At 40.2% G+C, this 72,089-nt stretch overlaps 2 protein-coding genes across 2 annotated transcripts; one reads left to right on the top strand and one right to left on the bottom strand.

Moving 5' to 3' along the window:
* Window positions 1–29,934: 29,934 nt before the first annotated feature.
* On the bottom strand, window positions 29,935–36,013 carry RPS12 (ribosomal protein S12). The gene is made up of 6 exons (XM_083348048.1): window positions 35,884–36,013; window positions 35,658–35,701; window positions 33,328–33,444; window positions 31,357–31,459; window positions 30,995–31,096; window positions 29,935–30,021 (listed from the first exon to the last, which is right to left on the bottom strand). Exons 2-6 carry the CDS (start codon window positions 35,669–35,671, stop codon window positions 29,959–29,961), a joined length of 399 nt encoding a protein of 132 aa, XP_083204174.1. The 5' UTR covers window positions 35,672–35,701; window positions 35,884–36,013; the 3' UTR covers window positions 29,935–29,958.
* Window positions 36,014–41,411: 5,398 nt separating this feature from the next.
* SLC18B1 (solute carrier family 18 member B1) lies at window positions 41,412–67,616 on the top strand. The gene is made up of 14 exons (XM_083350894.1): window positions 41,412–41,706; window positions 43,566–43,705; window positions 45,035–45,130; window positions 48,245–48,318; window positions 49,051–49,198; window positions 51,765–51,921; window positions 54,792–54,928; window positions 55,518–55,619; window positions 56,775–56,866; window positions 59,230–59,325; window positions 60,476–60,550; window positions 64,655–64,748; window positions 64,836–64,885; window positions 66,878–67,616. Exons 1-14 carry the CDS (start codon window positions 41,661–41,663, stop codon window positions 66,939–66,941), a joined length of 1,371 nt encoding a protein of 456 aa, XP_083207020.1. The 5' UTR covers window positions 41,412–41,660; the 3' UTR covers window positions 66,942–67,616.
* Window positions 67,617–72,089: the final 4,473 nt, after the last annotated feature.

Below are 72,089 nucleotides of genomic sequence, written 5' to 3'. Positions count from 1 at the left end.
TAAAGTATCTTAGACAGACTTTGTAAGTCTCAGGCAAAAAGTATTACAATCTGGCAAGCTAAAGTGAAAAGCAATTATAAGTACTAATTTCATTTATTCAGCGATTAAGTAAAGACCATTTTTTAAATTTGAGTACCAAGAAATATACTTAGCTGTGGAATTTGCTATGAAATATTTATTTGTCTATTAAAATGGGAGAATGATCCACTTGAATTTAGATTTCCACTTATAACTCTTAAAGTGACTTAGTGCAGTGTTTTTCAAACTTGGTCCTACATTAAGATGTATGGACAAGCCTACTGGCTGGGGAATTATGTGATCTGAAGTCCACAAATATTAAAGTTGCCAAGTTTGAAAAACACAAGTGTGGAGCAACTTGGTAGGGTGTGATGGGAGCTATAATCCCACACATCCAGAGGTGAATGGATTACGGTAGAGAGGACAATTTGAGAATGAAGGAGCAGCTTGCTAAAAAAAAACAAAAAACGACCCTATAAAATGCTGAATGAATATTGTTGAAGGGACTTTGTGTAGACAAATGAAAGGAAGGAAGATGCTAACTGTGTGTGCTAACTGGGTAATTTAAACCCTAAATTTGGATCTTTTCAGTGATGACATAGTAATAGTCACCACCAGCATTGTTGTAAGATATGTGATTTGTTGTATTGTTAAGGTTTTTCAAATACGCTGGGTCTCTTGAAGACATCATGGAGAAGTCTATGTTGTTTGCTTGGCAATATTTTCAGAGGTGGTTTGCGGTTGCTTTCTCCCAAATTGGTGTGTGTGTGTGTGTGTGTGTGTGTGTGTGTGTGTGAGAGAGAGAGAGAGAGAGAGAGAGAGAGAGAGAGAGAGAGAGAGAGAGAGAGAGAGATTTGCCCAAAGTCTTCCAAATGGCTTTTGTGCCTTGAGATGAATAAAAATCATTCATTGATCTATCAAAAAGCAACTCTGGGACTTCCACACTACACCAATCTGGTTCTCAAGGCATGATGAGAATCAGATAAAGAGATATCTCAGAGATTTAAAAATAATCTAGATGAGTTCCAATTAGCTCATCAGATTCAAGATGTAGGTTAAGAAGCTGCTGTTTCTCTAAAACATAAAATGAAGTACAGTAAAAGACAAATCAAAACATTTAGCTTAAAACTAAAAATGCAGGTAGTATGCACTATTGATAAATGCAATATGCAACTTAAGTCTCAACACATAGTTATAATTTCTGCTAGCAGATTTTCACAAATACTTGCATATACACGCAAAGTGTCAAGCGCAGGAAACCAGGAATCCAGGCAATTCAAATGAATATATAGGTTTATTGTACGCTAAAGCTCTCCACAAGAATCTGAACTATTAATAGTCAAAGCAAATTGGTGGTAGGTAAGAGTCAATGGAATTCAAGATGGGCTAGTCTTAGATCTCTTGTGGACATGAAGGGACTCATGATGCGTTTGACCTCTCCCTTATGCTCAGCCTGGTCATCTCTCATATAAAGCAATATAACTAGATTTAGTTTTACTTTGCTCTGATTGTTTTCAGATACAGTGAATAGAAAGTCCATATATCCCAGTGTATCCAACCTAGGAAATACACAATTATTATAAAGTAAAAAAGAGAGAGTAAACCTTCTTTCAAGAGCCAGTTTGGCATAGTAGTAAAGGCACTGGGTTAAAAACCAAACAACTGAGGTCTGTCCTGCACAACTCACTTTTGGCACAAGTGACTTTGGGGGTGGTCATTCTTTCTAAGCCAAGGAAGAGGTTAAGAGCAAGCTCCTTCTAGAAATGCTGCCAAGAAAATTGCATGTGTCCAGGCAGTCTCCAGAAGTCAATACTGACTCAGAGGCACCTCCTTAAAGCAAGAAAATGCTTCTTTCATGTGGAAGTCATCTCCTGACTATATGTGCATGCCCCTGTTGTTTTCTAGGCCGGGGTCTCCAACACCCAGTCTGTGGACCAGTACCAGGCCACAGCATGCCAGCAACTGGTCTGCACAAACAAGGAAAGCCCTATCCGCAGGATGCAGGTAGCACACAAAAACATTTCCCCTCTGGTCCATCGAAAAACCTCCTCCATGTAACCAGTCCCTAGTGCCCAAAATGTTGGGGACCTCTCATCTAGGAAAGTGGTTTGCTGTTAACTTCTGGTTTTGGTTTTTTTTTCCAATTTCTCTGTCTAGTCTTGTATTCAAGAGTTCCTGGTGGTCCCTCCTCCAAGTATCAATCAGGCTCAACATTGCATGATTTCAGTTGGCTCCATTTATTAATTAGTACAATTATAGCACATCTTTTCACACAGCAAAACCAACATCACCCTCCATCAGCTCAATGGTGGAGAACAGTGAGGCATGCAGGAAGGAAGAATGTAGCTCCCTTGAACATCTTATGTAGAAAGCATTAGCTTGTTCCCGCTGAACTATTCAAAATCTTAAAAGACGATGCAGTAAAAGTGCTACACTCAATTTGCCAGCAAATTTGGAAAACTCAACAGTGGCCACAGGATTGGAAAAGATCAGTTTACATTCCAATTCCAAAGAAAGGCAGTGCCAAAGAATGTTCAAACTATCCCACCATTGCACTCATTTCACATGCTAGTAAAGATATGCTTAAAATCCTACAAGCTAGACTCCAGCAGTATGTGGATCGAGAACTACCAGAAGTACAGGCAGGATTTTGAAGAGGCAGAGGAACTAGAGATCAAATTGCCAACATACGCTGGATCATGGAGAAAGCTAGAGAGTTCCAGAAAAACATCTACTTCTGCTTCATTGACTATGCTAAAGCCTTTGATTGTGTGGATCATAACAAACTGTGGCAAGTTCTTAAAGAGATGGGCGTACCAGACCATCTTATTTGTCTCTTGAGAAACCTATATGTGGGCCAAGAAGCAACAGTGAGAACTGGACACGGAACCACTGATTGGTTCAAAATTGGGAAAGGAGTCTGGCAAGGCTGTATACTGTCGCCCTGCCTATTTAACTTATATGCAGAGCACATCATGAGAAAGGCAGGGCTAGATGAATCAAAAGTTGGAATTAAGATTGCCGGAAAAAAATATCAGCAACCTAAGATATGCAGATGATATGCACTTTCTAATGGCAGAAAGTGAAGAAGAACTAAAGAGCCTCTTGTTGAGGGTGAAGAAGGAGAGTGCAAAAGTTGGGTTGAAACTAAACATTAAGAAAACCAAGATCATGGCATCCGGCCCTTTCAAATCCTGACAAATAGATGGGGAAGAAATGGAGGTAGTGACAGATTTTATTTTCCTGGGCTCCAAGATCACTGCAGATGGGGACTGCAGCCAAGAAATTAAAAGACACTTGCTCCTGGGGAGGAAAGCCATGGCAAATCTAGACAACACACTAAAAAGCAGAGACATCACCCTGCCAACAAAAGTGCATATAGTCAAGGCTATGGTCTTCCCAGTTGCAATGTATGGCTGTGAAAGTTGGACCGTAAGAAAGGCCGAGCGCCAAAGAATTGAGGCCTTTGAGCTATGGTGCTGGAGAAGACTCCTGCGAGTCCCTTGGACTGCAAGGCGATCAAACCGGTCAGTCCTAGAGGAGATCAACCTTGACTGCTCTTTAGAAGGCCAGATCTGAAGCTAAAACTCAAATACTTTGTCCACCTAATGAGAAGGAAGGACTCACTGGAGAAGAGCCTAATGGTGGGAAAGGTTGAGGGCAAGAGAAGAAGGAGATGACAGAGAATGAGTTGGCTGGATGGAGTCAATGAAGCAGTAGGCGTGAGCCTAAATGGAGTTCAGAAGATGGTAGAGGACAGGAAGGCGTGGAGGAATGTTGTCCATGGGGTTGCGATGGGTTGGACACGACTTCACAACTAACAACAACAACAACAAAAGGTTGTGCTAATGGTACATTAATAATAAACACCAAAATTAAATGATTGCAGCATTTTTTGTTTCATAAGAAATTAGAATGTTAAAATTTCCACAAATACAGGAATACCCGAAGGTCGCAATAAGTGAAATAGATTGAACTATAATTAATTGGAAATGAAAACAAATTGATTTGCTCTCCATGTAGCCTCCACAGAAGGGCAGAGAGTAATTATTAGCCTTGAGATCTCCACAATTTCTCCTTCTCCTCCCTTTTCCTAATCTTGTTCTTGGCTTCTTTTTATATTTTCCTTTCTTTCAGAAAACATTTTAAATGATTGCCATGTAAAGGACTAACTCAGCAGTTGGAAGCTAATTGTGGAAAGCAATTGGAAGGTTCCTTTAACCAGTTGCTGCATACATTCTTCTCTCCAACGACTTTGGGAAAGCCTTCTGCTACTGTGCATATAATTCAGAGAAAAATCAGAAATACAGCCTAAATATAGACTAGCTGGCCAGCTAGCAAAGCATGGTGAATACAATGGACTTCACATTCCTCTGGGTTTCTCTTTTTTTTTTTTTTGGCCTTTTCCATAATAAAACCTTCAAGGGAAAGCTAAAGGAAAAACAGGTCAGCTACCAGTGAAAACATTGATGAGTGTTTTTTTTCAAAGATTAATAAGCTGTTGGGTTAGATGCTAGAAATATACCCAAACCATTCTTTCCAACTTGGGGGCCCAGTTCAAAAATAGATCAGTCAGGCTCCATGTCTGAAGCTGGAATGAGCACTGGAAAAAGTTATTCTTCAGCATCTGATTTGCAGGACAGACACATCTTTGCTTATAGTCACTGAAGAAATAGTGTGTGATTTCTACCTTGGGGCTTATTCGTCGTGCCAGGTGGACTCTTTACTGGTGTGAGCTACCAATTGCTTTTGGATGGAGAGAGAGAGAGATGATATTGCCCTGTACTTAATTCCTGTCACACCATAAAGAACAGCTCCAAGCACATTTTCTCGCCCTCCTTTCAAAGTCTTGTTTTCTGCTTTCAGTTCCTCAAACATTGCTATCTGCTTTGCCCGTGGCACATTATTTCCTTCTAGGCCAATCTGATTGGCTAACTTTGCAGAGAAACCCTCAACCGAGATAGTGGTTGCCATGGTTTTTCAATATTTTCTAGAGCTATCATTAAGGTCGTTGTGCAATAATGCAGAAATTATGAGATTTGTCAAACTCAATTTTATTGAGGGCCACATCAGCATTGCGGTTGCCCTCAGGGGGCCAGGTGGGTATGGCCAGGGTGGGCGTGGCCTACTTGGTGGGCGTGGCTAGAGTGCGTATGGCCTGCTGGGTGGGCGTGGCCAGCTCTACATCGTTCGCATCAAGGGTGCCTATGGGGGCCTGGGCAGGAGTGGGACTGATCTGAGGGTCTCTGGCAGAAGGAGGGTCTCTGGGCCAGGGCCAAGACAGTGGGGGCCATTCCCTCACTGTTTCCAGGATGGCTTCGCGGGCTGCATGAAACCACTTCCCGGGCCGGATCTGGCCCCCGGGCCTTGTGTTTGACGTGTCTGGCATAGAACAATGCTGGTTGGAAACCTAGCAAAACCGTTTTTGTTTAATTACTATTTTTCTTTCCCTGAGCTGCCTCCTTTTCCACTCTTTTCCACTCAGTCGAGAAATTCATTTCATCACTTCTCTAATTGCTTTACAGCAAGTGACTGGAAAAATGATGAAATGGTGCACTACTGCAGTTCCTAAAAAAAGAAAAAGAAAAAACCCTCAGACGGTGAAACAAATAAGTAGCTTGAGAAACAAAAGTCGTATTATTAAAAAATCTCCTAGCTTTTAATGAACATTAAATGATAAGCAAATCCCTCTCCCTTCCCCCCTCTCCTTCTGCCAGTTTTGTATAGTAGTTAAGGCATCAGGATAAAAACATGGAGACCATGAGTCCTTTGGCCTGTCCACTTTCTTTCAGTCCTAGGAAGGAAGCAACGGCAAACCACTTCTTAAAAAACCTTGCCAAGATAACTGCAGGAACTTCACTCATCCTCTTCACAACCTGTTTTCCTTGTTACCTTCTGGGAGGAGGCTTCGTGGTATCTGCAGCAGAACATCCAGATTCAGCCATAGTTTCATTCCATACAGCATTAACCTTGTGAACTCTCAGGCTTCCTCCTTCCATTATATATTCAAGATGGACAGTGTTTAATATTCATTTGTTATGTATATGTAGGGGAGTGGGTCTATACATATGTTTTATATAATATGGTTAGGTGTGTGTCATGTATGTGTTCCACTTTGAGAGCGGGCAACTAAATTTCATTTTTGATGTGTGCCATTGTGTCCACAGTAAAAAAAAATGTCAATAAAGATTATCTTATCTAACTTTAGTTTAGTTTAGTTAGTTTAATAATATTTCTATACTGCCCTTCTCCCGAAGGACTCAGGGCGGTGAACAGGGCAAGAATAAAAATATAAAATTACAAAAATTAAAAAATGATTAAATACATGCCCACTAAAACAATCAATACATATTAAAACCCCAATAAAATGACAGTAAAAAAAAACCCACCAATCCCCCATCAGGCCAGGCTGGCTTGTTCAAACAAGTATGTTTTCATATCGCGGCGAAAGGAGCGAAGATCGGGCGCTGTCCGGAGCTCAACCGGTAACTGATTCCATAGCTCCAGGGCGCCCACAGAGAAGGATCTCCCCCTGGGGGCCACCAATCGACATTCTCTGATCGGTGGCACCCTGAGGAGGCCCTCTCTGTGGGAACGCACAGGGCGAAGGGAAGTTGATGCCGGCAGCAGGTGTTCCCTAAGGTACTCCGGACCCCTGCCATGTAGGGCTTTAAACACCATTACTAGTACCTTGAATCTCACCCAGAAGACAACTGGTAACCAATGCAGTTCACGGAGCAGAGGTGTAACATGGGAGTATCGGGAGACTCCCAACACAACTCTCGCGGCTGCATTCTGTACCAGTTGGAGCCTCCGGGTGATCCTCAAGGGCAGCCCCATGTAGAGAGCGTTGCAGTAGTCTAGACGAGAAGTCACGAGCGCGTGAGTGACCGTGCATAAATCATCCTGGTCTAGATAGGGCCGCAACTGGCGCACCAGGCGAACCTGGGCGAAAGCCCCCCTAGTCACAGCCACTATGTGATCTTCCAAGGTGAGCCATGAATGTAGGAGGACTCCCAAGTTGTGAGCCCTATCTACGGGGGGGGGTAATAGTTCACCCCCCATAGAGAGAGATGGAATATCCGAATTGATCCAGACTATGTCCAAGAATCAGATATAATTGAACAAAAGAAAACAAACAGAAGTAGATAAATAGGTACCACTTCAGTGGGATGGTAACAACATTCCATGTGCCTTGGTCGTGCCAGCCACATGACCGTGGAAGCATCTCTGGGCATTTCTAACTCCCTCAGCTAGGAAATGGAGATGAGCACTGCCTCCTAGAGTCAGACCTGACTGAACAGGGGGACCCTTTACCTTTTTTTAAAATGTCAATATTGCTGTGCACAGAAAGGGAAGGGAGTGGGCTATTGATTTCCTGGAACAGGAAGGTGTGAGAGCACATTAGCAGAAGAACTGTTCAATGGCAGGACGTGAGAGTCTGCAGTCCAAACTGAGTATTTTGCATATAAGCATCTCAATCTGGACAAGATTTTCTTAAAATAATTGGCATGTGCTTAGCAGAGTAGCAGCTTATTGCATTGTAGATATGAAGGGTGGAATTATCTTTGCTGCTCATGATCTCATTTATGGACAAAGGGCGCTATGGCTCAAAAAATTAAGGAGGAGAAGACTTCAAGTAATTTCACTTCATAATTTCCTCCTGCTGTTTTAAGACCTGCGGCTGGACTATTGGAAATTCAAGGGGAGATTCAGTTGATTCTGTCTATTCAACTCTTTTACTGGTATTATTCCAAGCTTTAATGGTTTGATCATGCTACAGTAAGCGTTAAAGAGACAGTCATTCATATTATCCAACACAGGAAAATCTCAACTACTCCAAAAAAAGCCAAGTTCATGTTAGTTTCAGAAGAGCATTATTGCTAATGTATTGTGGATAGTAGAGAACCCCCCCCCCAAATAAAATCACAAGTTATAGTGTTGTGATGTCTTGCTTAATAACCAAATGGGAATTGATGTCATAAATCTGTTGCATTCATAGGGTTTTTGTTCAGTGACCACATTGCTGAGGGATGGAGTTGCTGGTCTCAACTCTGATCACTAGGTGAAAACTACCAGTATTCTAATAGTTGCAAATGATCTGCAAGCTCTAGTAATGAAAGTCAAAGAGCATAAAAAATAGGGGTACAGTTAAGTTGAATAAAACCAACTGATCACAGAGTAACCAGCCTTAGAACTGACTGTGGAGATACTGAAGTGATAAATACCTTCTGTCTTTTTAGGATGACTATCTCTATCCTTTTAGGGTGAATATCATCAGTGAAGGAACAAGGATTCAAGAACTATGCCACAAACCAGCATTTGGTAAAGTAGTCATGAAGACCTTGAAAAAGATATTCAAATACCTGGATTTGCTTATACCCACAAAGTTCAGAATTATAGGTCTGAAATTGGACTTTGAAGGAGAATGATAGAAGGAGTATTGACGTTTTTAGATTTTGGTACTGGGGAAAACTCTTGAGAATATTATGGATATCCAAGGAAGGAAACAGATGGGTGTTGGTACAAATCAATCCAGAGTTTTATTTGAAGCACAAATGACAGGCTAAAAATATTTTAGATACATTATGTGAAGACACATATCCTATGGAAGTTCATGATGCTGAGAAAGTGGGGGGGGGGGGAAAGACAATGACAACTATTCTGGATCGAAGCTGTTGTACTTTAATTAATCTTTAATTAATACAGAAGGTGGATGCATTCAGATGACCTTTGTACAAGATATTTCCCAAGATATTTCCAAGGTATCTCTAAGGTTAGAAAATGGTAGTATTCCCAGGAACTGCATATTGAGTCTGCAAGTTACCCCATGTCTTCAGGCTAAAAGAGAATGGACTCTCTAGGGACAAAGGAGGAGGAAGTCCATCCCAGAAAGGGGAGGGAAAAGGAAATACATCATAGGGTAGGAGGGTCTGACTGCCCACATTGTGATTTCTCCACACGGCCACGTGGTGGCAGCACAACAACACATAGCAAGATGGGTGGTCTCATTCACAGCAGAAATGTGTACACGTTGGGAGACCTGAAAGACCATATAAGACACATTGTCATGGAGAAAGTGTATCTGTGTGGTTGCTAAGACTGACACCAACCTGATAGCACATAATCAGCCAATGATATGTAAAAATAAATAGGTGTATATTTGGTTCCAAGTTATTACAACCTGGATAGAATTAATTGTTCCCTTAAATAGGCATTTCTTGTAATGTGCCTGATACAGTCTTTAAAATCACCTATATTGGTCAGCTCAATTTAATAGATTCTACTGGCTAGAAATAGTGACTAGAATGTAAGAATCTTGAGTACCACTTGAGATACATTAACTGCAGTTCTTATTAATTGACTAAGCAATAGCTGTCCAGCTTAGTTTTGCAACACTGATGAAAAAAAAAAGAATTGGAAGAACTGTTGGAGATTGTTAACTGCTGCCACCTGCTGGAAGAGTAAATGGTTTACAATTCTTTTGGTTTGAAGTGCAATAGACTTTTAAATGCATTGCATCCTTGGAGTTACAGTACAGCTAATGGATGTAGTCTCTTCCTGGTATACCTAGACCTTAGAAAGAGATTGGAAAATTTGAACTATTTTTTTAAAAATTAGGGTTTTCTTTTTATGTTGACTATTAACCTGTCTAAACATAATTGCTTGGTAATTTATATGTCTCTGTGTATATATAAATAAAGACTGCTCTCCAGAGGTTAAAACTGGGATCTCTTTTTTTTCCCTGGTTGAGGCAAAAATGTTAACTGTAAAACAAGAAGCCCCTCAATGTTGAACCATATCTTCTTGGATGTCAGCCTAAAGATTGCACTGCCATGCAGAACATTAATAATAATTTCCCATTCCATCTCAGGCAAGGAATTATGGTTACAAAAGCAACTTCGGATCCTTACATCAGCTTCAAAGAACTTCAAAGATTGGACTTGTTTGGCACATGGCAATATTAGATTCCTGGTGAGATAAAACTAGAAATGACTGTTCATTATTAACTTCCAGCTGGAAAGGATGAGAAAAGCTGCTGAATCTGTGGCAAAAAAAATCTCTGGGTCTGAGGATATGTGAGTTCCAGTCATGGTGACTTAAGCCATCCTGTCAGAAACATATAACATAACTGGAAAAGCAAAATGTTTGATAAAATTCTACAAGATATTTAAATTAAAAGTTACAAGTGGCAGAGACAATTTTGCTGCATTGGATAGAAAACCAAATGTTCCTTTTTGTCAACAGGACCAGACTAAAACCCTTCATGGTTTTTTTTAAACAATTATTTCTTACATTCATACAATTGTGTTGGATGGCAAAGACAACATTTAGCAAATTATTAAACAGGCAACAGATAAATTTAAAGCCAAGGGAAAATAATAAAAAGCTAAAAGCTAAATTCAAAATTAATGTTGCATTCTGGGAAAAAGGTTTTAGAATAACCCCCAGTTACTGAAACCTTTGCTGGTCAATTTTCATTGCTAATTCTATATTTAAGGTAAGAAGTACTTATACCTTCTTATAATCAAAATCTCTAAAGTGGATAGACTGAAGCAGAATGCAAAAAGCAGGAAGGTTTTTCATATAATTTTAATAAAAGCTTTTGGCTCTGAATACTGCAGGGCAACTCCTTTCAAAACAATTCTATTCTTATTACTCTCCAGTTTCAAATTTCCTTCCTGCTTAAAAACAGTCGGCAGCTATGCTGAAAACATACACTTGAAAAAGTATTTTTTGGAGCAAGAAACCTTACAAATCCAGCAGAGTCAATTCTGAAGTCCAAATCTCAGAAGTATTTTATAACAGTTTACACTAGAATACAGGATTTCTGCATTGGAAAAATAGCTTACAATAATGTTTCTCAGCCTTGGCAACTTTAAGATCTCTGGACTTTAAGCAGCTGGGGGATTCTGGGACTTGAAGTCCACACTTCTTAAAGTCACTGAGGTTGTGAAACCCTGGTCTAGGATTTTTCTTGGGGGGAGGGGGAAATGACAGTGACAGCAACATTTATTGCAATTCTTACATATGGCTGCAATGAAATGGCCCTAAGAGAAGCCAAGACCCATGAGTGAGACATGTTTAAGTCATTTTTAGATGTACTGAGGTTAAAATAACATTTTTGCATCTTATTCTAGCACTCCCTAAGGGAATTCTCAAGATCTGTAAAATCTGTTAATCTCTGTCATCTATTATCTTTGAGGAAAGATTGGTTGTGACTGCTGACAGAGGCAATTTTCCTTAAGTGCTACCTGCCTTTGCGGCAGCAGAACCTCAGTTTCTGGACTTCAGTGAGGGCTGATTATGGTGCCTAAAGAACTCCATGGTGGATTTTACGCCATTGGTTATGTACCTGAGGAGCTTAGCCCTCACTGAAGTCCAGATACTATAGATGATTAGGCTGAGCCTAAGGAAGGGGTCAAATGCATCATCTGTCATGAGTCCCTTCACGCCCACAAAAGATCCAGGTCCAGCCTATTCCTTCTACTCTTATTTCCTGCTAATTTCCCTTGGCTGCTAGTAGTTCAGATTCTAGCTTACAATAAATCTTTATACCCATTTGAACTGTCTGGGTCTCCTGATTTTCCTGGTGCTTGAGAGAAATCAAATATATGAATCAGAATCTGACAAACAGTTTGGATATGGCAGGGGGTGGGTAGAACTAGTTCCTTTTCTCAGATTCCAGGAGTGAATTTATTATTTATTAAATTCATTTGCCGCCTATCTCACCGTGGAGCTACTCTAGGCAGCTACAACAATTAAAACAGAGAAATGAAAATGAAGTAAATCCCGGTTTCTGGAAAAATGCTGTCACGTGACCATGGGGTGTTGCAAACGGGCCAGTTGCCCAGCATCCAAAATGCAGTCACTTGACTGTGGAGGAGCGATGTTGAAATTTTGAAACTGGGTCATAAGGGTATGTTATAACTTCAAACAGTCACTAAGTGAATAGTTGTAAGTTGAGGACTATCTGTACACATTTGATGGGTGTGCTTTTTCCCCCACATTTATGTTCCCACTACTTCATGAAATGGGGGTTCCAACCAGAATTTCTTCAATACTTTCCCCAGAGATGAAGGCCATACAGGCAGGAAGATCTAAACTAAAGTGAACATTACAAAGAAAAGAGAGTTTAGGCCCTTTAAAAGGATGACCTAGTCTGCTGCTATGAAGTGAAAAAAGCAAAGAGGAAAGTTTCAGCATGAGATGGGAAACATCAGACAGAAAAGCGAAATGGTGGATTGAAGAATTGCTCAAGAGGAATTGAGCAAAAAGGAAGCAAGGAAACAATGTTGGTCTGGCTTCCTTTCCAACATCAGTAGCTTGCTGCTGTTGCACTGGCCTTGTGCAGAACATAAATATGCCTAGCAGGCTGGTAGAGAAAGCCAAGTACATCAAACGTAGCAGACACGCTTGGAATGTGACACAAAACGCCCTTGACAAGATTCTGCTGAGAGGAATCAAAAAAGAGGCTTGATAGATTTCAGTATTCTCGGGTTCAGACCATGACTTTATATCAGGACCCTGGATGGCGGAGGAAGAACAGAATTGTCTGAAATCACTTCTTTGAACAGGGTTATTAGCATTAATCCCTGACAAAGCAGTTGTAGATTCACTAAACCACCAAAAGAAGAAAAAGTGAGAAGAAAATGTGTTTTACTGTAAGTGAAAGATGTCTGTTGCTGAGAGTTAATCTAATGAAGAGAGATGGGATAAGACAATGGCACCTTTAAAGGGCATTAAACCACCTAGACTTGCTGAGAGTGGGGCAGCATATAAATTTAATCTATTGTCCTTGTTGTTGCTGTTGTTATCAGGAAACTAACAAATAACTCAAGCCAACATCATTTAAAACTGAATCAGTCTAGACACACACACACCCATGCATCACAACTGGAATTGCTAATATTGAGGGTGGGGAATTTTTGTAGGTTGCCTCGTAAACTTTTATGTTATTAAAGGCAGCCACTGAATAAAACCACCTGCTGCCATTGTCAACCTCCCATCGTCCGGTTCGCTCCCACAGAGTCGGCCTCCTCAGGTTGCCGTCGGCCAGCCAATGCCAGCTGGCGACCCCCAGGGGGAGAGCCTTCTCTGTGGGTGCACTGACCCTCTGGAATGAACTACCCCCAGAGCTGCGGATGGCCCCTGACCTTCGGTCCTTCCGCCGTGACCTGAAGACCTGGTTATTCCAACAAGTGGGCCTGGACTGACTACGGTTTTTTAATTAGGCTTTTTACTGGGTTAAATTGTCTTGTATTTATTGCATCTATTGTTTAATTCTTTTTTAAAAAAATTACTTTATGTTTTTTAATTTTTATGGTTTTGAGCCTCCCTGAGTCCTCAGGGAGAAGGGCGGCATATAAATTTAATAAAATCAAATCAAATCACATACGTAAATGCTGAATTATCAAAAGATTTAAGGGCATTAAACAACAGCTAAACTATTCTGCAGGCACATCAGTATTGAAATCAAGCTCAGTAACAGTTAAAATGCCATCAGGCAATAATAACCTCCTAATTCATAATGCCAGTGGTAAACAATCTTTTTATGCCTGCTATGGCCATCTTTTCTGTTTAAATTAACTTTCCACTCAGGTTGCAGTAAGGCTGTTAAGAAACAAACATCTATAGGAAGCATTCACTGTTTTCTTAGTTTAAACAATTACACATTTACTTATTTAAAATATTTATATAGGCTTCCATCTTTCAGCCTATTCAGGGCAATTCCCATTAATTCATAAATTCATTCATTCATTCATATATGGGAATATATATAGATTAGAGATAGAGATAGAGATAGAGATATCTCCCTCCCTCTGAGAAAATCTCTGGCTTGGTTTGGTTCCATTCTGCTAAAGTTACTCTTAGGTACAACAGTACTGCAATGGTATCTATTTAGAGCAGTGGTCTTCAAACTTGGCCCTTTTATGACTTGTGGACTTCAACTCCCAGAATTCCTCAGCCAGCATGCCTGGCTGAGGAATTCTGGGAGTTGAAGTCCACAAGTCATAAAAGGGCCAAGTTTGAAGACCCCCGATCTAGAGTACCTCATAATGTCTTCTCTGTCACATTATACCTTCTGAGATTCATTTGACCCCAATCATGCTGGCATTTTATAAATCCTTGAAGAATTAGATGTTCCCTCAGGCTTGGAATCTGGAGGCTGGGTAAGACCATCAACATTTTTTGTGATTGTGGTTCTGTGTATTTGAGTTAGATTAGTTTTTGGTTTTGTTCCCTTTGCTGGCTTTAATCCCATGTTTTCCACTCATATATATAGGTGCCTTTAAGTCAGTATCGATTCCTGGAAACTGTCAAGATTAGTCCTTGCAGTTCTTGGTGATATTTTCAGAAAGGTTTGTCTTCTTTCTAGGATTGAATTGCTGGCCCAAGGTCATCCAGCTTGGATCATGCCTAAGGTGGGACTAGAAATCACAGTCTCTCAGTTTCTAGCCTGGTGTATTAACCACTACACCAAACTGACCGTCAAATTATATACACAGTAATACAAAAAGGTAATCACTTATCAAAATAGGTCCTACCGAGCAATTGGAAAGTCGCCAAATGAGGGCAAACATAATCCAGTCCGATGGCTCCCAGGATCATCTTCTACCTGTAGTATCAGCCCAGAATTTATAATAGAATCTATTGGGGTACTGTTGTAGCAACAAAACATTGATTAATATATTATAAATCGGTATCCCTATGTTGATTTCTGACTTTGCATGCTTTAAATGAGCTCTCTGCTTTTTAGTTTAAGGCTATTTCAAATTCTGGTGGGCAACTGAAACACTGGGAACCAGGCTATTTCATTGCATCTGTATGCGATCTGTTCTGAGTTTCATTCCATGTTTACAGATGGAATAAAATCACATTACTGGTCCATTATCATTTTAATATACAAGAATAGGAAGGCATGACTAAAATTGATGGCTCAAACTTGGTATTACTTTACTGTCTATATAATACAACGCAACTGTATTCTTAACTCCACTTTATTACGTTGTCAGGGAGTTTAGTAATATTCATCAAGTGAAGCTTTATATTAAGCATTCCTCCACCTAATTGGAACCATCCACGCACATTTTGGTCCACATTCTTATTCCTGCTGGAGAAAAAGGGTACTTTGTTACCACTTCAGCATATGTTGGGGTGGAAATTATATTTTGCTAGCAATTACAATGAAATATTAAGAGTGAGCTTTGTGATCAGTTGGAATGTGTTCTACTCTTAAAAGCAGTTGGCAGTGTAAGCTAAAAAAATGCCTTGACAATTAAATCAATCATCCAGGAGTTTAAATATTCCCAGAATTTTAAGATGCAACACTGGGTCACCCTTTCCTAAACAGAGGAACAAAATGACCGTGGGTAGGCAAAAAAAGCAGGGGGAGTGGGAGCAACTTCCCACTTCCTGCCAGATTTCCTGTTGACTTTGCTTGTGGGAAGATGGCCTGGAGCATCGGGAATTGTGAACAAGTGACTGTGGCTAACTGCAGCGATGCACTGGACATAACTTTGCAAATACAGTTTGTGTGAAGATCACTGGAATTTTAATAACATGAGAGTAATGAGTCCTGGATCTTGTACGCATTCTTTAAGCTAAAAGATTTTACAGAATAACAGAGTTGGAAGGGAGCTTAAAGATGTTCTAGTCCAATTGCCTGCTCAGGCAGGAAAACCCATTTCAGACAAAAGGGATGTTCAATCTCTTCTTGAAAACCTCCAGTGTTGGAGCACCCACAACTTCTGGAGGCAAGTTGTTCCACTGATTAATTGTTCTAACTGTCAGAATTTTATCCTTACTTCTAAATTGGATCTCTCCTTCTTAGTTTCCATCCACTGCTTCATGTCTTACCTTCAGGTGCCTTGGAGAATAGGTTTACCCCTTCTTCTTTCTGGCAGCCCCCCCCCCCCATCTGAGGTACTTTGACTCAAATCTTTGCACAAACATGAAACGTTTAGGCTAATTGAAGGCTACAAGCAGACACACAGGAGAATTTTAATAGTATACACATAATGATTGATTAGAAATCCTTTTAACCTTTTTCCCTCCAGTTTAGAGCACCTATGGAAGCAGGGCACTAGACGTTCAATGAAATCAAGATGAAATGGAAACAACAGAACTGTAATAAGCTTGTATTAATCATAACTGCATAATTAGAATTCAGTAGACGAAAAACTGTCAATTGGAAATAATAATTTGAAGTATTAAGTTGCCAAATAATGATCATTCCATTTTAAACTTACATTTGAAATTTAAACTTGCATTATGAAATTTATTTTATCCTATTTAAACCCTCCAAAATCAATAGTAGATAGAAATGGGCAAAATATACACATAATGGAGTGAAAAAGTATAAGATATGCAAATAATTTCATATAAACGTGGGGCATACATGCTTCCCAAAACACCTGCTTATACCAGTCAGTTTTGACATTAACTCTTTGGGAGGGTCGGTGTTAGAAGGAGTTGAATAGAAGCCGAATTCTTATGCATATGGTGTTTCCCATAGCAAATGTGGATTTCAGCTAATAAATTATAAATAATTTAATGTTAATTTTCAAGATGTCCGCTATAAAGCTAATTTTGCCAGACACAATAGTTATTTGCAGAGTTGAAATGTTACAACTAAAACTTTGCTCTCAAGACAAATTTCAATTTACCAAACTCTCCAAAGACAATAATTTTGTTTTCAGGAAAACAGTTAAGAAATTGCTAAATATTTTAAGTTGTGTTGTGGTGACATGGACTGACCTATTAATTAGGGTGGCTAACTGATAGGAAGTGAGTTTCTCTCAGGCAGATCTGATCTACTTTCTTGACAAAGAGGCAAGCAAACTAATCTGGATTTTTAAAAAATGAGCTTTTCTTCTCTTTGAGAAAATGTTTATAATAATGGTGTTTAATTTGGGTCTGTAGGGCTAAATCTAGTCTGCCACAGGCAAAATGACTGGTTATTTTAAGTGGCAGTGATTGCAACAATGTTCAACTACATTTATTAGACTAGTTCTGTTTCAATCTGTTGTTAATTTGCCTTTTGTACTAACACTTGCTTAACTCTTTCTAGTCAACTATTTTTCTCAGTGCTACTCTGGACCCTATATTATATGCATAGATCCACCAATCATGTCTGTTTTGTACATTAAAGAGTTTGACTGTGGGGTTGTGAGGAAAAATGCCAATTAGGGGTACAAATCTTTTCCATCTTGCAACATCAGCAATGATCTCTGTCATGATGCTAATATTTACCCAGGACAGGAATTAAGAATTTGGGAAGCAGTGGGGGGAGTGGGGGGAGGGGCCCAGACTCCTTCCCCACCCTAGACACCACAAAGTTTATCTTCACTGATTTTAAAAATCAGCTTTTAATGACATATTTGGCTTAGCTGAAAGTTGGCCTTTTTGGTGTACGTCAAAAACAATGCACAAATTTGGCAATTTTTCAAAATAGTTCATGCACCAATTAGGGAGCTAAAACTAGTTTGGGCAGATGTATAAAATCTGCCTTACAAGTATTAGTAATTTTGGCCATTCCTCCTACAAAAGGAACTGCTTACTGGGTCTATACCTTTACAGAGATCCAGATTTGAATGGCCAGATGCAATTTAGAGTTCTTACAGGTGACCATTTAACACCTATCAGGAACACCATAAATTCAAGGCATGTTTTCCTAGGATTTTGTATCAGCTGATGCTTTGATGTTTTGCAAATTATGTTTTCCCCTTCAGATCCAGGTTATTCCAGCATGTACTAGCTACATAAATATTGTAAGCTCATTAGCCACTTTTTATTCCTTTAAGAAATCCTACAATATGAAACATTGCAGGTTGCAAGCAATGACTCATTTTAATTCAAATGGACTCCCACTAGTTGCAATACTCACTAAGACTCCAAAGAGCTCCTTTTGTAGATTTTTTTTAAAAGAATGCTGTTTTTTTCAATGCTTCCATCCTTCAACTTTCATCCATAAAGCTGAATCTGCACTTTACAATTTATTGTCAAATCCAATCTACTTTTTAAACTATTCTGGTTAACAAAGGCTTCCTTCTGTATATTTTTAATAGAACATTATCTTTGTTGTGTATTATAGCAAATAAGGTATAGCCAAACAGTCCATTAAGAACTGTAACTACATCTGGGGGATTGTTGACATTGATAATGCACTCAGGTTTCTCTAGCCATTCAAGGCATCATTAGAGCAGTGCTCAGAAAAATTTAGATTTCAGTCTGCATTTGGATATATACAAGCCTGGTACCTCGTGTGGTTTTGGGCACTGAATTGAGTTTTGTAACATAATTCGAGCCAATATTTTAAGAGTTCAAACTATGGCTTATATTCTTTCACTATGTATGCATTTTTAATATACTTTCCTTTTAGCTTTGACAGTGAAAATATACAAGTCAGATGTATTTTCATAAGACACAGTCCATCTGAAATTAAAACTCTCTGAGGTCCTACCTGTTGTAAGTAGGAGAGAGAAGTGAGTGCTGCATGTGTTTAATTCTTTCAGTATAAAGAAGATGACTTAAGAATATGAGACTGCATGCTGGACATTCAAATACAAGGTCAGGATATACCCAGCTACTTCAGCCATGCAACAGGGTGAAGCAATCTTGCTTTAAATAGACATTGAAGGCAGTGATAAATAATTGCTGGTATCTGGACAGAGCAACAAAACCTAGCACAGTATTTTACGTATATAGTGATGGGGTCTGGATTGTCCACAACTAGCCAGGGAAAAGATTTGGATACATGGTGAATAGCTCAAAGAAGGTGTTGACACATTGGGGGGTAGCTGTGAAAAATGCACATTCCATGTTAGGGTTCTGTAGAAAAAGAATTATATTAAAACTGCCAATATTATAATACTTTTATACAAATCTATTAGACAGTGGTCTCCAGAATACTGGGTACAGTTCCAGTCACCACTTTCAAAAATGAATGTAGTTGAGCTGGCCAAAAAGGACAGAAATCTACCACCAAAGTCATTGGAAGTCAAAGCCTGTTTTACGAGAAATTTCAAGGACTCTAGCTTAGACAAGGGGCAACTGAAGTGGGATATGACTGAGATGTGCAGTAGAAGGTCAAGCATGGTCTGGAGAGAATTTATCAGGAATTAATTCTCAAAATACTAGGACAAGGCAATTTAATGAAGGCAAAAGGAGTTGCAAAAGTGGCCTCTGAAATTCATTAGCACAAGATAAGGTGACCTGAGTCTATTTAAAAGAGGTTAGATAAATGCATGGCGGTCTATTAGGAGCCAATAAGACTTCCAATATCGGTTGCACAGGAACGGTGGAAAGAAAAGGGTAGATTCCCACTCTCTGATATTAGCCCATCAGAGGCATCTGGTTGATCTTTGTAAGAAACCAAAAGCTGGACCAAGATGGACTTTGGCCTGAACTAACCTGGCTCCTCTTATGCTTAAAAAAAAAAGCATCCCAATCACACAAGCTACAAAGCAACAGTCCAATTGCTACAGTTAAAATGCCTGAAAGAAGATTACTCCAAAGCAGTGGCGGGATTCAGCCAGTTCGCACCACTTTGGCAGAACTGGTAGCTAATTTTTTTGTTGCCCAGGCCCAGAATGGACTTCTGGAAGCGGCATCCACACAGAGAACCGGTTGTTCACATCTTTGAATCCCACCACTGCTCCAAAGTTTTATTTACCCCCGATTTCCTCTGAGTTCAGAATACTTGAGATAGTTCCTTTGAGGTCAGACACATTAGAGATTGAAGTGTTTCACACCACAGCCCATGGTGTCCCCAAATATCCAGGAAAATAATATTGCAGGTACTTACCAAGCCATATAATATACCGCAATATTAATCTGCAGCTTACAAAGTATTACTTTCCAGATTTTAGTTCTGGATCGAGTAAGATTTTAAATAAAGTAATTGCTTAACAAGCTATTTAGGCCACACATGTTCAGTGGTGTAGAAAGACAGCCACGGCTCTGTCATATTTTACTTCACTCTTATGAGGCTTATCCTGGCAGGAAACCCCACACACACATTGTATCCCATAGCTTCCAGCTGTTCTTGCCCATTTATTCACATTCATTAATATAGACTAAGTGTCTGCTTCAAAGTATAAACTTTCCACTCAACTAGACTATTGTTTTAAATTCAGGATTCTTGGCAGACTGCAATTTAATTATCCACCTGATGTAGCTATTTAGTTTGTGTTGAAATATAGAATGAAATATTGATGAGGAGATTCTTTTCTTGTTCCAGCTTTTCCACATGTGCTGGACTGAATGTATATACAGTATTATGCTGGGCCTAGGCACTTCTAAATGCAAATTATACATAGGTGAGATATATTCCAAACAAAATATGTTCTTTTCTTTCAGTGATAATAGATGAGAATTTTATCGTGCATTTGACAGGCACTACATGGAATTTTATGAGGATTTCTGACCAATTTATCTCAACATGGAATTGTCTGTATTTTTTAAGCTGTCTCTTTCCACATCCTAAAAGATCGTGGAAGAGAGAAAAAAGTTTGGAATTGCCAATATAGAAGAGGGGGAAACAATATTTTCAGTTGTAACGTGCAAAAGGCAGGATCCAAGTAACCATGGAACTAATTTGGAACATCAGAAACTGTATTTGAATAAACCTTAGCACTAATTACAATTCTTTGGCATATATACAACATGTTAAATTTAGTCTGCTTTATCTTTTGGAGTCCAAGGCAGCATACATAGCACATTTTCCTCCAGTTGTTTCAATATCAGCCTTATGAAATAGGTGGAGATAAGATAGAGTGACTGTCCTAAAGAAATTCACATGGTTGAAGAAGGAGTTTGACCTGTGCTAGTTCAACACCTTAAGTGTGATAATGGGTATAATGGTAAACAGATGGTTTGGTGTAGTGTTGAAGGCCTCAAAATACACTACTTACAAGGAGCTGTGGTGGCACAGTGGAATGCAGTATTGCAGGTTAATTCTGCCGACTGCCAGCAGTTCAAGTCTCACCGGCTCAAGGTTGACTCAGCCTTCCATCCTTCTGAGGTCGATAAAATGAGGACCCAGATTGTTGGGGGCAATATGCTGACTCTGTAGACTACTTAGAGAGGTCTGTAAAGCACTGTGAAGCGGTATATAAGTCTAAGTGCTATTGCTAGGTATTGCTATCACCCATGCTACTGCATTTTGGATCATACCATCTTTAAAGGTTCTGGGTAGAGAGAAGTTATAGTTTTATCCCTCAGGTAGAGGGACGCTCCTGTAAAGAGGTTCCAAACTGCATAAAATAGTAAACATGGTTTACTGAACATGAATAATGAGAAAGTACATAGGCACATAGCTAGAGACGAGTCAATAACTACACTCCATCCTACATAAAAGAAAGATATTTGAATCCTATGTAGAAAAAGAAATTAAACTCAATGCAATTCATTTTTTCCTATTCCTCTGGGGAATGGATAAGCCTTAGACAAAGCATTACTTTAGTGCCACATTTAGTTACTAGGAGATCCTGTTTCCTGCAAATTCCAAGTTAAATCTGAGGCTAAGAGGAGATGATAAAGCCTGTGGATCTCCAGCATTTCATCCAGCAACTTTTGGATTTCCAATTTGATTTTAAAAGTGCTTTTCTCATCAGAAAGACAAAGGATGTTGGAAACTGAATATGTATCTGAGCTACCAGGATTCTGTCCTTCTGAATGATGTGGATTCAGGATTGGTGCATTTTGCTTGAAGTATATCTGCCAAAGCTATGAAAGCAAGTTGGCTTGACTAGAGGATACAAGCAAAGAAAGGAATTAGAAGGCTTTCTTCAAAGAAATAAGTACTGGCTGCTTAAAAGCTTTATTTTATTTCTGCCTAAAGAATTGTAAAAATCTGTCTCTTTTTACTTGCTTCAAGGTCAGTTTGTAGAAGGACGTGAGATTGGACCAAGTTTGGACCATTTTTTAAAAAAAAAATCCTTCTGCCTCACAAATTCTTAGCCTCCTTCCCCCCCCCCCCCCCGCTTTTCATGTGGCACAAGAAGCAAGTCGAGAACTATTTATGAGTTCTTGGGCAAATTCCTCAACTGATAAATTTAATTTCACATTCTCTGGCTTAAGCAAAAAGTAAAATACTTCATGCCCTACGCGCATGTAGAGATTATATTACATATAGCAAAACTCCAGCGAGCAGTACATTATGAGTTTAACCACAAGCATTTAGTATAGGAATGTCAACTACATGGCACTCTGTGTGTATGCTGCAATTTTATTGAACTGACATAATGTATCCAGGCAGGTTAATACAGGAAGATCTCTTTACAATGGCTCTTGGGAAACTTCCAGGTTTGATTTGATTTCAAAGGCAGTTTAATCAAGTCGTCCTTCAAACTGAAATCCCTGCATGGTAAGATGAGGTAGACATCCCACCTCTGCTGAGCCTGCAACAGTATGGAAAGATAGGCAGGATCTGTGTGTTGAGGTCCCCTTACCCCCAAATAGGCACATAACATTGCATGGGGTCCCCTTCAGCAGACAAAAAGGTTGGCATCGTGGATTCTGGACAGGAGTATCACAGACAACCTTCAACACAATGTGAAACACACCTACATCTGTGAGAGAAGCAGGCAGAAATTGGTCTTCCTGCAACACCAATGGCAATGCAATGACTCTCTATATCCCAATTGCTCAACTGTTTTGCGAAACAGAAGCTTCAGTGTATGAGATAGTGGAGACTGATGTTAGATGGGCTGCTTGCCTTGCAGAAATGGAACTCCATCTCAGCTCACCTCCTCTTTAGTTCTCCGGTCTTTTCTTGTGGAGCATATCTCATAAGGGCTAGCACAGTCCTCTTCATCCTGGGATTCCTCTTTGTGAAGTCACCTTGAAGGAAGGATGAAAATCTCTCCTTCACTTCTAGTCTTCCCTGGCTAGGAAAACCACTAGCTTTATGGGTACCCTTGTGATCAGGTGGCTAAACAAAGGTATTATAGGATCCATGGTTCAGTGACAGCTGGAAATGTGCAAACTTCACCTGAATGGAAGGGCCATGGGGAAGCAACACCCTGTAGCAGTGGAAGGCTGCGCAGTTAGTGCTATCTGGGAGGTCTGTGACAAAGGCAGAAGATAGGGGACTGGAGGCTAAAACATATAAAGAACGGTTGCTGGAATTGGGTGGGTCTAGTTTAATGAAAAGAAGGATGAGGGGGTTAGCAGTGTTCCAATATCTAGGGGCTGCCACAAAGAAGAGGGAGCCAAGCTATTCTCCAAAGCACCTGAAAGCAGGACAAGAAGCAACGGATGGAAACTAGTCAAGGAGAGAAGCAACCTAGAACTAAGGAGAAACTTCCTGACAGTTTGAACAATTAACCAGTGGAACAACCTGCCTCCAGAAGTGGTGAATGCTCCAACACTGGAAGTTTTTAAGAAGAGACTGGATATCCATTTGTCTGAAATGGTATAGGGTTTCCTGCCTGAGCAGAGGGTTGGACTAGATGACCTCCAAGGTCCCTTCCAACTTTGTTGTTGTTGTTGTTGTTATGGTCTCTTTGTACTGAATGGCAGTCTTGCTAGTAAATTCTCAGCCAGCACTATTCCAAACAGTGGCGGCAACCACCAACCAACTTTTCCACAAGTTTTCCATGTGAGCAGAATGTCTAGAAGAGAAAGATCACAGAAGACCGTGTGATGAATGTGGGTGAAATGACCCTTGTAAAAGATTAAACACACTTTTCATCATTTGTTCCTTTTACATTCCAAGTCATCATCTTCTACATGCCCTGGTTGTTTCCAGATGAGCCCATCGCTTTTTGGGTGCCCACCATCAATACTATTCGGCCAGTTTGGCTTAAGGCTAAGCACTTTGAAGGAGATCTGAAGACTGATTATGCTCTTGGTCCTATCTTTTTCTCATCTTTGGGCAGTCCAAGAAGATAACAAATATCCATTAGAACAGGGGTCCTCAACCTTGGCCACTTTAAGACTTGTGAACTTCAACTCCTAGCTGAGGAATTCTGGGAGTTGAAGTCCACAAGTCTTAAAGTGGCCAAGGTTGAGGACCCCTGTATTAGAATATGACCAGGCTAGAAATAGATTCAGCCTCTTTCTGCAGATATACAGAAGGCTACAGGAGCTTTTCTCTTCCTCTGCCACAAGCACCCTATCCTAATAATTGTGGAGAAGATGCAGCAGGAAGAAGCCAGGCAAGGAAAAGTAAAACGGCAGCTTTATGTTTCAAAAGTGTATTTCTAAAATGTCCACTTGATTTTTTTTAAAGGCTCATGTATAACATATAATACAAGGTTATGGGCCATGCATTAGGGAAATGCATACAGTAATTCTTCACTATTCTAATTTATTTCCTAAGAAGGCAATTGAAAGCAACACTGGAGCGCCTGCTGAGTTTAATACTATCGTTCTCCTCTGCCTTGGCGTTAGCTGCTCTAGACCTATATCAATGCTGCCACCTGCTGTTTCACCCTTTTCTCCAAAAATCATCCTTTTTCCAAGTGCCTTTGGTGATTTCTTTTCATGTCATGTAGTACAGAAATATGTAAATAAAACAGAATACATTAAAAAGGGTGACTGGACATTTATAGGAAAAAAGTAATTCCCCAAACAATGCTGTTTCTTTTTTTATTTTATTGAAAAGTTTTACAAAAAAGTTTACAAAACAACCCCAAAACCCACCCACCCCAACCCCCCCCTTCCCCCCTCTTCCCAGAGCTGAATACAGGGTCATAAATATAATAATCATATTCTAACTAAAATGATGTTTCTTTTAATGGTGTACAAAAATTGTAAAAGAGTGACATCTGAAAAGTCTACAAATGCCCGTTGTGTATATAGATTTATCATACAGCCTACTGGTCTTGGTTGTATCTAATGTCCCCATCCCACCAACAACACAAACTTATGTTTGTATTTCTGCTATATGTTTAAAATGGAGTGATTAACATTTATGTGTGTGTGTGTGTGTGTGGATAGATGATAGATAGATAGATAGATAGATAGATAGATAGATAGATAGATAGATAGATAGAGATAGAGATATGTGTGTGTTTGGATATATACTTTCTTTTGAGAGCAGGCAATAGAATTTCATTTTTAATGTGGGCCAGCGTCCTCACAGTAAAAAACAACAATAAAGGTTTTCTTATGCGCTTTAGGTACCATATCTCATATCTCATTATAGTTCTATACTGCATTCCAGGCACACATGGAAGTGTGTCTGGAAACACAACTCGGATCTATGCAACCGAAGGTACGTAGTCCTCAAAATAGTTCAACATCCTGTTTAGACAGGAGTGCTGTTATCTTATCCAATAGATAGAATGTAGCCTTTATTTCAATTCTAAATTAAAACTATCAGTTCCACAAACAGCTCAAAACAACCAAATTTTATTGATTTTTATTAAATCAAATTTATATGGCTGCCCATTGCATTGAAGATGACTCTGGTCAGTCCAATAAAATAATCATCATCCAACAAAAAAAGTGCATATACAAAAACAATCATATAACTACATGAAGCCAGTGTTAAAATTAAATATGATTAAAATCACAAAATAAGTCTAATTTATAGATCTCCAGCCCTGGTAACATAAGCAAATCTTGAGGGACGTACTGAATATCAGTAGGGGTGGAGCCAACCTAACCTCGGGGGCAGTGGAAGAATGCCCCACCAGGTGGATGCCATGGCTAAAAAGTTCCCACCTCCCAGGACCCACCAAATTTAAGTCCCTGGCAAATGGCAATTAAGATAAGATAACCTTTATTGTCAATTACTGTGGGTACAATGGCACACATAAAAAATGAAATTTAGTTGCCCACTCTCAAAGTGAAACACATACATGACACCCCCCTAAACATACTGTATACTACATATGTATAGAGCCACAGCCCTAAATATACATAACAAATAAATATTAAATACTGTCCAACTTGAATATATAACGGAAGGAGGAAGCTTGAGAGTTCACAAGGTTAATGATGTATGGAATGAAATTATGGCTGAATCTGAATGTTCTGCTACGGATACCATGAAGCCTCCTCCCAGAAGGTAACAAAGAAAACAGGTTGTGAAGAGGATGAGTAGTGTCCCAGATAATCTTATGGACCCTGTTCAAACAACGCTTCTGTGCTATGTCCTGGATGGGAGGGAGGGAACTGCCAATGAACTTTTCGACCATCCTCACCACTCTCTGCACCGCCTGTCTGAAGCAGTGATGCTTCCAAACCAGACTGTGATGCTGTATGACAGGATGCTCTCAATCGTCCCCCTGTAGAAAGTGGTCAGGACTGCTGTGCCTGCTTCACCAGTTTCTCACTGTTGAGCGTCCAAGCCAGCCTACTCATTAGCTGCACACCCAGGAATTTGATGCTGGTAACCATCTCCACAGGTGAATCACTAATGCACAGAGAAGTGTGGCTGTGCCTGCCTTTTCTGAAATCAACATTGAACTATCTTCTGTGCCAGATCTAATGAGAGTCTGATATAATTGGGAAAGGCAGTCCCTCAGTAAGTTTTACTCATGGGCGTTTTTCATGGGCAGGTAAAATCCTTTGCAACTGTAATTCCAAATTTATTAAAGCATATTCAAGAACATTACAAATAATTCAAATTATTGCTATTGCTTTACACTGATCTTATCATAAGGGAAGTTCTATAGAAAAGGCATTGAAGTTTTACATTGTATGGTTTAAGGTTTCTCTTGCAACTGCATGTATAAACCACTACGCTAGAAATTCAAGGTGCTGGTTATTACCTATAAAGCCCTACATGGCCTGGGTCCGGGGTATTTGAGGGAACACCTGCTGCCGGCATCAAATGCCCTTCGCCCAGTGCGCTCCCACAGGGAGGGTCTGCTCAGGGTCCCACCGGTAAGAGATTGCTGGCGGGTGATACCCAGGGATAGGGCCTTCTCAGTGGGGGCGCCTGCCCTCTGGAACCAGCTGCCAGTGGAGCTGAGGACTGCCCCCGACCTCCGGTCATTCCGCCGGGGCCTGAAGACCTGGCTCTTTGAGCTCTCGGGCCCAGGCTGAGGAGTAATTTATTTTAATCGGGGTTTTAATTGTACAGGGTTAGTTTAATCTTTTTAAAATGGGTTTTAACTTTTGTATTGCTGGTCTTTTAATTCCCTGTAAACCACCCTGAGTCCTCAGGGAAAGGGCAGTATATAAATGTAATAAAATATAAATATTATACAATTTTAGTCCAACACTTCCTTGGGATTCTGGAACATCATAAAAATTTAACAGCAGAGAGGGAATGAAGCAAAAAATCAATGTCAGATGTCAAGCCCCATGCTAGGCAATCAAGGAAGAATGATCAGAAACTTCACTAAGTTTTAATGCAAATATTAGGTAAGATACAGAACTCTGGAAAATGTAATACACACCTCCACCTCTTTTATTAGCTCCTGAAGGTAGATTCTCCATGGATCGTTTCTCTTCTAAGCTTTTTCCAACTCAGACTATACTGCTACTTATGATGTTACTAATCTCTTTATCTGTTGATTATGTCTGAAAGTGCCTCTAATTTCTTCTTTAGATTCCTCTATCCTGTTTAATTCCTACGATCAGTTATAAAGACTCATAAATTTAGCCAGAAGGCAATACTGGGCTAATGTAGTAACACATATTACCTCTTTGCCAGACTGAGTCCATTTTTGAGGCAACCATAAAACCACAACACAGAAGGAATTCTATCTTCCCCAGTATCAAGCAATGCCTTGTCAACTTGCCAACTATTCTGCTTAACAGGTTCTTGTAATCCACTTCGCTAAATTGTGGAGTAAAGTGAATAAACTTTTCAACCTGTTTAAAATTGAGGAATACATTTAAGGGTTTAAAAATAAATTATAAACGCTTGAATCAAACAGGAGACTGTTGTCCCCTGCATCAGGCGTAATCTTAAATCAATTTGATGAAATAGCATGCATCAATGAACCCTTAAGTAGTCAGAAGCTAATATTGTCTAGACTAGAGCGGATATTGAATCATACCACGTCCTATGATGGTTTGGAGCTTACAGAGGATCCTTGCTCTTTATAGTTCAAAGTTGTGGTTACAAATCTGCTTAGCTACTTCCCTATTACCTATAAAAACACTACCAATTACAACAGCCACATAGTCTTTCTGAACAATTTAAATTTTCCAAACTAAAATTGTTCTTATGGTTAATGCTAAGCTTGTAAGCCCCCCTGAGTCTTCAGAGAAGGGCGGGATATAAATGGAATTAAAATAAATAAATAAATGAATAAATAATACAAATGTTACCATTAGTCAACAGCTTAGAATTCTTAAGGCTGTGGATAAGATTGCCAGGGAAATTCACACAAGAATTTGTCTATAATGTAATCCACGTGGTCACCTGTGAATTGGGCATCTATATAAATTTAATATTAAATTTATACATACATGTAATATTATGCATAAAAGGGACGCGGTGGCTCAGTGGCTGAGCTTGTCGATCAGAAGGTCGGCAGTTTGGCGGGTCGAATCCCGAGTGCCGCGTAACAGAGTGAGCGCCTGTTACTCGTCCCAGCTTCTGCCAACCTAGCAGTTCGAACGCATGTAAAAATGCAAGTAGAAAAATAGGGACCACTCTGGTGGGAAGGTAACAGCGTTCCGTGCGCCTTTGGTGTCTAGTCATGCTGGCCACATGACCACGGAGACGTCCTCGGACAAGCGCTGGCTCTTCGGCTTTGAAACGGAGATGAGCACCGGCCCCTAGAGTTGGAAACGACTAGCACTCATGTGCGGGGGAACCTTTACCTTTAATATTATGCATGCAGGAGACTGGAGAATCCCTGAAGCAATTATCCTTAACCGAGGACATGGCAGTCTTTCACAATGCACTTTGAGCATCTTTTGAATAGCTCCAATTTCATGTTTCCCTTTATACTAGCCTCATTTGTTCTTGCACATATCACAAACTTGATTTTATACAAATGATTGTTTCCCTTATTTTTGCAACAGAATACTATTTCCCTCTTAAAATTTATTCAGCATCAGGACAAGCACCCTTAAGAGCAGTGTCATCCTTATTTCATTTATAAATTAAATTTCCATAGTATTGGCAGATATTGAGTTCCTACTCTCAGAAATGTTTTTTCAAGCCTAGTTTCTGTACAAAAATCTCTTTAATCAACAGGATTTTCTTTTTTTTGGAATTGAATCCTCTATACAGAATTCATGCCAGAAATACAGAAAAGATCCAAAAAATGCTTCCCTCAGTTCTGTAGTTCATTATGGTTTGCACCAATTCCAATTTGTAACTTTAATTAACAAAATATGTAGTTCGAATTCAGATTACTCCCAATTCAGCACAAAAAAAATTGCTACTTGAGCAACCTAACTTTAGAATCACTCATCAGTGATTATCGTGGGACTTCTCTGTAGCTCATTCCAGCTAAAATATTCTTAAACCCTGCATTTAATTGTGACTTTTGGAAAGTTTGCTTGTAAGTAAACCACAGCAGGCTACAACTGTTTTGTAAAAATAAAAACAACTCTTCAGGAATAAGCCACCTGGAGCGAGTTGGGCAGCCAGACAAATTTTCTTAAATAAATCTGAATTTGCTTGTGGGAAGCCAGCAAGAAAGGTCACAAACGGTGATCATGGGATGGTAGCATTTTGCAATCATCATAAATGCAAGCCAGTTGCCAAGAACCACGGGCCTTAAATATTACTTGGTCACATTATTGTATCTTCAGCTACTGTAAGTGGTTGTTGGGTAAGCAAGGGCTAGCTGTATTTTTTTTTAAAAAAAAACCTTTTGACTTGTAAGGCAATTGTAGATGGCCACGTGTCTATAGTTGTATCGCTGATAAATTTTATACTTCATTGCACCATGTGTTTTTCTTCACTGTCCATCACTCAGTCTTTGTAGGTCTGTCATAAATAATTGAAACTCTCATCATAAACCAGCAAAATACAAAATAATGTCAACTCAAATGTATTTTATTTGTTCATTTCTTGCATTTGAAGTATTCTTCGATGACATCTTTGGCCTGAGATTCTTTGCCATAGTCCTAAAACAATATAATTCCAGTATATTATTCATTTAAACAATCACATAATAAAGTTGTAAATATTTAGTGATCTAGTATAATTGCAAAATCAAGAAAAAAGGCAGTTTAGATTAAAGTTAATAGTTGTTAATCATATCCTTTAGTTTAAAGAAAAATCCTTGCATAAAATATCAATGTCGCCTTTATTGGGACCTCAATGCCTATAAAGACTTCAAGGCTCGTACTCTGGCATTATTATTTCCAGCAATGATCTTCTGCAGAACATTTGTTAAGTTAAGCAGATTTTGTCTTACTGGCAGCTTCTTGGTATATTAGGCAACTGTGGTAATTTAGAAGACTGCAATGGCGATAGAACATTACAAAAGAAAACTTTTCCTTATCTCTCTGCCATAGTTATTGTCTTGTCTATACAAACTAACATCCCACAAAAAGGATTTTTTCCACCTTTTTCTACTATTAGCAATGGAGCAACTTCTATGTGACAGAAATACAAATAGCCTTCAACATAATTACTGTAATTGAGCTTGCAATTAGTCTTAAGACCTAGCAGTCATTAATCGAGTCAAAGTGTGAATGTGCCAGATTTTACACTTTTTGTCATGGCTGTTAAATGAACTTATTCTTCAACGGATGCTTTTTTTGCCAGAAACTGGCAAAAAATGCTCGAAATTACAGTCCTATGACCACAGGATGCTGCGAACAGCTTTACATGTGAATTGGCCATCACATTCCCAAAATGCAATCACATGACCAGTGGGGATGTAACTGATTGCCAGAACTTTGGAACAGAGTCCTAAATAGCTTTGGGTAAGTCCATAACTTTGAACAGTTACTAAGTGACCAGTCATTAAACAAGGACTACCTGTACTTTAAATGTAATGCTCAAAGAATATGACATAGTACTTCCAGTTTTAAGGAGCCTGTAGAAGTATACAATTTAATAAACGCAAATAAAAAGAACATGTTATCTTACTTTAACAACCACACAACTGCAGCCCACAACTTTACGAGGTTTTCCTTCTCTGTCGATCTTGCAGAGACCTACCCACTCACCAAGCTTCTTGTTATCATCAACCTGTTAAGAGAGATTTGCATTTTGTTAGAAGTGCTAATACAAGGCAGTAAATACAGAATCAAAGGTAGCTGTACACTCAGACCAACAGGGTAACAATTTGTGGTTCTTTTCCTCACAATTCTCAGTAGAGGGAGCCAAGTTATCATCACTGTACAGCATAAACAGCACTAACTTGTTTTAACCAAGACATGATTTGCATGATTTTACTATAAACTACTTGATTGTCTCGTATCATCACTTCTAAATAAAATAGCTGTTACCTTTATCAGATTGATCTGATGTTCAGCACAAAGAGCTTCAACCAGCTTGACATACACAGGTTCATCACAATTGGATGCAAGAACACAAAGATGGGCTTGACGTCTAAAATGGAAAAAAAATTATCATATAAAAAATTATTAAGCTTATCTACATTTATTTCCTTAACATAGCTGTTTGGATTAAATTGTTATTTGGAAGATATAAGGTATGAAGACAGAGGGGATTACACCCATAAAACCCAAGTCATAATTTTCAAATCATTTCCTAGTTGTGCTTTACCTAGAGCAGGGGTAGGCAACCTCGGCTCTTTTATGACTCGTGGACTTCAACTCCCAGAATTCCTGAGCCAGCCATGCTGGCTCAGGAATTCTGGGAGTTGAAATCCACGAGTCATAAAAGAGCCGAGGTTGCCTACCCCTGACCTAGAGAAACAGATTTTGGGAAGGTAGTATAGAAAGCTGAAAAAGAAAAGGCTAGAGCTAAAATGTTTCTATGAAGCTATATATGTTTAATTCAAATTTTTAATACGAAGTCACTGACTAGAAATATCTTAATGAAAGGAAGTGTTCATACAATTCTAAAATTAAAACCAGTTATCATTCAACAGTTGCATTTTAAGGCTTTTTTTAAAAAAAATCCATTTGTTTACTACCCAGAAGTGGGTAAACCTAGCATAACCATTTAGTCCAAAGAATGACCTTTTAAGGTTATGCTATTGTTCCTGGTTTGTTTAAAAAATAAGCTCTTCTCTACAGGTTTGTCAGACTATTATTGTCACTCATAAAGAGTGAAGGGGTATCCGACTTTCATGAAGTCATCATTCAAACACTGTAGTTCTTAACTTTGAATCTAATATACCATTTGCTGCTCACCTAGCCACTTCCTTCATCTTTGCCCTCTGGCTAAAATCTGAAATGCATCCCATTATTAAAATATAAATCTCAGCCTACCTTTTCCCATTTTCTCTCCTTTCCCCATCTTCCCAACCCCTTGCTTCCCCGTTACATTTAATTAATTCACTTGATAGACTGGTTTTACCTTTCTACTATGACGACCTACTTTACCTCACCATCACTACATACTACTGGCCCTCCTTTCCCCTTTATCCCTCCTCTTTAGAACAAGTCTACTGGCACACAAATGCTGTCTCTGTCCAGAAAAACATATGCTCCAGTTTAGTGCATATATAAAGCCTATGTGCTTTAATCCATGCACAGACTACTCAACATGACTGATCTGTACATATAATGGCTTGCAAATCCTTAAAACATAGGGTGTTGCATGGTCCCAGGAAAATGTACTTTTGAGTTAGGGAAGATGCTGATGGGGTATTATCATTGCATCTTATTACTGAACACATAATTTTCCTGAGATAAACTATTACAAAGACCTGAAAAAGATATAGCTTCTCTAAAACATAACAGACCTTCTCCAAGCACCCTCCAAGTTGGGCTCAAACAACTACTTATTTTTAGAATGTAGTGTTTACAATACTGCTGAAGGAAGCAGTAACAGCATGTTTTGTTCCCTTTTCAAATATATACCTAACTTTCATTCTGGAGAGACTTTCGGGACATTTTGAAAGACATAAACCCTAATGAAAACACAGCAAATAAAAGGAAAATAACATCTTGACCAATCTGTCCATACCAGGACTGCAAGGCTGAACCCAATTGAATTAATCATGAAATTGATCTATCATAACATACTTTTACACTAATCTTTAACAACACATTTGGGTCAATCATGTCAGCAATTACCTTGCAGTGAGGAGGGAAATTTGCAATTTAAGTCCCACATTTAATTTCATCTCACATTCGTAAGAGAATTATTGGGAGAATAGACTTTAACATTTAGAGTATGTTAAATATCTTAACATTCCTCTGACAAGTATTATGCCAACATGAATTTCATACAAAATCAAAGCAATAGGCTGTACAATCCCATTTTTGAGAGACTAAATCACTTACTTGTCCAAGGCTTTGGCAGCTTCACGAATTCCACGAGCTAATCCATCATGGATAAGTGCAGTTTTCAGCACTTCTTGAAGAGCGGTGTTGACATCCATTATGCCTCCAGCAGTTATGCTATATAACAATATGAAATAAGCAAGGTAATGCATATAATAGAAATTCCTTAAATTCTGATTGTAATTCTAATGGTACCCTGAAGCACAAGGATGCAAAACACCTGAACAATAAAAAGGATTGCAAGTTCAAAATAGATATGAAATATGAGTACAGAGGAAAATTAAGAGTCCTTACAAGTTAGAAATTAGGGGAAAAAACAATCACTTCATACTTTGGAGAAGCACTAAAGATTACAGTGATTTAGACAAGCACCTGAACATAAAACACAGTTCTATGCCACATCTAGCCATTAGAATACAAAAACCAAGTCCCTATTTTTCTACTTGCATTTTTACGTGCTTTCGAACTGCTAGGTTGGCAGAAGCTGGGATGAGTAACAGGCGTTCACTGTTACGCGGCACTTGGGATTCGACCCGCCAAACTGCCGACCATCTGATCGACAAGCTCAGCGTCCTAACCCACCGCGTCCCCAATTTTATATATATTGCTAAGCACATTGATTTGTGCTTAGATTGTAAGCTGCCCTGAGTCTTCAGAGAAGGGCGGGATATAAATGGGATTAAAATAAAAATAAATATATATGTACTATCATCTGATATAGAAGATGCAAAAGAACTAAAAGTCACAGAAGTAAAAAAAAATATCTATTGTGTCCATTTATATTTGAGAGCCAGTTCGATGCATCGGTTAAGGTACAAACCTAGAAACAGAAAACAGAGTTGCAGTCCTGCTTTAGGCATGATCAACTAGCTAGGCAACTTGGGCCACAACTACACTCTCAACCTAACCCTTAGGGTTGTTGTGGGGAAAACAGTCGCATCAGTATGTTCATTACCTTGAGCTGTATATGTGAAAAAGGACAGGATGATTTTTTTTTTAAAAAAAGCAGACTAGCATTTCAAAGCAAAATAGAAGAAATTAGTTACAATTACTTGAAACTGTAATTATTTTTTCTCATCGGGCCGCTCTGCAGTTACTTCCTTACATCACAATTTTCTACCCCATTTAAATCCATACAAATTACACTCAAAAATTTTCCTATCCAGTCTTTATTCCACCTCAAATGATGCAGAACCTCTCCCCATCAACCCTACAAAAAAGTGATGAAAACTTTTTCATCAATGCTTCAGATTTTAGATATTCAGGGCAGAATTTAAACAACTCACAGAATCTCTGCACTTAAAAAGTCACCATCTGTAAATAAAAAAGAAGCCAAAACCACTATTATTTGGCTCTTGTTCCTTTTTTTGCCCACTAGTGATCAAAGTCTCATGCCCAGGGTTTTTTTTTTTTAGCTCACAGTAGATAAATCCCCGTTCTGCAACAATTAATCAGTAATTCAGTGATTCAGGAACATTGCATAGCTATACCGTCTATATATATATATATTTGAAATATATTTTAATGCATTTATAAATATATAAACATGTTTATATATTTACATAAATATAAATTTAGAGATAACCTGTATTGTCACTTTTCTGTAAACAGTCATACATTAAAACAGGACATTCGGATGCTTGAACATTTGTGTGTGTGTGTTATATATATATATATATACATATACACACACACACATATACACACACACACATATGTGCTTGAATATTTGTGTGTATATATGTGTGTGTGTGTGTGTGTTTTAAATGTTTGTTAAGCATTCAGAATACACTTGCTTGCTTAGTCCCAGACACGGGACAAATCTTATTTCCTGTTTCGGCCTAGCCCAAGGCCATCTACAGGCAATAGCCACAGCAGTGGTAGCTCATATTTGTGTATTATTTTTTTTTGGCTTGCTAACAAAGAATAAAGGGAGACCGATACGATCATTTCAAACTTATTTGTATGGCTGACTGATGAGAACAAATAAGTTTGAAATGATCATATCGGTCTCCCTTTATTCTTTGTTAGCAAGCCAAAAAAAATTACTTACACACACACACACACATATAAGCATATTCTGCGATTACAGTACTGGCGAGCAAAAATCAGAACAAGAGACATTTTAATAGCTCTTGGCAATAATCAAAGAGAGCTGGGGGGGGGAAGCACTAGGCCCCACCACGTGGACCAAGTCGCCCCGCGCTCCACGCACAGAACCAGGCTAGGCAAGAAGGCGAAGGCGAAGAAGGAAGCGCGCGGGCGCGTCTCAAACGGCCTCGCGGACACCTGGGACGCAACGCTAGTATCTCCGCCTCGCGCACACTTACCCTTCCTCGGTCATGGTTGGTGGTAATGCTCCCACCCGGAGTTCCTGAAACGAGACAAATCCCCGTTAAAGGTTCGAAAATGCACCCCCCAAATTTGCCCTCCCGCCTTCATCCTTTCAGCCCCCGGCCCCGAAGGGCGAAAGAAACTAATAACCTTTTTTTTAAAATATATATATATATATATATATATATACTAAACTCCAGGCCTACCAACGCACGCGCTCACCTTACAACTTCCACGAGTCGCCGGTGAAAAGGAAGAGGTGGAGCCTCCGGACTCTTATTTAGCCCCGCAAGGACCCCCCCCTCCACTCCCCGCTTCTGAAAATAGGTGTCTAACTAGGTTGCCTGTTTTAGCAGAACGAGGGAAAGTGGTAGGAATTTCAAAGGTTAAACAGAACAGAAGGCGAAGGTCGCTTATTCGGGCGGCGAGACTCTTTGAAGCGCTAAGCCAGGGGTCTTCAAAACATGGCCCTTTTATGACTTGTGGACTTCAACTCCCAGAATTCCTCAGCCAGCGTGCTAGGCTAGGCACACTGGCTGAGGAATTCTGGGAGTTGAAGTCCACAAGTCATAAAAGGGCCAAGTTTGAAGACTCCTGCGCTAAGCGCTTTGCCAATAGGTGTCCAGGCTACTGCCGGAAATATATTCCTCGGCTAGTACACCATCCGAAAGGCGCGGGGGAGGCTGCCTTTCGAGAGTTTTGATTGGATGATAGAAACGGAGTATAAACTGAATAATATTCGTGTCATGTATAAATTATTCGGGGCAAGCCACATTTCTGTTACTTTACTCAGTGTTTTGCTAAGTGCACCTGATCGGGGGTTTTTTTTTGGGGGGGGAATGAGCTTTTTGTTTGACTTGCCTTATTAAAAATCGCCGTAAAAACACGTGCACGCACGCTGAATTGCGTTTCTGTCGTGCTTAACTTCACTTCCTTTCACCTAATACTGGGACTGGCAAATAAGTGCGTGGTGCTTTGAATAATAATAATAATAATAAACCGTCACGCAAGTCAACATCTAACAGCTGTCAAATTTTATTTTAATATAATTATGATAACTGTAGTTTCTAGATTAAAATAGACATTCGAATTTTATAAATCAGGTTACTCGGTAATAGATAATTTTGTTGATGGCTCAAACCTACCATTCCCAATTCTAAACCAGTTTTTAAAATTAGTAAATGCTGTTCTACTCCTGAGTGCAGCACAGAACACACTCTTCCAACTAAATTTTAGAATAAATTGAACTAAGCAAGCTGTTTCGTATATATTCCTCGTTCACAGAATGTTGTTGGAATGTCAGACGATGCGCTGCATTTATAATCTTAGGTTTTTCTCGCTGATTCTTCCACCTTTCCTTTTCGGGGGGGGGGGGGGAAATACGGTACCTCTGATGACAGAATGCTTTTTGATACCTCTTTGCATGGTAGCAACCTGAACCAGTTGCAGCAAACTTTATGGGAACTTGATGTCATATTTGAACTTTTGCTAGGAGATTTGGTTGGATTGCATGAATGAATTTGTAAAATATAAACATGTAAGGTTCCTCACTTATGAGGAAGTAATAATTTGGAACTTAAGGGTATTCATTTTAGTAGACAATGATGGTTACAGTACATATGCTGTAGAACCCTGCATCCTATTTCAAAGTTGGTCTTACCAAAGTAAATTGGTTTTTTACTGTTATTTTCTAAGGCTAAAGGTAAAGGTAAAGGTTCCCCCTCACATGCGTGCTAGTCGTTTCCGACTCTAGGGGCCGGTGCTCATCTCCGTTTCAAAGCCGAAGAGCCAGCGCTTGTCCGAGGACGTCTCCGTGGTCATGTGGCCGGCATGACTAGACGCCAAAGGCGCACGGAACGCTGTTACCTTCCCACCGCAGTGGTCCCTATTTTTCTACTTGTATTTTTACATGCTTTCGAACTGCTAGGTTGGCAGAAGCTGGGACGAGTAACAGGCGCTCACTCTGCTACACGGCACTCGGGATTCGACCCGCCAAACTGCCGACCTTCTGATCGACAAGCTCAGCGTCCTAACCCACTGAGCCACCGCGTCCCCTTTCTAAGGCTATTCCTGTGCAAATCCATTTGTTATTTTCTAAGGCTATTCCTGTGCAAACCCATTAAATAAATCTATTTATTTAAATAGATTTAAATAAAACTTTGGTTATGTTCCTACGGCAATAGTGTAAATTAGCACTGTGGACTTTTCATTATGCTTAGTGGAATTTGCATAAGTAAAATGCATTGGCTAAGTAAAATGCATATGGTTTGTTTCTGAGCATCACACATAGGATCACACAACATAAAAGCAGGAAATCTGCATATGGCAGTTTTGGGAAAAACTCAGATGTGTAACGTTTTAAAAAGTGAAGGAAGGAGTCATAATTTTTTTTAAAATTCCATTTATATCCCGCCCTTCTCCAAAGACTCAGGGCGGCTTACAAGCTGAGGGCATTCTTATTTATGTTGACTGCCTGTATTTCAAAATAATACATACATTCTTCATCAAAAGCAGGGGTGTTAAACTGCCAGCCTGCGGGCTGTATGCATCGTAGCAAAACCACACCCACCCATTGCCAAGCAATGGCAAAACAGTCACGATACATCATGACACGTCATGTGATATTGCGAGTTTGACACCCCTGATCTAGAGGGTGCTCATTTACAGAAGACTGACAGACTTTAACAGCACTGAGATAAATATTCAAAAGTTGATTCTAAATATTTTAATAAGTTTTGTCCAATGCTAGTGTTGACGCGGGCTTAGGGAACAGTATCAATTGTGAATACGTGCAGATGGCCCTGCTCTCTCTGGCCACTTGCAGAACCATGAATGCAAGGTCGTAAAAGGACAGCAAAGGAAACACCCAATATCCTAACCAACCCGGGAACACCTAAACCACCCAAAAGGGAACATATAGTGTCTTGGGGGAACACCCAAAAGGGAACATTTTAGCTACTTCTGCTTTCTTCCTTCTTATCTAGTGTGCCAGCCTTAAAAGGTGAAGTCTTTATCTTATGTGTGTCAGCTTTGCTGGGTGAATTGCTTATGTAATCAAAGAAGGTATAAAAATAAGGCTTTGCTGATATTTGGGGCTTTTTCTCTTTTTAGAGAAGCCCATCTTTGTTCAGCTGAATAAAAACGTAAAGCTTGAAGGCAACTTCTGGTTTCCTGTATTTTTTATCAAGCAAAACCTCAGAACCGGCACAGCACTAGCTTAAGTCTTGCAGAGTGCGGTGAGGGTAGACAAAGGTGGATTGGATACCACATGGAAATTTTGGTTGGGTGTATCTTTGGCTAGTAAAAACCAGAATTTCTCCCTCAATACCCGAAGTGGTAAAAGAGGAAATAAAGAAGAAATAGCGTTGGCTTTGTCTAGAACCATGGTGGCGAACCCATGGCACACGTGCCACAGCTGGCACGCAGAGCCCTCTCTATGGGCACGCATACTGTCACCCCAGTCCTAGGCCTTCAGCTGGGTTTTATAAAACCTTTTTGCTTTAGGCCTCCACTGCCGTGTGCAAAAAAAAGAGGTTCAATCAATCAATTTCAACTTCTCACGGGGGGAGGGGGGGAAAGATCTTGCGAAGTTGGAAATGATTGATTGAACTTTTTAGTCCCACCCAGTCTGCCTTTACCACTGCAGCCATGCCCACCCAATGGATCAGGCCCACCCAATGGGCCATGCCCACCCAGAACCCAACGATACATAAGTGGGTTTTGGGTTGCAGTTTGGGCACACGGTCTCTTAAAGGTTCACCATCACTGGTCTAGAACTTAGCAGCTTTGGTAAAAAGTTGTGTGTTTTTTGTTTTTTGTCTACCTACCAAATACTGTGCCATTGGAACTAGCTGGAGCCATGTTTCATGGAAGGAATGGAACCACTGCAAAACAGTGCCTCAAATTCTGTAACTCTCTCAAATTGTTCAGAAGGATATCATTGTCTTAAAGCAGACATGTCAAACACAAGGCCTGGGGGCCGGATCCGGCCCGCGAAATGGTTTCATGCGGCCCGCGAAGCCATCCTGGAAACAGTGAGGGAACGGCCCCCACTGCCTTGGCCCTGGCCCAGAGACCCTCCTTCTGCCAGAGACCCTCAGATCTGTCCCACTCCTGCCCAGGCCCCCATAGGCACCCTTGATGCGAACGATGTAGAGCTGGCCACGCCCACCCAGTAGGCCATACACACTCTAGCCACGCCCACCCAGCAGGCCACGCCCACCCAGGCCACACCCACCTGGCCCCCTGAGGGCAACCACAATGCTGATGCGGCCCTCAATGAAATTGAGTTTGACATCCCTGTCTTAAAGTATTAAAATACCAGTGTAACAGGATTACAAGGGAAACACTATTATCTTTCAAGTCCTGACACAGTTCATCATCTAGAACTAGCAATATTTTCATTCCATGACCAGGCCTGAACCCTGATTGAAAAGGGTCTAGACAATTTGTTTCTGTTGGGGCACTTTGAAGGTGACTCTTCACTCCCAAAATTGGAGGTTAGAGACTGATTGATAATTATTAAGTATTGTTGAATATAGGATAATGGAATGATTTGAAATAGAAATATATTCTTTTCACAGCAGCAAATTTAGTTTAAAACATATTTAGACTCTGCTCAGGTTTATGATTTGTGAGACCATGATTATTATTCTCTACACCTTGTTTTCCATATAGGAATAACATGAAAGTCCCGGTGGTACAGTGTCTGTACAGAACAGACACTGGGGGATTCTCTCAGCTCTTATCTATCTTATAGGATCATTTGGGGAAAAATAGATGAAGCAACACTATCTATGACATCTTGTTCTCATGCAGGAAAGTCAGAATTTGATTCAAACAAACATATTAGCTGAATTTACATGATTCTCTGGAAAACCCAAACTAGCAAATCACATTTAATCTATTATGTAAACTCAACCCATGTGGTCAGTTAACATGGTGCAATTTACTATAGAAACCAAGAATATTATATATTTTCAATAATTGTTGACCATGCACAAACCTGCCTGGCAAACAGCCAATATTTGGACTGTACATTGAACTTAATGTGGCTGGTTTAGTTTCTGACTTAAAATTGAATGAGCACGTTGTAGCTTGTAAAGCAGACTTTGATTTTAATCAGTTGTAATTTATTAACTACATTGTGGATAAGTAAGCCATAAATTGACATACATGAACCCATATATTAATATGAATGGCAGAAAGTGCCCATTAAAATGTAGGGCCCCCATCAAAACACCTTAAGCAATCATAATTTACTGTAAAAGGCATTTGGTAAAATTGAAACAACTTTAATATGCCATAAATCATGGGTTTCTTAACACAGTGGCTGAGTTCAATATGTTAACTTAAACCATATTACTCTATAGTGTAATATAAAAAACTAAGTGCATTTCCAAATGACCACTAGAATACAGTTAAGGTTCAAATATCCTATGTATTTCTTTCTCGTTTACTTAACTTTGGTTGATATCAAAAAGCTAAGCAGGACTGCATAATACTTGGACGAGAGATCAAGGTTGGTTTGTTTTTTTAAGGTAAACTGGGAAGAAGATGGTAGAGGACAGGAAGGCCCGGAGGAACGTTGTCCGTGGGGTCGCGATGGGTCGGACACCACTTCGCAACTAACAACAACAAAGGGAAGTAAAGAAAAAGAAAAATCCGGAAGAAAGCCATACCGGCTGTAGTAAATAAGACCAAATCCTTTATTTCAAAAAGTGCGCTGAAGGGTGCCGGGGACATCGCGATAGTAATAAATCTGGTTTGCTGCCAGGTGAGTAAGTATGAGATAATTTCCAGTCGCAGCGGCTAACTAAAAGGAGGGATCCCAAGCCTTAGATAGATTTCGGCTTCCGGCTGAATTAGAACTGCTTGCTCCGGTCCTCTTGCGGCGACTGAAGTTTATCGACTCTGTGAGGGTGGACTTCAGGAAGACGGGCAGGGAGGCTCAGCCCCCGCGCCTTTCCAAGCCGCTTTACAGCAGGAGACCCACAGCTATGGAAAACTACCAAACGATGGGTCCCTCGGACGGCGCGAGTCCAGGTGAGAGGGGACAGAGCTACTGTCTGCATTCCCGGGGTATTTTTTCTCCCTTCCCCGCAGTGCTTTCTTCCGAGGAATGTCAGCCCGGAATTACAAGCAGCCCTCTGTTGTTATCCCCGTGTTCGATCATACGTAGGACTAGTGGGTTTTAACTACTCTTTTATCTTTCGAAAGAGGTTGTGTTGATTCCTGGTGAGCGCCTAAGTTTTCTTGCCAACTTCTACGGTTTTCTTGGCAAGGCAAGATTTCATTGCCTCCTTCCCAAGACTGACAAAGTGACTGGAACCAGGTCAACCAGGTGGCTTTGTGCCAAAGGCAGGACTAGAATTCACCGGCTTTTGGTTTCTAGCTTGGTGTCTCAACTACTACATCAAAGTGGCTCTCTAAGATGGCACACCTCCAAAAGGTAGCCTTAGGGACTGCATTTTCGAAGGTCATGTCTACTATATCTGTCTATGGGTGATTGAGGGTTTGTTTGTTTCCCCCCACCCCCTGAAGTAGAGCAAGAATGAGAGATTGCAAACTGGGAGATTGCTTGAGACTTAGGAAGAACACAAGGGCATACCACTTCCAAAGATTTATTCCAAATGTTCTTTTTTTCTCAGAAGCTACAGGCACTACAGTACTCAGGCAGTTGCCAAATGTTGAGACTAACCTGAAGACATTTTTTAAAAAAATATTGTATATGGCAGCTTGGTCTAGGGCAGGGGTAGGCAACCTTGGCTCTTTTATGACTCGTGGATTTCAACTCCCAGAATTCCTGAGCCAGCTATGTTGGCTCAGGAATTCTGGGAGTTGAAGTCCATGAGTCATAAAAGAGCCAAGATTGCCTACCCCTGGTCTAGGGGTTAAAAGGAACTGGATTAGAACCTGGGGCACTTTCATGAAGGAATAATGAAAGGGATCTCCCTCCTTCCATCCCTCTCCTCCTCCTCCTCTCTCTCTCTCTCTTTCTTATATATTTACACACACACACACACACACACACACACACACACACACTTATAGAAAGATAAGTATGTAAAGATCATAATGAAAAACATTAATTAATCCTGCCTTAGGCTTGAAACCAGCTGAGTGATTTTGGGTTAGTCACTTTCTCTGAGTGCTAGGAAAAAGGCAAATGCAAATCGCTTCTGAAAAATGTTGTCAAGAAAACTGCAGGGACCTGTCCATAAATTTGCCAGGAGTCGGGATGACACCTAAGATCAATATTATATTGTATTTGATCTGAATAAAGACGCACTGACTTGGATTGTAAATATGTAAAATATGAACTTAATTAAGATTTAATTAAAGATAAACATTACCTTGGTCATATTTTTCTCCTCTAGTTGCTTAGTTCATACCTAGTATTTAGTCTGGAACATTTGAAGACATAGATAGATTCAAAAATCTGACACCAATACAGTCAGTTTTCCCCAACATGATGCTCTTCAACTGTTTGGACCAAATACTCTTTAAGTTACCAGCTAGCATATGAATTCTAGAAGCTGCCACCCAACACATTTGGAGGGCTCTGGATTAAGGGAGGTTAAAGTCCAGCTGAATTCTCATATTCCTAATCCTATGAAAAGTCATATTTGGAATATTAATCTCTCTACATCTGAAACTTTTTCAAGAATGAACTGCCTTGTGAGCAGGCTTTAGAAACCTGTTATTGTTTTCACTGCAGCTTTCTATCAGAATTGTCATGTGAATAGATTTGGGCCAAATTATAAAACAAAGCATGCTCCTATTGAAGTATAAGATTCTGCATTTTTTTGCTAGCTGATCAGTTTCAGAAATCTGAACTTGTTTGTTTCCAAATGTTAGTTTTGAAGGCTTTTTCTATTCTAAGAGAGATTTTTGCTACTCAGATAATGACACATTAGAGGTTGCCAAGGAGGAACCGAAGCGGCTGAGCAGAGAGCAGATGTATATCATGATATCAACAGCATCCCTCAACTTCAGTTCAATGGTTTGCTACTCGATTCTGGGACCATTCTTTCCAAGAGAGGTAAGTGGATGTATGTGTTTAAAACAAAAGTCTGCAATAAGATTCTTTAATGATAGCCTCTGTAATATAGCAGTGCATATAACAAAGACTCATTTGCTCTTGTATCAGTTTGTAGTTCACAAAATGCAAAAAACTTACCGGTACGTTTTGTAAACTATTGCTACAAGAAGAGTTTTGTCTTCCTCATGAATCTAGTACATCTTACACAAATATGTAGGAGCAACATAACAGTTACAACATTTTAAAAAAGATGGTGTGGTTTAAAACAATTATATCATTAGCTTTTTTCTTTGCCTATTTACTATTTTTAAAAAGCAAATAAATATATTCAACTCTTCCAACTTCTTGCCTCTCAGTTGGATTAGATTTACACTGAGTTTAAGCAGCCCTTTGAAAGCAGTTTGTACAAAGTTGTATACTTGCATTCTTTGAGGACTGGGCACCATTGTCCTGGCTTGGTTTTTAAAAGGTAATTCAGAACTTTCACTTTGCATTCATACTCAGAAACTACTTGCATAATAGTGGGTATGAACTTTTAAAAAAATGATTGCCTCACCTCAGTTTGCTGTAACCATGTTCCTTTTTTGTGCCCAGACATATACACAATCGTTCATGTGCAGTTTTTCTCAAATTGCTAGCACTTGCGAAATATTCATCTAAGCTGACAAAAAAAATAATTACACAAATGACCAAACCCAGCAAAAGATGGGCTCTTTCTAACTTAATTCATGTCACTTTTCAGTATCTGCCACCATTCCGATATCACAGGCATTCATTCATGCATTTAAATTTGCTTTTTCTCTTTTTGCTTTTTCTTTTCTTTTTACGACCCTGTAGTCCCTTAATTTGGGGTAGAGTCGGGGTGACTGGGTGAAACTGAGCATTTACAAGCCGAATGCTTTTTCTGATGCCACACGGAGTTTGCAGCAGATATTTTTCCTTTGCTCCCTAAGAGAAAAATATCTGCTACTACCTAGGATTGAACTCTTGCCCTTTCTGAGTGGAAAGCGAGTGTCTTCACCGCTAGACCATCACATAGTCTTTCCTGTTTTTGCTTTATACTTGAGAAATGCTTCAATCATTTTTCACAATACTGTGTCTTGCAACTGGAAGGGAATGTATGAATATAAGCATATCACAAAAAATGCTAATTATAGGAAACAAATCAGGCAAAAGGTGTGTATATTGTGTAATAGCTAGTTCTTTTCCTGTGGTATTGTGGTAGGCCAAGTTCCATTGGGCATTTTTGTAAAATTTGAGCTATGTGATTATTTTCTGCAAGCTACCGGCTTTTGTTTTCTAAGTCTTTGTGTCTGATTTTTTTTTTAGGCAGAAAAGAAAGGAGTTAGTAGTACAATTGTTGGACTTATTTTTGGATGTTTTGCATTATTCAATTTCCTGACATCTTTGATAATGGGAAAATATGTAAGTATCTTCAAAAATATGATGATGACTGCGCAAAAATATCATATAGCCTGATAAATAAAAAGTTCATTGCATCAGTGGAATAGATCGTAATGTTCTAAACAGATTGGTAAACACTATGCCTGGGAGAAGTTAGCTTTCTAAATGACAGTGCATATCAACTAAAACAATGTCAGATGAACATGTACCCTAAGTATTCTGCAAAAATTGACTCAACAGGTTTCAGAAAGCCAAAACCATCTCTAAGTTATGTAATAACCAAGAAAAATTTAGGACTATATGAGAATCTTAATTCATGACCCAAGGGCAATATTAATGTCAGTGGAACATCCTGTTCAATCTACTCTAGCAGATAAACAAATGTAAGTCTCTAACAGACAACATTTTCAGTTCTCTCCCTCCCTCCCTCCCTCCCTCCCTCCCTCCCTCTCATCTGTCTAGTTTCTAGACTGCTTCAATCTACCATCTCTGAGTAGAATATAACTTCACAATATATATTACAGATTGCAACCAAAATTAAAATTAAAAACAATATTTTATATTCTTATAGAATCGTGAGTTATGACTAAAACATTTGCAGTAAGAATAAAGACCAATCCATCAATTTGAAGGGCGGTCACAAGAGCTTAGCCCCCATTTCTTAGGCTTAATATAGCCACGTATATACTGTTTTTTTAAAAAATAAATCCTAGAAGGAAGAGGTAGATCTCACATCAGAGAAAATATTCTTTCAGAGGATGGTGGCAATGACTGAACATGTACTTTAAGATGGCAGTTCTAAACTGTAGCACAGTTGGTGATTCCATCCTATTACATCTTATTGGCAGGCACATGTAAATGAGAGAAGGTTAAGTTACTCAAGCCCAAAAGTAAGAAGGGCTTTAAAGATGGCAACCAGGTTCCTGGATTGCAGCTGGAAGCTACCTAACATTTGTGCAGGTCCCGTAGTAGAAATCTTATATGAGTGCCTTAAAATGCATTCTTAGTTACTCAAGCTGCTAGATTCTAGATTAGATTAGCTTCCAAGTGCTCCTCAAAGGCAGCCTCATGTAGGGTACATTGCAGTCATTCAGTTGCATAGCACTTTGACAGTATTATTTATTTAACTGGGGGTTGAGATGTACAATTGGATATCTTCAGTTGATGGTTGAAAAATAGTCACATATCAACATGATCTCATCCAATGGTTTCATGTAGATGTTGAATCAGGTAAGAAAAACAGGGGGCCTTATAACACACACACAACCCAGAGGTACCTGGGCATTAATCTTTCCCCACCATCTCCACTGATTTAGACCATCCCCTCAGGAAGGAGGAGAAGCATTAGGCTTCTCATTCTAAACTTTGTAGACAGTGGGATAATTGATGGTATCAATAACCAGTGAGAGGTCAAGCAGGATCCAGAGAATTGCAGTACCCATGTTCTGATCCCACCAGAAATAATTATAGGGACCTTACTTATGGGACGCGGTGGCTCAGTGGGTTAGGATGCTGAGCTTGTCGATCAGAAGGTCGGTAGTTTGGCGGGTCGAATTCCAAGTGCTGTGTAACAGAGTGAGCGCCTGTTGCTCGTCCCAGCTTCTGCCAACCTAGCAGTTCGAAAGCACGTAAAAATGCAAGTAGAAAAATAGGGACCACCACGGTGGGAAGGTAACAGCATTCCGGGCACCTTTGGCATCTAGTCATGCCGGCCACATGATCACGGAGACGTCCTCGGACAAGCGCTGGCTCTTCGGCTTTGAAACGGAGATGAGCACCGGCCCCTAGAGTCAGAAACGACTAGCACACATGTGCAGGGGAACCTTTACCTTTTACGTTACTTATGGACCTGTAAAATTATTTGGAAAGCATAACTAGTTCTGAAGAGAAACTAAGACTATTTAATTGTTTGGAAGTTGTATTTCTGCCATATAAAATACTCCCACATTTTTAAATTCTGAAAATTTTGGCCTCACTACCCAGTAATATTATGACATTGGCCATACTATTTTTGGTCATCAAAGGCTCACAGTTGTTTCTTTTCAAGTGCATGCCCAAGATTGATATCTTGTAATTCCTGTTTCGGTGGGTCAAGTCAATTTCATAGCACAATTTAAAGTCTTGCCTTTAACTTACACATTTTATATGACTTTAGGCTAATTAATGTGAACAATTGCCTCATAATATATGTCCTTTGGAATCTTAAGACCATCTCTAGAGATGCTGCCCAGAAAATATTGGTTGATAGCTAACCAGATAAATTAAGATTCTCACTGCTGTAGCTATTTTGATAAACGAAAAACCTTTATTATATTTTCTATGGTATATAAAATATTTTTTTCAGTGTCCTGACCATCTATGGCAGGCATATCAAACTCACAATGTCACGTGACATTGCATGACGTATTGCGACTTTTTCCCCATTGCCGGCAATGGGGAGGGTGTGGTTTCGTCATAATGCATCCAACCTGCGGGCCGCCAGTTTGACATGCCTGATCTATGGCCTTTCAACCTTTTTTATGTCACAGAACATGTAAGGTTTTTGTTTTAAGCCCTGGAACCTTTAGTCAAGTGACAAAGCTATAGTGATAGAAAATGGGCTGTCTTTGAGTTGTTATGCCTTGCAAAATGGCAATCATTTTGTAAATAGGCACAGCCCCTTTTGTAGCCATTTAATGTGCACATCTTCAACATAAAAGTGTCCCCTAGTTCAAAAATTTTGCCTGATGGTGTATTAGCCTGCATTTCCTATGAAATTCCATGGTGCTTCAGCAATATCAGAGGCAGCCAATTTATCCTGTTGTGAATTTAGAATTAGATGCATGGTATGCATTAAACTTTTTTAAAAAAAAAATATTTTATTGCTTAGTCACTGCTCCCCAATCTTTTCAATAAACTTTGGTGATCATAAGCATTATTATAACATACTGATACTAGTTCATACAGTTTATCATGTCATTAATATATGAACTGTTAGTAATAATAAAGAACAGTTAATTGCACTAGTTTACTTCATTTTGTAAAACCTAGGTTGATTTCTATAATGTTACAAATGTAAATGTGTCAATATATCATTTGTTTTTGAAATACAAGTAAATTTCCAAAACAAGCATTTATTTTTTTAATAATTTACAGCTTGTACAGATTGGAGCAAAATTTATGTTTATTGCTGGCATGTTCGTCTCAGGATGTGTCACAATTCTCTTTGGGTGAGTATAGAATTTGTTTTATGCATATCTTTTCCTAAAAGCTTCACTGTGTTTCCATTGCTATTTTATTTCAGCTTTCTTTCTTTCTTTCTTTCTTTCTTTCTTTCTTTCTTTCTTTCTTTCTTTCTTTCTTTCTTTCTTTCTTTCTTTCTTTCCTTCCTTTCTTCCCCCCTCTCCTCCTTCCTTCCTTCCTTCCTTCCTTCCTTCCTTCCTTCCTTCCTTCCTTCCTTCCTTCCTTTCTTTCTTTCTTTCTTTCTTTCTTTCTTTCTTTCTTTCTTTCTTTCTTTCTTTCTTGCCCCCTCTCTTTCTTCCTTCCTTCCTTCCTTCCTTCCTTCCTTCCTTCCTTCCTTCCTTCCTTCCTTCCTTCCTTCCTTCCTTCCTTCCTTCCTTTCCCAGACTTGCTAATTGGAAGGATGGATAATCCCTGGAGTTCATTGTCTTAGTTCCTTTGAAATAAAAAGTACTTTTTTTCTCCATTCCTTTTCATATTAAGTTGTAAGTCCCAGGCAAGTATCTTGACTTTGATAAGTTAGCAAGGTGAAGTATTTGTTAGTACTTCTATGTTTTGGAGCATTGCTGAAAGTACAAATTACTTTTATTTTATTCTGCAGAAGAATATTGCTAAACCAGTCAATATACAATAACTTTAACATCTGCCTGAATAACATCTGTTATTAAAGAAGGAATCTCTGCTTTAAGAGATAGAGTGATTCGTTATATCTTTCTCTTTAGATTTTTGGACAAAGCACCTGATGGGCCAATATTCATAGGGCTGTGTTTTTTGGTCCGAGCAGTGGATGCCATTGGTTTTGCTGCTGCAATGACAGCCTCATTTTCTATTCTCATAAATGCTTTCCCACAAAATGTAGCCACAGTTATGGTATGTATGAAGCCAGTCAAAACGATGTAATATTGTGATGATTTTTGGGAAATCATTCTAGCTATGCTAGGAAACAGAGCCAGGTGAATGGCTATTTAAGAGTAACGCCCACGTAGTGTATATCTAATAACATTTAAATATAATCTATACTTTGGTTGTATACTTTGGCAAAGAAGAGCAACTAATATGATTAAAGGCCTAGAGACAAAAAACATATGAAGAACAGTTGCAGAAATTGGGTATGGCCAGTCTAGAGAAAAGAAGGATAGGGAGGACATGATAGCAGTATTCCAGTATTTGAGTGGGTGCCACAAAGAAGAGGGGGTCAACTTATTTACCAAAGCACCAGAAGGCAAGATAAGAAACAATGGATGGAAACTAATCAAGGAGAGAAGCAACCTGGAGTTAAGGAGAAAGTTCTTAACAATGAGGACAATTAACCAGTGGAACAGCTTGCCTTCAGGAGTTGTCTGTGCTTCATCACTGGAGGTTTTTAAGAAAAGACTGGACAGCCACCTACATAAAATAGTATACGGTCTGCTTGTTGAACAGGGGGTTGAACTAGAAGATCTCCAAGGTCCCTTCCAGCTGTATTCTGATTGATTGATTGATGCTTATGATTGTTACAAGAATGTGCATCTCTTTTCTAAAAGAATCTAAAAGCTCCACACCCTGGCAAACGTAGTATTTTCCATCCTAATATACAACAAAAGAACACAGTCCTTTTCTTGAAAGCTACCCTGATTCTTTCACTTTTTTGTCTTCTCTGTACATTTTCTAGGGTCTCAGCATCCTCTCTGTATTGTGATGACAAAAACCATACACAGTATTCCAAGGGTGGCCTCACTAGTGCTGTATAAAGCAATGTCATCACTTTGCAGTATGCCAATATGTCACCGAGCTGCATAGGTTGCCAGTCAGTTTCCGGGTGCAATTCAAGGTGCTGGTTGTTATCTATAAAGACCTCTTTGGATACCTGCCTATTTCCATTTTTTTTTCTTCCTGCCTAATATGTCCTGGCAGAGAATGTACAGTATATTCCAGATCCTTTTTGTTAAACATTGATATGGGTTTGAGGTAGTGTGCCTTCTCTGTAGTGGCCCCCATTCTCTGGAACAGCAAAGATAAAACAGCATCTTCTCTCCTGGGGTTCCAGAAAGCTCTTGAGTCCTGACTTTGCTGTTGGTCCTGGGGTTGATGTCTTTGTGGTGGTCCTGGTCTAGTGTGTTATCATTATCATTATTTTAGTCCAGGCTGCCTGGGGTGCTGTATGTTTTTAAATGCTTGTGTTCTTTTTAGGTTTGTGAGCAGTCTATGAGAGTGGGCAGCTATAACATTTTTAAATTATATCAATACTAATAGTAGCACAAGGATCCTTTCTTAACTTGCTGATGGTTTCTATTTTATTCTATTTTTATTCCACCAGAGAAGTACTCTTTAAGGATCCTAGAAAGAATGTTTTAAAACATCAAACACTTGCACTTAAGTATTAAGTGCTAAACCAGCAGAAACATTTTAGAGCTAAAAATGACAATACAAAGCAACTCAGACTAAGATTCAGTAACATAATATGAAACAAGCAGAAGCAGAGGGAAAAAAATCCAGTTCAGTATTATTAATTAAAGGGGGTCTTGTTAATGACGACTTATTTGGAAATGATAAAAAAGATCAAATTTTTACTATGTGTATGTTTGACAAAACTAATTGACCTGTACTTTTGCCAGCTACCTAGTTCAGAATAATCTCTGTAGATAATCTAGGAAAGCAAAAAAGTTAACTGAACTGTAGTCCTTTTTTATTTTATTTTGTGCCTTCAAGTCAGCATCAATTCCTGTCGACTGCCTGGACTAATTCCTGCAGTTTTCTTGGCAAGGTTTCAGAATGTTTTGCCATTGATTCCTTCCTGGGGCTGAGAGAGTGTGACTGGCCCACATCATCCAGTTGGCTTTATGCTTAAAGTTGCACTAGAATTTAGAGTCTCCCAATTCATAGTCTGGCGCTTTAATCACTAGACCAGGGGTCTTCAAACATGGCCCTTTTATGACTTGTGGACTTCAACTCCCAGAATTTCTCAGCCAGCCTGCCTGGCTGAGGAATTCTGGGAGTTGAAGTCCACAAGTCATAAAAAGCCCACGTTTGAAGACCCCTTCACTAGACCAAACTGGTGTATCCCAGGCTTAGTTAACAACCCTAACCCTAACTAAAACACAAGGCAGCTCACTTTGCTTCAGTGGAAAGGTTTTCAGTGATGTATCCTGAATAGCCATGGAAGCTGTTGTTTTAAAATGGCACAGCAATTCAGTGAAGTAGGTAGGGTGCCATATTATTTTGCAGAATTTTAACCCATCATAATAATTTTATGATTATCAAATTTTTAAAAAGTGCTAGCAATTAGTTGTAGTGGGGTTCTGTGCACCTTTTACATACAAGAAGCCACATGCTGTCCATTCTTATACCAGTAGTACTTTTGTTAATAAATGAGAGTTATACACCAAGACCATGGTTTTCTTCTGGTGCCAAAAGTCCATCCTTTCTCACTGATCTGCTGTTTCTTCTTTCTTTTTAGGGCACTCTTGAAGTTTTTACTGGACTAGGATTAGTCCTGGGTCCCCCAATTGGTGGCTTTTTGTACCAGAGTTTTGGCTATGAAATCCCTTTCATTGCACTTGGAAGTGTAATGCTGCTCATGGTGCCTCTGAATATGTTCATCATACCAAATTATAGTAGGTGGAGTTTTATTGCCTTATTAAAACTGGGAAAGGGAGTATAAGATTTATGCTGTTTAGTTCAACTGATGATATTTAGTTGAACTTATTTGAAGTTGAAGTTATTTAGCTGTTTAGTTCAACTGATGAGGACCCAGATTGTTGGGGGCAATTAAGCTGACTTTGTAATAATGCCGCTTGGGGTGTGTGTGAAAGCCCTAATAAGCAGGCATATACATAGAATGAAGGCTACTGCTAAGTTTGTAAAGCCGCCCTGAGTCTTCGGAGAAGGGCGGGATATAAATGGAATTAAAATAAATAAAAATAAATATTTCTTTCCTTGAGAGTGGGATATTATTTATTTTTGTCACCACGAGTAGTCCTCAACTTACAATCAATTTTTTTTCTGATTAAGTGAGACAGATAAGTGAGTTTTGCTTCATTTTACGACCTTTTTGCCACAGTTGTTAGGTAAATCACTGCAGTTGTTAAGTGTGGTCCTTAAGCGACTCTGGCTTCTCCCATTCACTTTGTTTGTCAGAAGCCAGCTGGGAAGCTTACAAATGGTGGTATGAAAACCTTTTCACCTTTTCAGTCCCATTGCTAAACGAACGGTTGTAAGTTGAGGACTACCTGTAGTATTCCTGCAACATTCTCCTGTTATAATTCATAGACCTCTTTTCCGTAGTTTCATGGATTCTAGAATTGTGCAGTGCTCTAGTAAAATTTCAGAGAGTAACTTTATAAGTACTTGGGAGCACCAAAAGCACTAGTTTGCCACTCTTAAAAACAGCTTCATCTTCTCCCAGGATTGCCTGGTGCCACATGATCTCAGGAAAAGATGGGGTTGTTTTAAAGAATGCAGACAGGTGCCACGAAGCATGCCACACCTGTACTCTCTCTCTCTCTCTGTATATATGTATGCCAAAATATTTTTTTTGTCTTAAATGGCAGTCTGACTACATATGCCTCAGTGAAACCTTAAGAATGCAATGAAAAACAAGAGCAATGATCATAGCACAATAAAAAAATGTATTGTGGGCATTTAAAATAATTTTCTAGTGTTCAAAATTAATGGTAGTAGCATTATTACTAATGGAATCCGTTCTGCAGGTTCTTCTACCATTTTAAATGTGTAGAAATGGGCTGGGCTGAAGTTGCTATCAGGACAAGAACTGTATTTGGGCCTAATAACTAATATGATCTCTGGCAGGCTCGGGACAGGGGTTGCTCCTCTGTCCTAGTCCTATTAGATCTCTCAGCGGCTTTTGATACCATCGACCATGGTATCCTACTGCGGCATCTCAGGGGTTTGGGAGTGGGAGGCACCGTTTTACGGTGGTTATCCTATCTCCTGGGCCGCTCGCAGTCGGTGTTGACGGGAGGGCAGAGATCCACCCCGAGGCCTCTTGTTTGTGGAGTTCCTCAGGGGTCGGTTCTCTCGCCCCTCCTGTTCAACATCTACATGAAGCTGCTGGGTGAGATCATTCGCGGTTTCGGGGTGGGGTATCATCAACTTTTTCTTTCCACCCCGAACCAACCCAGCGATGCCCTCGCCGTGATGTCCCATTGCCTGGAGGCGGTCCAGGTCTGGATGGGGAGAAACAGGCTTCGTCTCAACCCTGCCAAGACTGAGTGGCTGTGCATATCGGCATCTCGGGTTAACCAGACCATTCCATCTTTAACGATGGGGGGTGAGGTGTTACCCCCCGTTGATAGGGCTCACAACTTGGGTGTCCTCCTTGACTCCCGGCTCAATTTTGAAGACCATATAGGAGCCGTGACCAGGGGGGCTTTTGCCCAGGTTCACCTGGTGCACCAGTTGCGACCCTACCTGGACCGAGATGCCCTACGCACAGTCACTCATGCCCTCGTGATCTCCCGTTTAGACTACTGCAACACTCTCTACATGGGGCTGCCCTTGAGGACCACTCGGAGGCTTCAGCTGGTGCAGAATGCAGCTGCATGAGTTGTGATGGGGGTTTCCCGATACTCCCATGTAACACCTCTACTCCGTGAGCTGCATTGGCTTCCGGTTGCCCTCCGGGTGAGATTCAAGGTGCTGGTAATGACCTATAAAGCCCTAAATGGCTTGGGTCCGGGATATCTGAGGGAACACCTGCTGCCAGCATCAAGCTCCCTTCGTCCAGTGCGCTCCCACAGGGAGGGTCTTCTCAGGGTGCTGCCGGTAAAAGATTGCCGGCGGGTAACACCCACGGGGAGGGCCTTCTCAGTGGGTGTGCCTGCCCTCTGGAACCAGCTGCCCATGGAGCTGAGGACTGCCCCTGACCTCCGTTCATTCCGCCGGGACCTGAAGACCTGGCTCTTCGAGCTCTCTGGCCCAGGCTGAGAATTTTAATTTTAATTTTAATTGGGGGCTTTTACCTTTTCAGGGACTGTTGTAATTTTTGTAATCATTTTTAATTTTTGTATTTCTTGTTTTAATTACCCTGTAAACCGCCCTGAGTCCTTCGGGAAAGGGTGGTATACAAATCTAAATAAATAAATAAATAAATAAATAAATAAATAAATAAATAAATAAATAAATAACTGCATTGTCATGGTTCATATCCATTCTTGTACTATACACAATGCTACTTGTTGTATATATAGTATACAGGGTGCTACTTTCTGTCCCAATTTATGAATCCTGCTCAGAATTGATATTTTAAATTATTTGTATTCTTGTTTATAAGGAAAATGCATAATAAATACCATTTGTGTATCAGCCTGGTTAAATATTACACAATACATTTCCCCTTCTTTAGCTGAACTCAGGACTTTAAACTCAGGGCAGGGAATAGTTAGTATCTTTTAATGTGTAAAACATTTGTACAGATTAGTTACTATAATAATTAATTTTATGTTTTATGCTTTTCTAATTACAGGTTCAGTTCCTAAAAAAGATTCATTCTTGAAGCTTATTGTTCTACCAAAAGTTGCAATCCTTTGTCTAAATATGTTTGGACTAAGTTCATCTATAGCCTTTCTAGATCCTACGATGTCATTATTTGTCTTGAAAAAAGTAGGTACATTTTGAAAGGAAAAAAAAACCACAACCTTTTAGATACATCCTATCCATTCTAGAAAAACTCATTAAGTGAGTTTGTTCAGTGAGTTTTGCCCCATTTTGCAACTTTTTTTGTCAGAATTGTTAAGTGAGTCACTGCAATTGTAAAATTAGTAACACGGTTGTTAAATGAATCTGGTTTCCCAACTGACTTTACTTGTCAGAAGTTCGCAAAAGGGGATCACGTCACTCCTGAAGACTGGAACCGTCATAAATGCAAGTCAGTTTCAAGCATCAGAATGTAAATCACATGACCATGAGGATGCTACGATGGTTGCAAGTGTGAAAAATAGTCATAAGTCACTTTTTCAGTGCTGTTGTAACTGAATGGTCACTAAGCAAACTGTTGTAAGTTGAGGACTACTTGTATAGGATAGGTTGGAGTTAAATCCTTTAAATAAACAAACTGATGAAGTCATATTTCAGAACATCTGAAAGTCCTCAGAATGCTTTTTATTCAACAAACTGGGTCAATGGAATATAGTGAATTAATATCATATTCTATTTTTAAGCCCTAATAAAAATACTGCTTTTCTTTCTATAGTTTAAATTGCCAGCAGGATACGTAGGATTGGTCTTCCTGGCCCTAGCGCTCCCTTATTCCATATCTTCACCAATTCTTGGTTTTCTAAGTGATAACAAACCGGTGAGTACAAGATCTCACCCCATCCTTATTTTAATTTTTAAACTTCTTTAGATTTGCTAGTTGTGATCATCCAGTATTGGTGTTTAGGGTTGGCATGCTTCAGAAGCCAAATAATAGAAATCCTTGTGTTGAAATTTGATCTTACCAAATCCCATAGGATCAACTATGAAGACGTGTTTCTGCCTAGTGAGTTTCCTCAGCCAAGGAATGGTAAGAAATAGTAATGCAATATATTCATAATGTATGGAAGAACTGTAGAGCTACTTTGTCAAAGTTGTCTAATCTTTTCCCATGAAGTCTCATCTCTGATGTGATAGATGTGATGAAACTTGTGTTTTGCATGTGAAATATTCATAGCAGAAAAATCACCAATAGCATGGCTCTCTGTAACTTGGAGAGCCATTGCCAATGATAGCAATAGCAACAGCACTTAGACTTATATACCGCTTCATAGTGCTCTACAGCCCTCTTTATGCAGTTTACAGAGTCACAGTATTGCCCCAAACAATATAGAGTAGAGTAGAGTAGAGTAGAGTAGGAAGGGACCTCCTTATCTCCTCATTTTTCTTCCATCTAAATTAGTGTTAGCTGTCTTTTAAGCCTATTCTCTTTTTCACCCACTCATAAATTTTTCCCCAAATTTCATAATACTCTGACTCTGTCTTATCTTTAATTATCATTGTTAATCTATTCATTTCCGCACATTCCATTATTTTCCTGATCACCTCTTCTTCTGGACATTTTTATTGGTAGAAAGAAAAGCTATTTTCCCTAGTCACCCTTTTCTGCTTCAGGAGACTGGTTACATCTGGTTACATCCCCAACTTAAGGTCCATGGACCGGCACCTGGCCACGGCATGCCAGAATCCAGTCCTATTCAGGGTATGCAGGCAGCATGTGAAACCATGCCCTCATTGGGCGAAGGAAAAAAACCCTCCATGGAAACAGTCCTTGATGCCCAAAGGATTGCGGGCTGCTTTTCTAAAAGAACATGATGATGAATGCTAGGTTATGGTTGAACTGAATACATGAAATGATCTAACGTGAGATTTCTCAGTTATTTCACTTTATTCCCTATTGGCTGAATTAATGCATTCAATTTACTCAAATATGAGATTTTAATGAGAATCAAACTTCTCTGTTTATCTCTTACAGAGTTTAAGGAAGTGGCTGCTAATCACTGGAGCTTTTCTGACTGCATTATGCTATTTTTTCTTGGGGCCAGCTCCCATCTTGCATATTGAAAGGTAAAATATGCTTCACTAACTTCTACACTGACTATTTTCCTGGAATGAAGTTTTCCTGTTCCTCAAGTCAATAATGAAAAGGGCTGTGTATTTACTAGCAATATCAAAATTTTGTACCCCAATAAATGAACTTTGCTGCTTAGCCCTAGTATTCTTGTTAATGTTTTGTTTAGCCTATGGCTAGAATAACAGCTATATGGTTCTGTTTTTCCTTACCTGTGAATGGGAAGGCTTAGAAACATTAAATTTCCAGATCAGGAATTCCACTACCATTTCATTTTATTCCACTTTTTATTTGGAAATAAAATAGTGGTATTCCTGGGGTATATATGAAGGGAATTAAGAGACTACATGCTTTTCATTTAAGCCAGCTGGTGTCGTCTCTCTAATAGATGATTAGAGATTCAGGGATTAACCCATGTGTTAGTCACTAAACTGTAGTCCTTCCCACAAAGGTATGTAGTTTCCTGGGGCTCAAAATCCCCATCCTGCTTCCCATCCTTACTCCTGTGCAGTGAGTAACACGCTTCTTGTTACTCATTAGCAAAACGTTAATTCCATTGTTCAAAATCAAATAATTAGTTATGAATGGAAGCTCATTACATATCTTTGAGGAAATCAGCACATCTGCATAGAAATTAGGCAGCTTTGAGCTTCAATAACATAGGAATATGTTAACAGTGATGATGGTTAGTCTGGAAAAATGGGGGTTCTAGTCTAAGGACCCATCCACAGGGCAGGTGGCCCCACTGTGGCCCTGTTTCTGGAGAGCAGGAATAAACAGTATCATTCTCCATCCACCCTCAGCCCATTGTTAATGCAAACTCTGCTTGTTTCGTCTTGCTCTGTGCATAAGGGGCTGTTTCCCAGTTCGTGCCAGTTCAAGCATTACTATCTGGTTTGCTTGTTCTTTCTTTTTTTGCTGGAAAACATTTGCACTTTAATTAGTACAGTGCGTAGTGGCTGGAACGTCCTCTTATCTGGATCACTAATCTCTAATCTGTGTTCCAGCTACTGTTATTGCTGAAATTCCAGTTGTGTATTGGTTCGAACGTTTCTCTGACATACAGAGGATCACTGGCTTAAAACCTAGCAGGATTTTTTTGGTCTTGGCTTTGTCATTTCATATTTTTTTTCGCCTTTAGCTTTCTGCTTTTTCCTTGGGACTTCTTTTTTTGTCAGTCTACCAATAAACCATTGAAATGTTGGAGCTGTTCCCTTCCTTTTCCCTCCCTCTCCACCCTTCCCTCGCCTTCCCCTCCCCTTCCTTCCCCTTCCCTTTCTTTTCCCTCCCCTCCCCTCCCCTACCTTCCCCTTCCCTTCCCTCCCCTCCTCTCCCCTTCCTGCTATTTTGGGAAGTGGAGTGAAACTCTCATCTCAAACAACATGAAAAAAAAATGAAAATATGCACTATTGATCTTGTTCAAAAAAGCCCCAAGACTGAGAGAGGTAGCTCAGAAAAAGAAAAATAATTGAAAAGAAAATGCCTGTTCTAAGTTTTGAATCAATGAATTTCTGCAGGTCAGCCGGAGCTATGCTGCTGAGAGACTATTTTTTATTAGTAACTATTAGTAACTGTGTTGCAGACATTATTGAGCCAAATCTGGGGAAAATGCAAGAAAGGATTATTTTATGTATTTAAAAGTAGGCTGTTACTACTGTATCTGCATGCATGTATATTTTGACACTTCATTGCTGAATGTATAGATTTAGCATAACTTTAGATAAATATATTTTATGAGTATATATAATTGTCAGTTATTTTCTTGGCATGAAATGTTGGGAAGGCCCAACAGCAAGGGCTTTGCTCAGTGGCGGGAGGGCTTCTGTAGCTGGCAATCTTGATTGAAAACCTGGCAGATCTTCACTGAAGCAACCCAGCGTTTAGGCTGAATATTTTTAAAGTGGCTTAGATCCGAGGTCTCCGACCTTTGGGGCACCAGGGACCGGTTCTGTGGAGAGAGGTTTTTCCAAGGACCGGGACAGTGCATGGTTTTGTGTGCTGACTGCATCCTACGGATGGGGCTTTGCTTGTTTGTGTGGACCAGTTGCTGGCATACCATGGCCTGGTACCAGTCCGTGGACCGGGGTTGGGGACCCCTGGCTTAAGAGTCCAGGTAGTACCAATGTGAAACCCGAGAGGTTTAACATAGCAGTGCTGACTAACAGAAAGGAGCATGTGTTCTGTTATTGCAGCTAGTGAGAATGACACTTAAGAGATTAACGGACTCAAAATGGTGGACTCTAAATCTCTAAGGTCCTTTTGAGTTGGGTGGCCTTTTAAATATAAGCATACAGATGGCAGAGAGATACCATGAATTACAGCTGAAATGAAGCATTGTGTTTATGCTTGTGATTTGCAGTCAACTTTGGCTTTTCATTCTGATGTTGGTCCTGAACGGTTTTGCTCTTGCAATGATTGGTATCCCAATATACCCTGAAGCAATCAATTGTGCATAGTAAGTGATCTTCCCTTCCTATTTATGCTATTCTTTATCCTCAAAGACTAGAATAATTAACTGCAGTTGCATGCATTCTTTTTCTTTTTCCTTCCACTCTGTTGTCCCTGTCTTTTGGGGACTGCTTGGGCAACTCCTTGCAGTTTTCTTGGCAAGGTTTTTCAAAAGTAGTTTGCCGTTGTCTCCTTCCTATGGCTGAGAGAAAGCGACTAGTCCTAGGTCGCCTAGCTGGCTTTGTGGCGCAGACTGGGACTAGAACTCCTGGTCTCCCAGTTTCGAGCCTGATGCCTTAGCAAGTAAACCAAATTGCTAGGATTGCTTTAAATACAGAGATATTTGTCAAACCAAATTATGGTTTGGCTCTGCCTCTGTTCAGAAAAGCCTTTTCACCTCTCTCTCCCCTCCCCCCCACCCTAGATAATGACCTGCCTTGCTTATCAAAGGTACATTCATGGAATCCATTTAACATACCAACTCAAGATAACATCATGCTGCTCACCAGTAATACATGGTAATGTCTGCATGCCATGGTCCATGGACCAACGTGTTGAACATATTTGGTTCTCCCCCATTTATTCAATAAAGTGGAATAAACATTCCAATCCACGGCCACATATAACCCCTGAGTGATCTGTCTCTCTCTCTCTCTCTCTTTTGCCTTGGTGTCCTCATTTATGATAGCTGAAACCTAGTGGCAGTTTCCTAATGTTTGAATTGGTAAACTCATGAAAAAAAGAAATGTAACAAGAGCCACATCAATATAAACAAAGTATACCCCATCCCCACAAACTGCCATCCTGTATATCTGAAACATCCTGTATATCTGATAGCCCTTGACTATCATTAAGAACATTAAATATGGCCTCTGGCCAAACCGAGAAATAATCATGATTAAGCAAACAATGGCAGAGTTCAACGGGCGAACCAAATCACTGAAAAGATTTTAAATGCTAAATATATTCTACTGAAGAGAAAGATAGCCCTTGATATTTTTCTTTTCTACATTTAAGGACAAACTGTCCTATTACAGATGTTGTTGCTTTGGGACTATATAATTATTTTTGTGATGATTGCCTTCTAAAATGTTTTGTAGTTGTAAATGAAAATATTGTCCTTGGAAATAACTCTGTTTCTGCCTTTCCTTCTGCAGTGAGAATGGTTTTGAAGAAGGATTAAGTTTGTTAGGACTGGTGTCTGGACTCTTTGGTGCATTGTGGGCCCTTGGGTATGCAACCACTCATAAAATAGCTATACAATTCATGATCAGAAATATAAATGTTAACTAAACATTATGTAGACGAAACAGCATCATCAAGTACAAAAAAATTATTAAGAGTTGGGGAGAAATACATAAAAACCAATAACCCTTCAGGAAATAGGACAGTAGTCATCTGTGGAGGAGAGCCAACTGGTGGGGGAGTTGGGTTTTCACACTGATAAATGCAGCACCCCAGATCAAGCCCTACCCATAATCTGTCCGCATCATGATAGTGCTACAATCATTGCATCATCAGAATGTGCTTCATGAACAATAGAATGTGTAGTTAGCCTTTAACTTCTAAAACATGATACCTAAGGTTTACAAAATGGCGCAGACACAGGAAGGAAAAATTATTATTGCTTCAAGTGATGATGCTAATTTTGTTGGATACCAGGCTGTGATGCTTGCTCAGCCATATTGTATGCAATCTTCAGCATCACAATCGGGGATATTAGCTAGAGACAACTCAGAAACATTGCACCTTAATTTTTTCACAACATAGGATTTCTCCCAATATCTATATCCTCTATAAGTATTGAGTAACTCATGTAGGACCTTGCCAGAAGTAAAAAGGTTGAACTGCACAAAGACACCAGAGCACTATACAGAGTAATTCTAGTTCTAAGGGGCAGCTCATTGTCTCAAATGTATAGATCACAATCATGCTGGAATTGGATATGTCTAGTTTAATGAAGAGAAGGACGACAGGGGGATATGATAGCAGTGTTCCAATATCTCGGGGGGCTGCTACAAAGAAGAGGGAGTCAAGCTATTCTCCAAAGTGCCCGAGGGCAGGACAAGAAGCAACAGATGGAAACTAATCAATGAGAGAAGCAACCTAGAACTAAGGAGAAACTTTCTGACAGCTAGAACAATTAACCAGTGGAACAACCTGCCTCCAGAAGTGGTGAATGCTCCAACACTGGAAGTTTTTAAGAAGAGACTGGACAGCCTCCTGCCTGAGCAGGGGGTTGGACTAGATGACCTCCAAGGTCCCTTTCAACTTTATTATTATTATGGTCATTTTGCTCTCTTTTGGATCTCATTGTAATATTATTAATAATATTAGTGTTACTTTTTGCACTGAAAGCTGGTTATAGGCATAGCTAAAGAACAGATATTACATTGTTTCCTTCAGAAGCTAGTATTTTGTAAGTGATGGGAAGAAAAGCAATACAAATTGAACGTTTTCTGATTATTGATTTGGGATTTGTTGTCCTAATGCAACAAGTAAAATTAGCCATTTCCTTTAAAAAAACATTTAAAAGCAAACTAATATACAGGAAGTGCTTATTAATGCTAGGTGCAATTATTAAGAGTAATAGTAATTATTAAGAGTAATAGTTGAATGCTATTTTCATTCCCACTGGGGGAAAAAAAGACAATCATGTGAACAGATAGAGAAGGCTTTTTAAACATATTTAGAAAGTCATATCTACTGAATTTATTTTGCAGTTGCCAAAAATTTCTTCCTTCTAGAAACAGACATTAAGATTGATTCATCGTGAGCACATCTCAAAGCTTGTATTTCTTAATTGCCTAGGAGGATTAGGATTTATTTACTGATTTGATTTTTACTCTACCTTTATTACTTCATAAGTAAGTCAAGGCAGCAAACGCACGTAATGCTTCTTCATCCTTTTATCTGCGAGGACTTGGATTGGACTGAGACAGAGTGACGGGCTCAAAGTCACCTGGCTGGCTTTCAGGCTTGAGGCAGGACTAAAATTCAGTCTCCTGGTTTTTAGGCCAACACGTTAAATTCCTCTGCCAAATTGGCATATGTATGGAAAGAGCTGGCTACTCCTTTCACATAATGGCTCTTAAGGCTATGTTCACAGCCCCTATCTTCCTTTTCTTAAAGCACGTATATATCTTTTTCCAGGCTTCTATATGATGCTGAGAAAAGATTTAGCAGTCTTAAAAGCCTTGGTGGAGCAGTGGGCTAATGCCTCCTTAAGTAACACCAGCTGCCTGCAATTAGTGCAGGTTCGAGTCCCACCAGGCTCAAGGTTGACTCAGCCTTCCATCCTTCCCAGGTAGGTAAAATGAGGACCCAGATTGTTGGGGGCAATTAAGCTGACTTTGTAATAATGCCACTTGGGGGTGTGTGTGAAAGCCCTAATAAGCAGGCATATACATAGAATGAAGGCTACTGCTAAGCTTGTAAGCCGCCCTGAGTCTTCGGAGAAGGGCGGGATATAAATGGAATTAAAATAAAATAAATAAATAAAATAAATAAAAGTTTGCAAGCAATTATTTGATTCATTAACATAGCAGTCATCTCTGTTTCAGGAAGCCTCAGCAAAGATGTGCTGTAATGAATAAGAGAAGTATTGTGCATAGGCAAGATTCAAAGGACTTCTTCCAACTCATTTTTAAAGGAGGCAGCTACTTAATAGCTTGATACGTACCTAAATTATTTACTGTTAGAGATGCTGTGTGGGTTGGGGAGGATGCAGGTGTGTGTGGAAGGGTATGAAGAAAGTGCAGCGAGGGTCAAAAGAGTGTATGAGAGATAAGGAAATATATATGAAATGATGGCCCAATGGATCATGGGTTGCCTAGTCTTTCTATAAATATGAAAGAAAGTAGTTTTTGTTATGTTTCTCTAGAAAACAGCATGTGACTTATCAGTTGCTTGGATGGGGTGGGGTGGGGGTAAAATTTGGCTTCAGAAACCATATTTAAATGCCAATTACACACACTTCTTTTATATATTGAACTTGATATACACAGTGTACTAAAGGTCAATTACAATACGTTCCATTATTTGTTTTAAAGAAAATGTTACTGTACTTTAAAACATTCAAACTATCAATGAGTAAGGAATTGTTTAGAAATAACTGGCAACTAATTCAAACATTTAATGTAACATACTGTATGCAATAAAAAGGCTGTGGGGCCTGACGTTTGGTACATCCTGTATATTTGTTTTGTAGTTTTGTAGTAGATCTAGGAACATGGGGAGTGAGTGGCCAGCTGGATCTCTAGGGATTCCTAAGTAATCTACTAACATATCTACTATCTTTCTCTAGTGTGAGGCAGGGGACAGAATTCAAGGGAAACAAAATTAGGAATCTATTTCTCTTGAGTCTTGGTTGATGGTCTTAGGGAGAAGCAAGGACCTTAAAGAAACAGATTTCATGTGATTGAGCCTAGGAATTCAGGTTTCCCAAGAGATTTGGAACAAGCAAATTAAAGTCACCAGGGAATGAGCAGTTACTCGTGTCACGAATCAATGTGCGTTACTCAATTTGGATTAGCTATATATGCATTTCTGTTCTTGATTGATCTCTTAGTTAGTCTCTTCAGGCTGTTTACAGGTTAATGATGGATGCCTTTGTATCAGCCTCACAGAAATTGTGGCATCTCAAGTATTTTGTTGTCTTTATTAAGATAAAAGCATTTATTCTTTTTCACTCCAGGATAGCAGTAGTACTTAGACTTACATGCCACTTCATAGTGCTTTACAGCCCTGTCTAAGCAGTTTACAGAGTCAGCGTATTGCCCCCAACAATCTGGGCCCTCATTTTACCGACCTGGGAAGGATGGAAGGCTGAGTCAATCTTGAGCTGGTGAGAATCGAGCTTCTGACAGTGAGCAGTGAGTTAGCCTGCAGTACTGCATTCTAACCACTGCACCACTACGGCTCCTAATGGAATTTGGGTGGAGTTTGTCCTTAGTAAACTACACTCTGAAACTACTTGGGCCTGGAAACCCTGGTTCTAAGGACAAAACTGGAGGCATTTATTTAAAAACTTATTTCTGGGGAAGGTTCAAAGGTCAAGGGTTCAGAAGAGGGCAGCATCTCCCCACTCCAGAACAGATGGTGGCAGAATAGTTACCTGCCCAAGTGGACTTGTTTTACCTGTGGAATAGCCACCCCCGTATGCCCCATGACAGAAGAGTTATGAGTGTGGAATTTCCAAAAGGCAGTTTGTATGGACATTGATTACCCCAACCTATTCTTCCCTACTACATATTTATTTCCCAATCTTATATATTTTTAGATCTATGATAAATTTAGTATGTGTGATTTTTTTTCCTGTTTGTTTGTTTGTTCAGGTCTTTTGTAGGTCCGACTTTAGGTGGCTTCTTAAATGAGAAACTGGGTTTTGAATGGTCCGCAGTCATACAAGGAGGATTCACATTGTTAAGTGTAGGTACACTAACATGATTTATTCATTCTTTTATTATATTTAAATATGAAATGTCACAAATATACTAATGACTGCTTTCTCTGAAGGGATTGGCAACTGCAATTTATTATACCTACGAAGCCATACAAAGGAGGAGGTACAGTGAATTTTTATTCTTTTTCTTAAAATTTGATGAAAGGAGCAGAATACTTTGTTATTGATTCTCACTTAGACCACACACACAAAAAAAAAATAACGCCATTTTTTGTTAGTTATACGTTTTTCTTGAATTAATTGGCTGGGTTTTTCTTTTAACAGATATCAGCCGTTCAAATAGCATTGTAAACAGGATGCCAAGTGGTCTCTTTATTTCAAAAATTAAAATATTGTTAACATTATTTTAAATACTTGAATTGTTGAATTGTCCTGCAGCGAGTTGTCCCACGGTGAGTTGGCCATGGCGAGTTGGCTACAGCAAATTGGCAGTGGCAAGTTGGCTGTGCCAAGTTGTCCCATTCCATGCCCAGAGACCCAGGCTTGGACCTCACAAAAAGCCAACAGGGATGGAGATAATCTAATTTCAGGGGTGATGATATTCCAAAGGGAAGGTGTCAGGCAGAAAGGACTGTCCTTCTGGTCCCTGCTAGCCAACACTCTTTAGGATATGGTACTCAGAGCACCCATCTCCTACCAGATCTAATAAGGCAGATAGATACCACTGAGGAGAGACATAAGTAACCTAGTCCCAAGCCATGAAAGACATTAAAGGTGACAACCAGCACCTTGAATTGCACCCAAAAGCACACCAGAAGCCAATTCAGCTCATGAAGCAGTGATGTTATATGCGCTGGTACCAGTAACTGCCCATGCCACCTCTCTTTGCACCAGTTGAAGTTTCCAAACACTCTTCAAGGGCAGCCCCATATAAAGTGAATTGCCATAGTCAAAGTGGAGGTCACAAAGGCATGAGTGACTGTGAATAGGACCCCTCAGTCCATGAATGGGTACAATTGATGCACTACCTGAAGTTGTGCAAAGGCCCTCCTAGCCACAGCTGCCACCAAAGCTGTAAATCCAGGAGGATCCCCAGATTATGCACAGGGTCTGTTTGAGGCAGCACCACCTCATGCATAGCAAATATGAAAGGCCCCTAATGAGGAGGATCCAAAAACTCAGAGCCACTCAGGTCTGGTTTGGGTTGCGCTGAAGCCTACTGTGGCCCATCTAGGCTCCATAACTTCCAGACATGGAGGGAACCTCTGCAGTATCACTCAGGTGGCCCAGAGTATAAAGCTGAGTAGTATCATCAGCATGCTAATGATATCTCACCCAATCTGTTAGGTCAGATGTCTTCAAACCTGGCAACTTTAAGACTTGTGGACTTCAACTTCCAGGGCTGGCTGAGGAATTCTGGGAGTTGAAGTCCACAAGTCTTAAAGTTGCCAAGTCTAAAGGTCCCTATGTTAGGTGATCTCCCCAGAGGCTCTAAATAGATACTAAACAGGAGTGGAGAGAGTATTAAGCTTTGTGGCACCCCATGAAGTAGGGTCTGTGGGCTGGATCTCTTCTCCCCTGTCCACACCGAAACCAATCCCAGAGGAAGGAAGAGAAACAGTACAACATCATGTCTTTCACCCTCGACTCCTGGAGCCAGTCCAGAAAGATACCGTTCATTGGTATCGAAAGCCGTGAGAGGTTAAGAAGAGCAAGGATGGATGCACCACCTCTATCCTATTCCTGCCAGAGGTCATACAATGGACGTACCCACATCCATCCTGCTCCTGCCACAGGTCATCCAGCAGTGCGATCAATGCTATTTCAGTCCCGTACCCAGGCCTGAATCCTGACTGGAAGGGATCCAGACAATCCACTTCTTCCAGAGTCCTCTGAAGCTGCCACTTCTCCACAGCAGTGTTCTTTTCTGGGTTTCCCATGTGAATCAGTAAAAAAACAAAATTGTAGCTACCTGTGAATGGACTCTGTAAAGCAATGTCATTGTTTTTTTCAGCCAGTTTCCACAGTGTAATACAATTTATTTATTGGTTTACACAAAATAAATATGCCCGGTTATGAGAAAAGTGTGGATGTATTGCCTCTTTGTTTTTGTAGTGTCCAATATTCTGAGAACATTTTTTTTCATTTTGCATAGGTCCCAGCCTGGAATTCATCTTGGTTCAAAGCAAGAAAGAACTCTTTTATTGAATGGAACTTAATGAGATATTTTTCTCATTGCCAGTTTAAATCTAACTTCATTTGCAAATTTAAGAGCACAATGTGCAGAAGAACAGGCAAATGTCATGAAATGTAGTTCTTTCAAAATCCACCTTTTATATCTTCGGATTATAAAAACACTAGTCTCTAATTAGATAATAATGTGCCATTTTAGTATTAGACACATTTTTTTTTCATTTCTACAGTGGTGTTCTGAAAAAGTTGCACTGGAAAAGACAGTCAAAGAGATTTACAGGGTAAATGTGTTTTGCACAAGAGGTGACTTTTATACTTTGATATAGGGACACGAACAAAAAATGCAAACAAATAAAGCATCATTTCAAATGATCCTATTGTCAGAATCCATTTATATCACATTCATAAATGCATGTTTAAAACATTATCCACCCCCATATGGATTCTGCCATCTCCCAAGGAAGGAGGAGCATATGTGGATTCAGCCTGCCTTAGGTTATTTCAAAGACCAAGGAAACCTTTTGAACTGGGTGGATCAAAAGTGAGGAAGGTATCTGGCTTGTGTTTTCTTTTAATTCTGGAGAGGAAGAAGGCAATAACCATAAAGATTCGAAGTTCCTTTTTTTTCTTTCCCAGGAAAGGGATGACACGAAGTAGAAGGATGGGGGCTGACCAAATGGGGTTGAGGGAAGGGGGGTTGAACCGGGTACCCTTTATAAAATTTTAATTTGTAAAACAATACTAAGTCCTGTCTTGTATTCCCACAACCAAGCATGTCCTAGTAAAGATTCCTTTTGGACTAGAACTGACTCTAAGAGTTTTTGTCTTACTAAGACGTGGTTTGGGGTGGGTCCTGACACCTATGTTGGTTTGGTCAGTTTACTGAACGTTAATATGGAACTGCATTCTGTACATGGTTTTGTATCTTTTCCTTTTAAAAACATTTCCTGAAAGTCAGTATCAAGACAGAAGAAACAGAATGCATAGATCCCAAAGCTCATAGGGTCAAAGAAGTCAACATACATTTAAAGCTTAGACTTCCAAGAGTGGAGCAAATGTTTGACATGAAGCGCATATTTAAATCACAGCCTTTGGCTTGCAAAGTCCTGCTACTTCTGTGAGTCAGTGACAAGAGACAAAGAGAGAGAGAGCACATTTTGCTCATTTGAGGAAGCATGCAAATGGCCCTGCTAGTCATAGGCTAGCAGAATAGTGTAGATCCTTGAAGCTCCTGCCCTTCCTCATAATGTCCCTTTCACAGTCATTAATTGAGGTGGTGGTGGTTATAGTGTGACTCAGATGAACTCATCAACTAGAGAATCAATTAAGGATGTTTCAGAAGATAAGCAGCAAAGGCAAGCTTTGTTTTAAAATAAAATGCTTGTGTGTGTATGTGTGTGTGTGTGTGTGTGTGTGTGTGTGTAGTCCACCAAACATCCTTCCAGTACTCTTAGTACTCATCATATACCACTTAACTGGAAAATTAATTTCACCAAATGAGCAAGCAAGCTTCAATTCAGGGTGGGGAAAGAAACATGCTATTCACTTTAAAGGGGGCTAACTTGCAAAAAATAAAATAAAATGGGAGCATTGGCTTAATGGTTAAAGATGCTAAGCTTGTTGGAAAGTTGACAGCCGGGTCCGAGATCCGAGTGCAGTGTGATGTGGCGAGCGCCTGTTACTTACCGTATTTTCCGGCGTATAAGACGACCTGGCGTATAAGACAACCCCCTACTTTTAAGAAGTTTTTCAAGGTTTTTTGTCTTATACGCCGGAAAATACTTACATGCCCTGCCCTCCCTGTCTGTCGCAGAGGAGGCGAAGGCCCGACTGGCTCCGCCGGCCCTCCCACTGCTCCCGCACTTCTGCCGGCCCCCGAGGCGCAGCGTTTCCCGGGTGGCAGGCAGTGTCGGAGGGCAGCCGCCACCCCGCCACGGCCGGCGCCCCTCCTGCTTCCCCCCAGGCCTTGAACTTCTCCCATTCGGTGCAGGGCGGGGCAGCTCCACCCGCAGCCTCTTTTTCATGTGCCGCTTCCCTCTCACCGTCAGCCGAGGTGCGCTCGGCCCGGGCTTCCGGTCCCTCTTCCCGGCCGGTGCTGCTGCCGGCGGCTGCTGCTTCACATGGGGCTGCTGGCTGTCCTGCAGGCGCTGGGCCGTCCTGCCACTGCCCCTCAGTGCCACGCTCACGGCGGCTGCCAGCTGGCTCGTCTCGGCCAGCACCACCCAGCGGAAGCGCATCCCCGCGGGGGGGAGAGCGGTGCTGGTGACAGGTGAGTCCGGCGGGCGCGAGGCCCTCCCCTCGGGCAGCGGCAGGACGGCCCAGCGCCTGCAGGACGGCCAGCAGCCCCATGCGCAGCAGCAGCCGCCGGCTCAGCAACAGGTCCAAGCGCAGGAGCTGCACCGCCAGGCTGCCCAGGAAAAGCAGCCACACCGAGAGGCTGCACGCCCAGTCCAGCTCCATGAGGGGCAGGGCAGGAAGCCGGCCGGGAAGAGGGACCGGGAGCCCGGGCCGAGCGTGCCTCGGCCGATGGTGAGAGGGAAGCGGCACATGAAAAAGAGGCTGCGGGCGGAGCTGCCCTACCCTGCGCTGAATGGGAGAAGTTCAAGGCCTGGGGGGGAAGCAGGAGGGGCGCCGGCCATGGCGGGGTGGTGGCTGCCCTCCGGCGCTGCCTGCTGCCTGGGAAACGCTGCGCCTCAGGGGCCGGCAGAAGCACGGGAGCAGCGGGAGGGCCGGCGGGGCCAGTTGGGCCTTCGCCTCCTCTGCGATGGACAAGAGCCAACAGGCAGCGCCACCTTTGCGTGGGGAGAGCCGCCCAACACTCCCGCCAAGCCGTGTCCTGGAGCCGCACCGGAGATAGCTCGGTTGCGCGGGGCGGCCTGGCTTTGCCAGAACGGGGACGCTCGACTGATTTGTTTTTTTTTCCCGGCGTATAAGATGACCCGGCGTATAAGGCGACCCCCCAACTTTTGAGAAGATTTTCATGGGTTAAAAAGTCGTCTTATACGCCGGAAAATACGATATGCCAGCTCCTGCAAACCTAGCAGTTCCAAAGCACACAAATGCAAGTAGATAAATAGGTACCACATACTACATAATAGACATAATAGCCATAATAGAATTCTTTATTGGCCAAGAGTGGTTGGACACAGAAGGAATTTGTCTCCTGTGCATAAGCTCTGTCCAGTCTCTTCTTAAAAACTTCCAGTGTTGGAGCATTCACCACTTCTGGAGGCAGGTTGTTCCACTGATTAATTGTTCTAACTGTCAGGAAATTTCTCCTTAATTCTAGGTTGCTTCTCTCCTTGACTAGATTCCATCCATTGCTTCTTGTCCTGCTCTCAGGTGCTCTGGAGAACAGCCTGGCTCCCTCTTCTTTGTGGCAGCCCCTGAGATATTGGAACACTGCTATCATGTCACCCCTCACCCTTCTCTTCATTAAACTACATATACCCAATTCCAGCAACCGTTCCCTATATGTTTTAGCCTCCAGTCCCCTAATCATCTTTGTTGCTCTTCTCTGTACTCTTTCTAGAGTCTCGACATCTTTTTTACATCATGGTGACCAAAACTGGATGCAGTATTCCAGGTGTGGCCTTACCAAGGCATTGTAAAGTGGTATTAGTACTTCACTTGATCTTGATTCTATCCCTCTGTTAATGCAGCCTAGCACTGTGTTGGCTTTTTTGGCAGCTGCAGCATACTGCTGGCTCATATTTAAGTGATTGTCCACTAGGACTCCGAGATCCCTCTCACAGTTACTAATATCGAGCAAGGTACCACCTTTACTATACCTGTGCATACTCTCAGTGTACATACAAGTAATAGTGATAATCATGATCACACACAACATGAAAACACATTCATCATAAATTGTGAAATACAACACTTCATCATAAATCATAAGATGCAACACTTAGTGATAGTCATGGAGTACTAGCTAAGCAAACAACATAAATCATACCAGGCTAAGAAATGGAGATGAGCACCATCCCCTAGGTCAGACATGACTGGACAGGGGAAACCTTTTACCTTTACCTAACTTGAAAAACTGGGCTGGGAGGGAGAAGTACTCCCTTCCTCTATAGTCTATCAATTCTTTCGGTACTAAAACTACAGTGCGGGTTAGGAGATTTATTGTATTTAAGATAAACAATCAGAACAAACAGGATGACAGTTAAAGAGAAAAATGTAAAGTCTACATCAGGGGAGGGAAAAAAAAGATTAAAGGAAGGGAGGATTAGTAGAAACTGTGAAAAAGATCTGGAAGTCCTGGTAGGTGACCAGTTAAAAATGAGCCAACAATGCAGCTGCTAAAAAGGCAAATACTATTTTGAGTGTATTAAGAGGAGGTCTAAAGGCCAGATTGCAAGACATAACCTCCAAACTTTACCCTGACTTGTTCAAGTCCCCTTGGAAAACTCTGCCCAATTTTGGACGCCATAGTCCAAATTCATACTGACAAGCTACTCCAGAGAAGAGCTTTTAAGATAATAAGGCACCTGGAAACCAATTCCTGTGAGGAACAGTTAACTGGATAGTTTCAACCTTTAGAGGAGAAGACTTGAGGGGAAATGTGATAATAGTATTTACATTGTCATACGTAAGAGGCTTGTTCTCTAGCACATTGAGGAGCAGAATCAAAACCAATGGGCTATTTGCCCACTCTCTTACCCAATCCAAGGCTGGATACCTGGCATTGACATACAACTAGCATTAGGAACCAAAAATCTGATCTTGGGTTACTCAACCTGTAGGCCAGAGGCTTTTTTAAAAGTACATTTCATTAATTTTTTGAAGAGCATTATGCTATCACTTAAAATATTGCCTACTGGTTTACAATAAAAGAAATAAATACTGTAGGAAATAACAATTTTGTTTATTTGTATATTTTCTGATTTTCCAACAACAGTGCAGGCAGAGTGACAGTTCTCAAATGCTGTACTTCCATGAGTTGTGGTAAATAACACTTAGGCTAAGTCCTCTTTATACTGAAATAAGTACAGTATTTTCTATTTTGGAACAATTTCTTTCCTCAAAGTTCTCTGCCCTGAGATACTTGAGGAGTGATAAATGAAGGCCAGGATATTCAAGATGAAATACATATAGGCAGTCCTCATTTAGCGACTTGATTCATCTAGCGAACGTTCATAGTTACAATGATGATGAGAAAGTAA

Source organism: Vipera ursinii (assembly GCF_947247035.1).
Source record: "Vipera ursinii genome assembly, chromosome: 1".
Taxonomy (NCBI): domain Eukaryota; kingdom Metazoa; phylum Chordata; class Lepidosauria; order Squamata; family Viperidae; genus Vipera; species Vipera ursinii.
Note: the sequence above shows the minus strand (reverse complement) of the source record. Positions and strands in the feature narration are given on the sequence as shown.

Bases quoted from the DNA above. Each gene is read 5' to 3' on its own strand.
- SLC18B1 (XM_083350894.1), top strand. From the start codon at position 41,661: ATGGAAAACTACCAAACGATGGGTCCCTCGGACGGCGCGAGTCCAG. The intron at 48,319-49,050 runs GTGAGTATAGAA...CTTTCTCTTTAG, and splicing joins TGTGTCACAATTCTCTTTGG to ATTTTTGGACAAAGCACCTG. The intron at 51,922-54,791 runs GTAGGTGGAGTT...TTCTAATTACAG, and splicing joins GTTCATCATACCAAATTATA to GTTCAGTTCCTAAAAAAGAT.
- RPS12 (XM_083348048.1), bottom strand. The intron at 31,460-33,327 runs GTAAGTGATTTA...TTTCCATTTTAG, and splicing joins GCTGCCAAAGCCTTGGACAA to ACGTCAAGCCCATCTTTGTG. The intron at 30,022-30,994 runs GTAAGATAACAT...ATATTGTTTTAG, and splicing joins GCAGTTGTGTGGTTGTTAAA to GACTATGGCAAAGAATCTCA.